The sequence below is a fragment of the Dipodomys ordii genome, unplaced genomic scaffold, assembly GCF_000151885.1.
Source record: "Dipodomys ordii isolate 6190 unplaced genomic scaffold, Dord_2.0 Scaffold62, whole genome shotgun sequence".
Taxonomy (NCBI): Eukaryota; Metazoa; Chordata; class Mammalia; order Rodentia; family Heteromyidae; genus Dipodomys; species Dipodomys ordii.
The window spans coordinates 8,832,460-8,897,818 of NW_012267278.1; the positions used below are offsets into that span (position 1 = coordinate 8,832,460).

Here is a 65,359-nt window from a genome sequence, read left to right on the forward strand (position 1 = left end):
TCATTAAGATACTGCTTCTCTGATCTTCTGTAGTATATCCTATGCCATTATTTACTTTTAATGTTTTAGTCTTTTTAGCCTTAACCTTATTCTGAGCAGTTGTAATTAACATTTTATGTATTTGTTATTTTTGTAATAAACATCAAATTTATAACCATAGAAGAAATTATTTATCCATGAACCACTCCACTTAAAAAATCATCTCAGGGCTAATAGTGGTATATGTGTAATATTGTTTGGGACACATTACTGTAACTATATGGAATAATGCCTAATGTTATGCACTTACCTTGTCATATTTTATATGACACAGCCATATAAAAGGTATCACTGTAATTTTGGTAGTGTGAATTTTTCAAGTAATAAATTGATTCCCTAGTGTTTTGACGTTTTAAGATTATTCAAACATTTCATAAATAAACCATTTGCAGCCTATTCATGGTAGAGTTAAATATAATCTGCAAGTGGTTGGCCAAAGGCAAAATGTAATTATAGATAATTTATACATGAAAATTGGTAAATAGAAGTTGATAATCCAGTTGGGACCATGGGAACCTCTGAAGTCTCGTTACCAAATTATATTTGTAAATAAATGTTAGACAGTTATATTCTTATAAAAGGAAATATAATACAATTTCTACTTCTGTCTTTCAATAAATGTAGTTTCAGGATGTAGAGATCATTTTTGTCTTCAGTAATTTAAAAGATTAGGTGGATTTAATTGGGCACAGAGCTGGCATTTTGGTTTTCATTTAAAAAAATTATTGTTGTTATAAAGGTGATGTACAGAGGGGTTCCAATTACATAAATCAGAAAATGAGTACATTTCTTTTTGGACAATGTCACCCTTTCCCTCACTCTTTGGCACTTTGGTTTTCTAAGTAATTAAATAGTGGCAAAACATTTATTTATTTATTTATTTATTCATTGTGCCTGTCTTGGGACTTGAACTCAGAGCCTAGGTGCTGCCCCTGAGCTGCTTTTGTTCAAGGCTAGCTCTCTATTACTTGAGCCATAGCCCCACTTCTAGCCTTTATTTAGGTTTTGAAAGCAGCTTATTGGAGTCGAGTGTCTCAGGGACTTTTCTGCCCAGACTGGCTTTGAACAGTGATCTCAGATCTCAGCCTCCTGTTCCTAGGATTACAAGTATGAGCCACTGGTGCCCCTAGAATATAACAAAGTCATCAAGACTTAGCATGAGACATATTACTATTATTACTATTCAATTTTAAAAAAGAATAGCTACTTCAGTGTCATAGTATTAAATCAAAACATTACTATGTGGTCCAAGTTTCCTATCATTAATGCCAGTGTTTGATGACAGGAAGCATTAGATGAGTGTGCAGAAAGTGAGGACAGGACAAGAATAGTGACTATAAGATAATATGGGGAAAATATTGAAGATTGATGGTTTTTAACATCCCAGTGTATATCCATTATCAAGGTTAACAGTGCTACCTTTTGATATATGGATGAGTAGAATTGTGATTGGTGTTAAGATGCAACTAGTCTACAAAATGCAGAGTTTTAAAATGTCATTGCACAAATTCTATTTTTAGAATTGTTGAAATTGCTGTTGAGATTTAAGTAGTAGTGTTTTCTTGATTTTTAACAGTGAAAATGAAGAAATACATCTTTGTTATCTGCTTTGGTTAGTAAGGGGAAGTTTTAATCTGTAAACAATGAAGGTTTCAGTGTCAGAGCAATTAATGTGTGTGTGTGTACGTGTGTGTGTGTGTGCGTGTGCATGTGTGCATGCGCAAAAGCCAGTCCTGGGGCTTGAACTCAGGGCCTGCGTGCTGTCTCTGAGCTTGTAAGCTCAAGGTTAGTGCTGTACCACAGCCCAACTTCTGGCTTCTTTGTTAATTGGAGATGAGAGTCTCATGGGCTTTCCTGCTAGGGCTAGCTTCAAACCTCAGTCCTCAGATCTTAGCCTCCCAAGTAGCTGGGATTCCAGGCAGTGATTAATTTTTTGAAAAAAATTAAATTTCCTCAGTCAGCTCAGCCTACTTGGAAGTACCAGTTGTCAGCTCTCCCTCAAGCAATTTATTGTTCTAGAAATCTCATATCCTTTAAAGAAGTACACACTTCTCAAGGAATAAGAACCTGTTTTTTTTTTTAAATACATGTCTAGATAGATACCTATATTCACCAGGCATTATGTACTAAGGTGACATCGTTTTATCATCTTTAAAAATGGAAAGACCTGGGGCTGGGAATGTGGCTTAGTGTAACAGTGCTTGCCTAGCATGCATGAAGCTCTGGGTTCAATTTCTCAGTACCACATAAAAAGAAAAAGCTGAAAATGGAGCTGTGGCTCAGGTGGTATAGTACTAACTTTGAGCAAAAAGAAGCCCAGGGCCAGTGCTTAGGCCCTGAGTTCAAGCCCCAGGGCTGGCAAAAAGAAAAAAAAGATGGAAATACCTGTATGATCTATATAGTTTAGATATTATTTTACCAGAAGTATGCAAATAAGATATTTTTTATTTTCAATTCCATAGTGTTATATGAGCTGATTTTGAAATCTAGTTTTTATGGCCTAAAGTGTATAAATATTTTTTTCTTGGTCTCTGAAAAATTGTAAAACAACTGATTTTAATACCCAGGGATTTTCTAAATAGTACATAAAGCATACTGAATTGCACATGGGTTTGCATTTATTTTTTTGTTTTGATTTTGAAATTTTCCAAAGTACATTTGCAGGGATTTCTTAAACTGTGAGGCTACAGTAATAACAGTAGTTCAGGAAACTGTACAAGTAAATGAGAATGTTTACAGACCATCAGTGCAACTACATGATGTTTAACTGAATGAATTTAATAAGTCAAACCCAGAAGTTTCACTAGTTCTGTTTAGAAACTGGTTTACAGGGTATGTATAGCCCTTCTCCTTAGTCCCTTAGCTTTTCCATGTATAAAATGATGTTTTGATTACGTGCCAATTATACAAATATTTGACATAAACACATATATACATACATTTAAATTTTTGTCATACAATGCTTTAAAAATTATATGAAGACCATTTTTTAGGTAGCCTAAAAGAGTGGTCATTGATATCAATTCAGAGGAGTTGATTCAGAGCTAGTTTACTATATATAGTAGCTCTTAACTTTGCATGTGTGATGACTTTAGTCAGTGTTTTATAATATAGTTGAATAAAATAGCTGTAAAATATATTACCCTCATATTTTTTGCAGTACAGACGGACATCCTGCGTACTTCTCTTGGCTTGATATTTATATTTTTCTGCATGACACCTGATTATATAGGCATAAATGAAATATGTGCAATAAAATTGAGCCGTTAGATAATGGAATCTTGTCCATTATTAAGAAAGACTTTCTATATTTAAAATGTTCTTATTCATGTAGAAATAAGTTCAAATCTCTTTAAAAGATACAAATATATTTTCAATTTTGAGTGTCATTCTACTGTTGTCTTTTTTGCAGTGTTTTTAGATAATAGCTATGTAACTTATTGAGTTATTTTGGTGTTATAAGTATCATAATAAATATTAAATTCTTATTTTCCTTGTAAGATTGAGAGTTTTTTCATACATGTTATAGACAATGTTTTAATATTGTATTTGCATTTTTTAGTCCCCTTTGCAACAGTATCATGCAGTATCAACAGAATTTATTTCCTGCAGTTCTAGAGGATGGAAAGTTCAAGATTAAGGCACCAACAGAGTCAGTGTCTGGTGAGGGCCAGCACAGTCCTCATTGTTTCTTCACATGGTTAAAGGGACAAGGGAGCTTTATGAAGGCATAACCCCTGTTATGAGGGCTCTTCTCTCATTACCTACTTTCCCTAGGACTCTGCTTCCACATGCCCTTGCAGGAGGTGTTAACATTCACTCTGTAACATCTTAGTTGTATTCCAAATATTCTCCATATTTTAGAAATGCATATCTGAAAATAAAATATATGCACATATGAAGTACCATAGGAAAACTTCTTCGTACAATAAATCACATGCATTAAAGAAGCTGTAAGAAAGTTAAACAGGCTGTGATGGAGGTGGGCACCAGCAGGACAGAGGACAAAGAAAGGAATATGGTTGATGTAATTTATTTGCATGTGTGTGTGCTGGTTCTGGGGCTTGAACTCAGGGTCTGGACACCACCCTTGAGCTTCTTTTGCTCAATGCTTGCGCTTAGCTTTACCATTTAAGGCACAGCTCTACTTTGGGCTTTTTTTGGTGATGATTAGGAAATAAGAGTCTCAAGGACTTTACTGGACTGGCTTCAAACGTTGATCTTCTTCCTGATTAAGATTACAGGCATAAGCCACCAGGATCAAGATATTGTGGTTGTTTTCAGATGAGTGGGGAAGGGAAGAGTGTTAGAGGGAGTTAGATTGGTCTTGATACATTGTATTCATGTATTCATTCACAAGGGATGAAACTCCCTTTGAAAACTAATAAAGTTATTCTAATAAAAATGATTAAAAGTCTGGGAAAGTGGCTAGATGGTAGAGTGCTTGCCTCGCATGCATGAGGCCGTGGGTTTGATTCCTCAGTATCACATAAGCAGAAAAAGCTGGAAGTGGAGCTGTGGCTCAAGTGGTAGAGCCCTAGCCTTGAGCTGAAGAGCTGAGGGACAGCGCCCAGGTCCAGAGTTCAGGCCCCATCACTGCCCTGCCCCCCTCAAAAAAAAATAACCCTAGCAACTCAGAAGGCTTAAGATCTGAAGATTTACCGTTCAAAGCCAGTCCAGGCCGAAAAGGCCATGAGACTCATCTCCAATAAACTACCCAAAAAACTGGAAGTTGAGCTGTGGCTCAAGTGATAAGAGTGCTACCCTTAAGCAAAGAAACTCAGGAACAGTGCGTAGGCACTAAGTTTAAGCCCCACACTCAAATTTAACCCAGATCCTCAGGTTTCATACTTTCGGACATTTTCAAAATTCTTGAGTTATTTAGACAAAGTCATTTATTAGGAAATATTTTACCTGCATTAACTCTTTCGGGTCATGAAACTCTTTGAGGGTATGCTGAAAGTTATTTAAATATATTTTTATTATGCAATCATTGAATAAGTTTATAACTGTTAATGGGGTTGGCAGTAGGGCTACAGAAGTGAAAGCTAGAAATGAGGAAATAGTCTAAAATGAGTAAGGGGAAAGGATGGCAAATGCTAACAATATGGAGAAAGCAAACAATATTGCTTGCAGAGCTGTATAGGAATTAAGGTCAAGCAGGTGAAAGGGATAATTGTTCTGAGAATGGATCATACCCAAGAAGAAATATCAAATTGGTACACTGAAGAAACTGCATCCAAACAGAAAGTTAATATTATAAGACGGGTTAACAGCCCCAAATAGTAATCCTAGTAGCTTAATAGATTATTTTTACAGGATGACTTCGTGTAGGAATACATGAAATTTCATTAGAGTAGAGCTCTACCACTTGAGTCATAGCTGGTGTTTCTCTCTCTCTTTCCCTCTCACCCTCTTTCCTTTCCCCCCTCCCCCTTTCTCTCTCTCTGAACTAAGAATTTCCTGCCCTGGCTGGCCTTGAACCACTTCTCAGATCTTAGCCTGGTCAGTATCTAGAGTTCTGAACCAGTGCCACTTGGCTGTAAAATGATTTTTTTTTTTAGATCACATAGAACATTGCATAGATTTCATTGTGCTAAGTGGGAAGGGGCCAAAAATGTTTTCCTTTTTTTTTTTATCAGCTGTAGGACTTGATCTCAGGGCTTGAGCACTGTCCCTGAGCTTCTTTGTGCTCAAGGCTAGCACTCTTATCACTTGAGCCGCAGGGCCCACTTGCATTTTTTGAGTGGTTAATTGGAGAGGAGTCTCACTGATTTTTCTGCTTGAGCTGGCTTGGAACTGCAACCCTCAAATCTCAGCTTCCTGAGTAGCTAGGATTACAAACATGAGCTACTGACCTCAGCCACTGACCCCTACTGACTCCAGTAGGATCCACATGGTATAATTAGTAAACATCTCTCTCAAGGTAAAATTGCATTTTAAAAGTTACTTAAATTTGACGACGAGCATATTTTAAGCTAGAGAGCATTTTAATCATAATCCAGGAATGCAAGCTTGTGTTTAATGAAGACCTGAATTTTATGCAAAGAGCATCCATCATGTCAAGCCTATAGTTATCCTTTTCCAGCTTTTATTTTAATTCGCTGTTTAGGGCCCATACTCCAGAGCTGGAGCCACAGCTCCACTTCTGGCTGGCTGTGTGTGTGTGTGTGTGTGTGTGTGTGTGTAAATAAGTATCATATGCACATGCTTAACTGGAGATAAGAATATCACAGACAGACTTTCCTGCCCAAGCTGGCTAGGAACCACTATTCTCAGATACCGGCTTCCTCAATAGCCTTGGATTACAGGCTTGAGCCACCACGCCCGGCCAATTACTTAGTGCACTCTTTCTTAATCACTTAAGTTCACTTCTTGGAAGACACTTACAGGTTTGACTAAAATAAAATACTAATATTGTATTGGTTATATTTTTCTATTAAATACAATACGCAACGGAAACACTTGTATTTTGAGAACTTTTGCTTGTAACTCGAAGCTGCAAGTCCGGACATCGGTTCTTCTGATACCGGAGCCCTGAATGCTGTCTTTCCCGGGAATTGCACCGCGCACGTCATCTAGAGGACGAGGACAGAAACTCTTCTCTCCTCGCCCCTAACTCCACAGGAACCACGGATTGCCATCAGGATTTACGGTGGCGGGCCGGTCCCCCGGAGGGGGGCGCGAGGTTTTGAGGTTCCCGAGGACGACGACCTGCAGGGTCGCGTCAGGTCTCGGGGTGCTGGGCTCACCCTGGGCTCCCCGCCCCCAGCCAGCTCTGCGGGGGGCGGGCGCGGGGCGGGACCCCAGGTCGGAGCACTGCGGGGTTCGAGCCCCTCCGTCCGCACCCAGCCGAGTTCGCAGGGTTTGACCTGCGGGCGCGGAGGCGCCGGCGCCGGCGGCCTCCGGGCGAAGCTCCCCGGCCCACGGAGCCTCTTCGGGGGCGTTCGGCCCGATGCGCGGATGAGAGCTTGTGAGCCGCCGGTTCACGGGGGCCGGGCGTGGAGACCCGCAAGCGAAACCGCGACCGAGCCGGGCAAACGCTCCGTTAGGTCGGGGTTGGAGACGCCGGGGAGAAGATGGCCATCAGAGGCCGGTCCCGGACAACACCCCGCAGGCGACCCCGTCTGACACACAACTAACGCAAACGGAGGCGCGGCTCCCGTGATGTAAGCCCTGAGTTCAACCACCACAGCACAAGTTTAACGATCATAATAACCTGTACTTGACAAGAATATCCACTGGCAAAAGCGGCGGTGGGGGGATTGCCCGGAACAAACATGGCGCGGAGGCGCGTCCAGCCGCAGTCACGTGCTCACAAGCCCGGTGGAGAGCTGGTATGGCTTCAGAGACCGGGCGGATGTTATTACCATTCACTTCCGGGTGAGACCCATCCGGCGCCATCTTGTCTTGTTCGTGAAGAAGTGGAAGCATCGAAAGGGTTGGGAAGGTACCCCAGGAACGGTGGCGACGGTGGTGTTCCGGAACGAGAGTGGGTAAGTGAGGAAGACAACACTGAGGCGTGGGGGCCCGCCGCACTATTACGGCCCTCTCGGTTCCGGAGGGATGGCACCGGGGCTTAACCGGGATGCGTACGCTGCCTGGCGCGACCGCTGGACTTCTTCTCACGCAGCGGCGTCTGCCTGCCTTGGTTGAGCAGATCGCGGCCCTCGGTGAAAGGAAATGTCCGTACAAGAGAGAATTCACGGCCCCTCCCCACGAAAGGAGTCCTCGGAGGAGATGGGCTAATTGTTGGGCTCCGGGCCGGCCGTTAAGTACTGCGCGTGCGCAGTGGGAGGTCTAGTGGGGAGGGGGCGCCGCAGGCCGGAGGGGGCGGGGGCCGGGCCCGGGGCCCGGAGCTCTCACCCCCTGGGTCTCCGACTGCGCAGGCGCGGCCAAGGGTGCCTGCGTTCTGTTTGAATGAATGAGGTTCCCTATTTGTTTTTCTTGTATTCTTAACACCGTGATGGATATTACGTGTCAGCCGTCACGGAGGAAATAAAGTCGCCTGTGAAATGTTCACTTGCTTTGCCCTGTGGTGGATAAGTTGTGTTACCTAAACCCACTGAGCACTAACCAGACCGATTTTGATGGTGATTGGGGGCGTACACTTTTAAATTTATCTTCTCGGATCCCCCAATTCCTCGGAAATCCTTTTTTTTTTTTCTTTCTCCTTGGCTCCACATTCAACTAAACGAGCTTGGAATTTCTCACTTCACTGCCACAAGACAAAAACAACCACGAACGCTCAGGATTTTTTTTTTTTTAATTTTTAAACTTTTTTTACTTTTTAATGTGAAATTCTTTTGTGAAGCGTTCTACAGGGAGACTAATAGTAAATAAATTCTTTTAAGATGTCCTCGAGAGGTTGATGCCTTTTAGATTACCAATAACCTTTATATATATATATATGTGTATATATATATATATGTATATATATATATATATGTAAATGCTTTTTTTTTGGGGGGGGTCCAGTCGTGGGGCCTGAACTCGGGGCCTGGGCGCTGTCCCTCAGCTCTTCAGCTCAAGCTAGCGCTCTTCCACTTGAGCCCCAGCGCCACTTCCTGCTTTTTTCTTTTTGCTTACGTGGTGCTGAGGAATCGAACCCAGGGCCTCATGCATGCGAGGCAAGCGCTCTACCACTGAGCCACCTTTATATTTTATAACCGGTTTTTTTCTAGCTTAGAGAAAAATTGAGCATATATAGGAACAAATCACACCACTTAGGTTTTTTTTCCCTCCCCAATGACTATATTAGTATGGGACGTTGATTACATTAACGGATCAGTATTGATAAATTATTGCTTATAATTCTTATTTAATTTTTCAAAAAGTTCTTTTTCTCTGTGAGGATGCTGTCTAGGATAACACATGACATTTAGTCGTCATATGCTTTAGGCTCCTTTTGCCAAGAAAGTGTCTTAGGCTTTCTCGTTTTTGTGTCCTGAATAGGCCCTCCTTCTCTTCTCTCCAAGTTCTAACCTCTGCCTTAGAAATCTGAGTATATTTTGAGGAAGGGTCTTTACAGAGGTAGAATGAAATTATTTTGGTGGACTAATTCAGCACGAATGGTGCCCTTACAAGAAAAGAGAATGAAACCCACCTGTTTGGGAAAAGAGAATGAAACCCACCTGTTTGTGAATCTCGAGCCTCCAGACCCATGAGGAAATAAATTTCTGTTGTTTGGCCAGTTAGTCTGTGGTATGTTACTATGGCAGCCCTTGCTAACTTAAAGTGACTTGGCCTTTTTGGAGAATGTCTGTCAGGATCCTCTTCTGTTGGAATTTGTCAGATAGTTTCCTCCTGATTGAAATAGTGTTATGGATTTGAGGGAGAACAATCAGAGGTAAGGTTCTCTTCTCATCTCACATTGTCAAGAATGTATGCATTCAATATGACTTCACTTGCTGATAATGACTAATGGCTGCCTCAGAGTGTTTGTCAAGTTTCTCTGCAATGAAATTCTCCTTTTCATTCTATGTTCTTTGGAAAGCAATTGCTTTTTATCTCAGAAAGAATGGGGAATTAAGCTCTCCCTTTGGTATTTTTATAATTTATTTAGAAATCTTCATGAGAGATGTATCCCTCAAATTTGTTAATTTACTTTATTATTTATATCAGTATGAACTTAGGGATATTTGTTTCATAATTTGTGTTATAATCCAGTATGACTATTTTTTTTTTTTTTTTGCCAGTCATGATGACTGAACTCTGGGCCTGGGCGCTGTCCCTCAGCTCTTCAGCTCAAGACTAGTGCTCTACCACTTGAGCCACAGCACCACTTCCAGCTTTTTCTGCTTATGTGGTGCTGAGGAATCGAACCCAGGGCCTCATGTATGCAAGGCAAGCACTCTACTACTGAGCCACCTTCCCAGCCCCTCCAGTATGACATTTTGTTACTCAGATTGTTCCATTTTGAGCCATTGACATAATTTCTTTCTACTGTTCCCCTTTTACATGTTCCTTTTTTTTTTTTTTTTTTGGCCAGTGCTGGGGCTTGAACTCAGGGCCTGGGCACTGTCCCTGAGCTTCGTTTGCTCAAAGCGGGCATTCTATCACTTGCGCCACAGCACCACTTCTGGCTTTTTCTGTTTATGTGGTACTGAAGAATTGAACCCAGGGCTTCATTCATGCTAGGCAAGCACTCTACCACTAAGCCACATTCCCAGCCCTTCCATTGTATTTTAAATCATGTTACATTCTTATTTTCTTATTTGCTAGCACTAAAAGATGGTTCATGCTTATATTTTAGTATTTCTTCCTTCAGTACTAGAATCTGTTTCTTTGGAGAGCCCATATTCTATTTTAGAATGGTACTAGAACCTTCTAGGTGCCTAGGTGCGCTTGTTCTTACCAGGGTGTTGTAGGCCATCTCTCTATTAATGTTTTTTATTATCAGTATTTTCAGGGGTATTTATAACCAACTAGTCAGTTGGAGCTATAAGCTCAAAATATTTCAAATGAACATAAATGCACATGAAATCAAGCAGGTAGCCAAAAAAATCCACAGTATTCCAAATGATTACAAAATTAATCATTACCAATGTCAGTTCTATCTTACATTTTAAATTCTTTGTGACTTAGAAGTTAGTCATAAGGTATTGTGGCAGGGATAAAAATAATTATTTTTTAACTTAGTAGAGTTGTGTTTGATAGCAACTGTTTTACCATATACTCAAAGAATACGTGTTTTTGTGTGGCTCTTTTTGGGGAGGGTGGGGAGTGTTTGACAATACCAGTGCTTGATCTCAGGGCCTTGAATACTCTCTTGGCTTTTTTGCTCATGGCTAGTGACCTGCCACTTGAGCCCAGCCTCCAGTCCAGCTTGTTTGTTGGTTAGTTGGGAATACAGTTTCTCAGACTTTAGTGACCAAGGTGGCTTGGAACCACAATCCTTCAGGTCTCACTTGGTGTCCTGAGTAGTTAGATAAAATTGTAAGCCACTGGCATCCAACTATGTTTCTATATCTTTGATTTTGTATTTGATACTTACTATTATTAATTTTTGGTGGTGCTAGGGCTTGAATGCATGAATAGACCAGTGTTTTATCACTTGACCCATGACCTCATAATCTTGTCTCGTTTGTTTTTGAAACAAGGTTTCACTATACAGTGTAGACTGACCTTGAACTTACTAGGTAGCTCAGGCTGATCTCAAACACTGCCCTCCAGCCTTGTCTCCCAAGTGCTAGGATTACAGATGTGTTCCACCATGTTCACCATAGTAGCAGTATTAAAATGCCATTTGCATGATTAAATATTAATATATTGACTGGATAGCATATTTTAACAGATGATTAAAATATTTAACCACATGGATTATGCAGTACGAATAATTCAAATAACTTACTTTGCTCTTAAGATTCTTCTTTGAGTCAAAACAACCATAAGAACTCAAGACTACTGTGTCTTTAACTTAGGGGAAAAAATTTAACAATGCAGACATGTAATGAGCACTTACCTTTAGCAGTAACAGTATTTTCCAAATCATTATTAAACCAGTGCTTCATTATCATTTTTAATGGTATCAGGTTATATTATTCATTAAACCATAGTTGGGCTGAAGGGGTAACTTGATGGTAGAGTGCTTGCCTAGCATGTTTGATATTCTGGACTGGATCTTCAGTACCTCAAGAAAAAAATTAAAAAGACACAATAAATTTAAAAATACAATTTTCCACCCTGTCAGTGGGTTCCACATCTTTGGAGTCAGTCACCTGAAGATCAGAAATAAAGGGTTGGGGGGTAAGTCCATCTACACTGAATAGTCTCTTTTTTTTTTGTCAGTTATGGGGTTTGAACTCAGGGCCTTGACACTGTCCCTAAGCTCTTTTCATTCAAGGCTGGCACTCTACCACTTTGAGTCATAGTGCCAATTCCAGTTTTTAAATGGTTAATTGGAGATAAGAGTCTGACAGGGCTGGCGCCCATTGCTCACACATGTTAATTCTAGCTACTCAGGAGTCTGAGATCTGAGGGGCACAGTTCAAAGCCAGCCTGGACAGGAAAGTCCATAAGACTCTTGTAGCTTTATTTTTTTTCCAGGGCTGAGGACCGAACCCAGGGTCATGCGTGCGCCGGGTGGGCGCCCTTCTGCTGTGCTAAACCCCCAGCCCCCATGAGACTCTTACCCCTAGTGAACCACCAGAAAACTGGAAGTGGCACTGTGGCTCAAGTGGTAGAGCACTCACTCACCTTGTGCTGAAGAGCTCAGGGACAGCACCCTGGCCTAGAGTTGCCCCATGACTGACAAAAAAAAAAGTCTCACAGGAACTTTTCTGCCTGGCCTAGCTTCAAACTGCAATCCTCAGATCTCATCCTCCTGAATAGCTAGGAAAACAGGTGTGACCCGCTAGCACCTGGCTTGAATATATGTCTTTAAACAATACCAACACCAACTGCTTATATATAATTTACATTGTATTCAGTATTTTGAGTAACCTAGAGATAATTTAAAGTATATGGGAAGATGTGTGTATGTTATTTGTAAATACTGTTCCACTTTATGTAGAAGGAACTTGAGCATCTGTAGATTTAGGTATCCCTAGGGGATCCTGGGCCAATTTCCTAAAGATGAGGAAGAGGTGAAACTCGAGTTTCAGACGTAGGTCCAAACCATAGGAACCTTGTCAGTGATGCTGGGCAGGTGGTCCTGTCTCCTGTCCATTCCTTCCTGGCTTCCACAATATCTATAAAATGACATTAGAAGACAATGGCTCAGTACAGAGGACCTGGATATGAAATAGAAGAGGCTGAAATGCCAACTTTTTATTTCCTTTTAGTTAACTTATGGTCCCAAGTAAGGAGTCTGTGTTAATTATCAAAAACAATTGTCAAGGACTTGTTTCAAAACTATCTTTTGATTGCTGTGTAGTGTGTCTGTATTCAAAATCTGTTTTCCAGATGCTGCATGTAAGTTTGTTAGTATTGAATATTTTGCAGTGAAAATAGAGATGGAAAGAATAGGGCTTCTAAATCCTTGACATCACATAATTTTTTGTTGTTGTTGTTTTGTTTTTGGTTGGTCATTGGGCTTGAACTTTGGGCCTGGGTACTGTTCTTCAGCTCTTCAGTTCAAGGGGAGCACTTTACCACTTGAGCCACAGTGCCACTTCTGGTTTTCTGGTGGTTAATTGGAAATAAGAGTCTCATGGACTTTCCTGCCCAGGCTGGCTTTGAACCGTGATCCTCAGATGTCAGCCTCCTGAGTAGTAGGAGTGAGCCTTGCCAGATAATTTTTTTTAAAGAATATTTAAAAAAACAATAAAGTGTAGTGCCAGTATTAAATATTTCAATAATTATAATTCATAAAGTCTTTGCCTAAAATATTTTTTGCAAACCTTAGCATAATTGAAGTTAATTTTCATGACCAGAGGTACTTATTTTCAACTAGAATATTAAGATTTACACTAAATCTTATAAAACAGTGAAACAAAGGTTAGCTGATTCATGCCATGTCTCACAATTGCATTACTTTTTTTTTTTCCCCATTGTGGGGCTTGAACTCTGGGCCTGGGTGCTGTCCCTCAGCTCTTCAGCTCAAGGCTAGTGCTCTACCACTTGAGCCACAGCATCACTTCCGCCTTTTTTTTCTGCTTATGTGGTGCTGACGAATTGAACCCAGGGCCTCATGCATGCAAAGCAAGCACTCTGCCACTGAGCCACCTTCCCAGCCCACAATTGCATTACTTTCATGTAATTTTTACTCCCTATACCAGTAGAGTGTAGTTACTGGTTTCCCTTGATTTCTCTTATCTTTTAAAATTTACATATTTCTAAAAATATACTTTAAACAAATCCAAAGGATATTTTTCAAAATCACAGTTCCCTGGTCCTGGTTTTTCCTTCTTAGAATTGACCACTTTTAAGGTTTTAGGTAAGGGGTATTTTGTAATTCAGGAATTTACTTAACTTTTTCACTTAACTGAATTTACCTAACTTTTTTTTTTTGTCGGTTGTGGGGCCTGGGCACTGCCCCTCAGCTCTTCAGCTCAAGGCTAGTGCTCTACCACTTGAGCCATAGTTCCACTTCCAGTTTTTTCTGCTTATGTGGTGCTGAGGACTCGAACCCAGGGCCTCATGTATGCAAGGCAAGCACTCTACCACTGAGCCACCTTCCCCTTACCTAACTTTTAAATGAAATGTCACTGAAAGTTTATGCTTAATAGAAAATTTGCTCAGATTTTATTAGTTATAGTGTGATTATCCTCATCCTTGATTTTATTCTCAAATGGAAATGCTGGCACAGAGGAGTGTATTTATAATTTTGATAGAAACTATAATGATAAACTACCTTTTGATTTTTCTGAGTAATGATTTAAATTGAATACATTTGGGCATGGTAGACATAGAAAGCATTTGAATTTAGAGTGTACATGAAAAATAACTCAGCCAGGCACGGTGGCTCATGCCTGTAATCCTAGCTACTGAGGAGGTTGAGATCTGAGGTTCAAAGTCAGTCCAGGCAGGAAAGTCCATGAAAACCGGAAGTGGCGCTGTGGCTCAAGTGGTAGAGTGCTAGCTTTGAGCTGAAGAGCTGAGGGACAGTGCCCAGGCCCAGAGTTTAAGCCCCACAAAACAGCAACAATTCATCTTTCCTGTCTTTAGTGTTGCAGTGTTAATTTACTGAACAAATTAAAGCCTAACAGAATTAAAGCTTGCTTTGAAATAAACATTGAAAATGCTTTGAGATACAAATCACCAGGAATTTAAATATGAGTTAGTGTTGTGGCAGTCACAACTGCTACTAGCTTTTTGCCTTCTATGTGCTTGTTGATGTCTTCAGTTAAATGGGTTCCTTCGGAAGTGTTTCTTTATGAAAGAGTTACTAAAGAGCCATGGGGTACTACTGACATGAATTTGAGATACTCATCTCCTGAATACCCACACAACTTGGAGTTCTTCTACAGTATTGAGCTTTTCTCCCAGATAGTTAGAATCAGCTGAAGAGTTCCTAGTGATTACTGTTCGATGATTGAGGACTGTTGGGCAGCTTCTGGTTCACAGAAGCTGAGAGCCACAGGACTCTGCTCAGTCTATTGACACCCATTTCATCCTCAGATTCTGCCATTCTAGGACTTAGCAGACTACCTAAATTGAGTTTGAAAATACTAATGAGGCTGGGTGCAGGTTATGCCTATAATCCTAGTTACTCAGAAGGCTGAGATGGGAGGATCGCAGTTCAAAAGCAGCCTGGACAGGAAAGTCCATGAGACACACACTTCTGGTTAACCATGAGAAAACCAGGAAGTGATGCTATGGCTCATAGTGTAGAGCTCTGTCCAAGCAAAAGAGCTCAGGATCAGGAAACATTGAAAAAATGCTTTAGGTTAGTGCTTTGTCTAAGTAAATTGCCCAGGTTTTTTTTGTTGTTGTTGTTTTGTTTTGTTTTTGTTTTTTGGTCATGGGGCTTGAACTTTGGGCCTGGGTGCTGTCCCTGATTTCTTCATCTCAAGGCTGGTGGTGGGTGGGGAGGGAGTTATTGGAGATAAGAGTCTCACGGACTTTCCTGCCTGGACTGGCTTTTATCTCAGCCTCCTGAGTAGCTAAGATTACAGGCGTGAGCCATCAGCTCCCAGCCCAGATTTTTTTTTAACTCAATCCTATCTGAACTGATTAGTAGCTAAGATTATAGGAATTTGACAAGAAGCCTGGCTCTTTTTTGGGTGTGGGGGGTGCATACTGGGGTTTGGACTCAAGACCTCATGCTTGCTAAGTACGTGCTGTACCACTTAGACTATACCTCCATTCCCTATTGCTTTAATTACTTTTTTTTTTTTTTTGCCTGACCTTGATCCTCATATGTATGCTTTCTGCATACCTGAGGTTTGAGGATGTACTATCACACCCAGCTCTTTATTGATTTAAGTGGGGTCTTGAGAGCTTTTTTGCCCTGACTGGCCTCAAACTGTGATTATTTTGATTTCAGTCTCACAAGTAGCTAGATTTACAGGTATTAGCCATCATATTCAATTTTAATAATAATCTATGATTTAAATTTTTTTACTGTTATAAAGGTGATGTACACAGAGGGGTTACAGTTACATAAGTCAAGCAAAGAATACGTTTCTTTTTGTACTATGTCACCCCTTCCCTCGCTGTCTCCCAGTTTAGTCTGTGTTTTTTGAGAGAATTCAGGACAGGAAGACAAGCTTACAACTAAAGAATTATTGCAAAGATAGAGTGATCTGGATAGGTCTTAGATTACTTCTGGAGAATAGAACTTCTGGTTGAATTAGAACTGTGTTGGCTTTATCAAACTTTTTTTCTGATAGTTGCAGAAGTGATGGGAAGAAAGCTCTGGTATTAATCAACTGGAGCTTTCTGCATTTCTCACAATAATCAGTAACTCTATAAGGCAGACATTAGGCTTCCATTTTACATGTGAAATTAAGGACTGAGAGTAATTTGCCTGTGTTCACACATTGTGAATGGTTGTTGGGAGGCATAATGAGCTCATAAGACTTAAAAAGTTGTCTTGACAGCCATTAGAGATGAGTAAGAAAAACCTATTTTTAGTGATTTCTGGAAGAGGAAATTTATGTCTTGGAAATTATGGTAGTCCATACATTCATGAGAGCGGTTTTGCTATTTGCATCCCTTCTGGCACCAGCATAAAGATCGATGTCTACATTGTAAATTTATTACAACTTAGGCTAGGAAAAATGTGCATTCAGCTCTGATAAGCTGTTGAAGCTTTGCCAAAAGAGAGCAAAGCTTGGTTCTTGTAAGTCAACAGCTTTCTCATCATTGTCCTTTTAAAAATAAACAAAAAGGAGTTGGTACTGTTTGTATTTATTTTGTGCCTGCTTTGTGTAAGATCATTTCTTTCTTCTTTTTTTTTTTTGCTGGTCCAGGAGCTTGAACTCAGGGCTTAGGCTCTGTCCCTGACCCTCTCTGTGCTCAGGGTTAGCACTCTACCACTTGAGATACAGCACCACTTCTGGCTTTTTCTGAGTACTTTATTGGAGGTGAGAGTTTCACGGACTTTCCTGCCTGGGCTGGCTTTGAACCACGATCCTCAGAGCTCAGCCTCCTGAGTTGCTAGGATTACAGGTGTGAGTCACAGGTGCCTGGCCAAGATACTTTTTTGTATTTTATGGAAGATAAAAAATGATTTTTGTCTATCTGCTTTAGAAGACTATTGCTAAAGCAGTCCTTACTGTCCAGTGCCACAATTTTGAACCTTTCTGCACCATGCACGTGGTACACCCCAGTCCCGCTGCAGTCCTAAAACTCTGCTTTGGTGGCCCAGAAGGCAGCTGGAAGGAGCTGGGTTGTCACCTCCTTGGGGCTCGTGAGGCAGGGTCAGTGCTGAGCCAAGGGCCCCAGCAGCCACTACAGTCGTAGAATCTCACACTTTTGTCTGGGCTGCCCTTGAACTGTGATTCTCTGGTCTTACCTCTCAAATCTGAAGAGATTGGCTGCACATAAGATATAACTTTTAAGGGCTGGGAATGTGGCTTAGTGGTAGAGTGCTTGTCTAGCATGCACGAAGCCCTGGGTTTGATTCCTCGGTACCACAGAAAATGCTGGAAGTGGCACTGTGGCTCAAGTGGTAGAGCGCTAACCTTGAGCAAAAGAAGCTCAAGGACAGTGCCCAGGCCTTGAGCTCAAGCCCCAGGATGACCAAAAAAAAATGTAACTTTTCAACACCACCTTTGTATTAGGCTGTGTTGCAACCATGTTTGGGAGGCTGATTCTTCCCCAAATGCTTTTTGCTACTATCCTTGGAATTGCTGGAGGAATATATATTTACCAACTGATATTGGAACAATACTCCAGAGATCAAGAGGAATTAAATAAAAGATGAAATTGGAACAAGGATCAGAAGAGAAGAGGAATTAATGCTGTTTGAAGATAAACTGTTGCTTAAATAAATCCTTACTGATGAAAAGAAAAAAAACTTTTGCTAGCAGGATGAAAGATATACTATTTCAGGACAAACTGATGTCCTTGCTGACTATTTTAGGGACAAACCAATACCTTTGCTGCTGTTAGTTTCTAAACAGAATTCCATAGAATTCCACAGAATTCCATGGGTAATTTTATTTCCTTACTTTAATACCAGATGAAATCTTTTCCGCTTCTCTTTTTTTTCCCTAGTGCTGAGCCTCATATTTTCTAGGCAAGCATTCTACTTTTAAACTACCTCAAATATTTGTTCTTTGTTTTTTTCTAAATTATTTGATAGTGTCGTATATTGTAAACACAAGAGAAATGATAAAAGATAAAGATAGTTTGAAAGTTAAAAAGATGTCAGAAATCTTTGACTTTTTCTTTCTGATCTCTATTAATAATGGCAAAGCAATTCTCTGCTAAAAGATTTATAGAAAATAACTTTGGGCTTCTAATCTAATTTGGAAATGATCACACTTACAGATTGTATCCCCAGAATTTATTTTTACAGTAGACTATGAATAAATACAGTAATAATGTATTTTGTTTACAGTAATGTCTATAGGTCTGTAGTATATGAGTGAACACTTTTTTTTCCCACCCTCCTCCCTCAGGGCATAACTATTCTTGCTGTTATGCTGTCAAGCTGTAAACTAACCAGCCGAAGTTTTAACCAGAAGTTGAGCCTCTGAGGTCAGTTAAAGTAGCAGTTGACATTTTTTTCTTGGTGTGTATTTATTCATGTATTTATTAACTTTCAATGAAAGTAGACTTTTCACAAGTTCTAATGATGCCTTGAGCTTCAGGATATAATTGAGAAACAAGAAAAAAATGGGAGAGAAGAAACAAACATTGAAGAAAGATCAGAAGAAGTCTATTTAGCTTGTAACTGACGATAACCAGTCTAGATGTTATCCTCAATTGTGGTACTATGGAGTACTCATTTTGACATAATCTGGTAATGCCATTGTAATGAACACTATATTAATTATGTTCTAATACCCTTTAATAGGCCATATTCATGTAACTATAACCCAAGTAGACTCATAAGTAAACCAAGGTAATAAAGAAATGTATCTTACAGTGTTCTTTAGTGGAGAAATCAGGATTGCCACTGATAAAACTGAGTTAACATTCTGAGAATGCTACAGAGGCTGGAGGCTTTAAAAGTTTGAATTGTAATAGCCATCTATCAAATAAGAGTGGATATCTTCACTTCCTTCTTATCTGACTTCATTAGTTGTTCATTTGCGGTACTGAGGCTTGTTTTTGTTTTTGTTTTGATAGAGGAAAGGAAGAGTCTAAAAGGAAGGGTTCATTTAGTAAACATTTATTAAATGCCGGCTGTATGCTAAGCCTAGGGATAAAGAAATAAAGAAGAAACATACTGTGATTACCGTGTATGTCATTAATTCTTAAACAGAGCTTTATATCAGAGTTGGTTTTGAAAGACAAAGGTAATTTATTTTACCTTGGGGTAAATTGCAAAGGTAGATTTGTAGGAATTTAAAAATTGTGTTTGAAAAGTTTGCATATTTGTTTACAGAAAAGTTGACTACTATAATGATTCCTCCTTTAGACAGACTAGACATTACCAGACTACTATCCTCCCTTCTGTTTGTTGCTATTTCGTTCTTAGACTGGAGCATAAGTGCCTGCCTAACAAGCATGAGACCTTAAGCTCAAACCCCAGTACTGCCAAAAAAAAAAAAAGAAAAGAAAAAAGCAGGTCTTAAAGACTTGTACTTTCTAACATTGTCTTGTTATTTCTTCTGATACCAAATAATCATGTTCTTTTATCCTCCCCCCCCCTTATAATTTCACTAGAAGCTCAATAATAACACTGTAATAATACTGGTAGCTCAGTTGGGTTGATTAAACACTTCTGATGAGGAAATTAAGTGATTTGGTATACTTCTTACTGTATCTTAATGGCCACTTCATCTGTGAAGGTGATATTTTGGCAACCTTTGGAGTTTTGATTTCTTACCACCTTTTCTTTTCCCAATTATTAAATAGGGCAATAGGACAGTTTTCTAATTCTATTTTACATTCTGCACTTATTAACTATAATTTTTTGCAAAAAATTTTATTAGTGCTATATGGGACTTTTAGAAAAGGAGAATATATATATGTACATATATATATATATATATATATCTTCTTTGAGCTAGACTACCACCAAACTGTGGCATCAATGTTAACATAATATTTTGTACTCCTGATTGCTAACTTTAAAATTCTAATTGTCTGTGACAATCTATTGGCCAACAGTTTAGAATTCTTATATAAAAACATATAATAATTTCTGATATGTGTGGTTTGAAAATTAAAGGACTTACTGTATTTTTTAAACTGTGTTTAATTTTTGAAGATAGAAAATCAGTACATTTATAAGAAAGGATGTGGGATCAAGGAGGACAGCCTTGGCAGCAATGGCCTTTGAACCAACAGCAGTGGATGCAGTCATTTCAGCACCAGCAAGATCCAAGTAAGAAAGAAAATGAATGTGGAAGAAGCTGGGAAGTGAATGGAGATGGGTAGGAGATAGGTGTGGGGTTAGGATTGGTTTATCACTTGGTTGATAAACCAATTGATTGTCTTAATCTCCGTATTCAGAATGTGATCTTATAAATAACCCTACCATATAATAAAAAGTGAGATTTTTTTTTGCTTTCTTGAAGGATAACAAGCTCTATGAAAATTTTACTCTTAAACTGATTTAGTCTCATTTTTCTAAAGAAAAAGCATTAAAGTTGTATAACTAGCATATACTTCTTTATTCTGGACCTTTCAATTACATGATACGCAACTATGATATACTATATTTTTAACTTTTCAAGTACTTTGAGCATGTATTAGAGTATAGAGTCCTCATTTATTACTTTAGTATTTATTTAACTATAGCTGATTTTGTTTCATCCATATTTTCTTACACTGATCTGCCTTGTCTGAGAAATCCTTCAATATGCCCTCCATATCCTCCTCTTCTTACTTTTCCTTTCTGAATAGAGTCCTCCTATGTAGCATAGGCTAAACTAAACTCATAGTATTCCTGTCTTACCTCCCAAGTGCTGAGATTTCTCAGTATTTGACTTTTTCTTTCTTTTAGATAGCACAATCATATATACATATATTAGTCACTGTCTAGTCACTTTCTTAATAAAAGAGCAAGGCTTGCCAAATGACGTTGTAGATTTAGAAAATTCTCTTTATTTTTTGGTGGTACTGAGGTTTGAACTCAGGGCGTTGTGCTTGCTAGGCAACACTTCACTGCCTGAGCCATGTTCCTAGCTCTCTTCTGCTTTTAGTGTCTCATATTTTTATCCTTGGCTGGCCTTGGACCTCAGTCATCCTACCTGTACCCCATAGCTACAATAATATTTGTATACCACCCTACTCAACTTGTTTATTGCAGTGGAGTCTTCCTAACTTTTTTTTGCTAGGAATGGCCTCAAACTACTACCTCCGAGTCTCAGTCTCCCAAGTAGCTGGTATTATAGGCATCTGCCACTACACCCAGTCTAGATTTAGAAAGTTTTAGATACAGATGGACAAGTTTAACACCATCCAGGTTATTCCAGTTTTATCTTTCAACAAAACATTATGAGAATGTCTATTCTTTACTAAACTGAAGTGTGGGAAAAAATGTTCTATTTTATTAGTAATATTAGACCTTAAGCTGTTATCTTTGAAGATAATAAAGGGAAGACTTCCAAAATAATAGGAACAATAAATTTTTAGTAAAGGATGGCAAAAGTTATTATAGAGATGTGTTTTGGCCACCAATAAGCCTTAAAGAAAGGTAGCCATGAGGAGGAACTGGGATAGATAGCTACAGTAATCAAAGTATGCCTAGAATGGAGAATAGGACATGCTACAGTAGTTGCTTATTTGTTTTTAAAGGAGGGGAGCTGATTTTTAAAAATTGAGTAAGCTAAAGATACAGGAAGTTGATTTCTTGGAATAATATTGGAAAGGGGCTAAGACTTCTGTGGATTCTTCAAAAGTTTTAAGTAATTTTTGGTCTGGTCTGAGTACAGACTGTTTTCTAAGCATTTTTTCAGGCATAAAATACTCTATATTTAAAATGTACTACAGAATAATTTGAGATGTTTATTTTAATGGATGCACTGCTATTTTAGCTTCTCTCTGAATGCTGAAATCTTGTTAATTTACATTAGGCCAAATTGACTGGGCTGCATTGGCTCAAGCTTGGATTGCCCAAAGAGAAGCTTCAGGACAGCAAAGCATTGTAGAACAACCACCAGGAATGATGCCAAATGGACAAGATATGTCTCCAATGGAATCTGGTCCAAACAATCATGGAAATTTTCAAGGAGATTCAAACTTTAACAGAATGTGGCAACCAGGTTTGTTTATGTTATCTAGATTTTAAGACTTTTTAAAGAACATGAAGATCAGTAGTAAATTATTTAGTTGGATTAATTTCATGTCATTCTCAATTTTATTTGACCTTAATATATATGTGGTTAAAAATATTCTGTACTCAGTCTGCTAGCATTGTGGCACTCAGTTTGATTTTTTTCTTGGTTCTTCATTCCTAGGATGACAGGGGCTGGGAACACTCTGGAAACCTCACTTGGCACCTAGGGGAGAGAGCATTCTCTCTGTTGCAACCTCTGGCCTTTACACAAGCAGCAGTGGCAGAATAAAATATGTCTAGCTTCTAATTAAAGAAAAATTGTGTCACCATGTGACAAGTCTGTCAAGCATACTCTGCCCCTATCAGGCACCCACCGTTTTCTTCCCTTTTTTTCAGATAGTCATGATCTTCCATAAGCTTTTATGTTTTTTTCTTTATGTTTTAGATTTCTTGATGCTAATTCACTTTTCTATGGTTGTGTTATTTTTTAATAATCACTGAAAACTAGACGAATTTTATATTTGGTCATGCTGATGGTGAAGCCATATCCTTCTTTTGCTATTAATATTTCTTCTGTTACTGTAAGAGTGGAAAACAGGCATTTCCAACATTACTTTGAAAGGAATAACAATCTTCTATACTGTGAGGTGTCCGTTTCTATCTTCTTGAGGCCAAATTTTTCCAAATATGAAGCTGTTTTGGTGTCCCAGTTTTAAGTTTATAAATGATTCACCCTGACGTTACTCTCCCACCCTCCAAAGTTTTACTCTATTGGCTTTCTTTGTGACCCTGGGGAAGTTATTTACCTCTGTATGCCTCCCTTCCCCCTCCTGAAATTGGCAAAAATAGTACCTTTTTTCTTCCTACCTCACAGGGATGTTGTGAGGATCAATGTGTTCATGGAAGAAAGAAATTATATATTAAGTAATTTTTATGGTGTCATTATTGAACAAAATAGATTCAACAAAAAGTTGCTTTGGATTGTGTTCTATTCATTAAAGTTAATTTTGAGCATTTGGATTTTATTGACTTAGGGTGTAAATTAGAATGGAATTAACTTATTTGAACTTAGGCAATTTATTAGTTCTTTGCTCATTTTTAAGATTAATATAGAAAGAATTTGACCAAAAAGTCATAAGTTGTTTTTATTGTTTCTTTACTGAAAAATCTAGCTTTTTTGAGATGTTAAAATTTTGTATTGATTTTATTATAACCCCCTGTTGAATGTTTTTATGCCTGAATCCTAAATAGAATGGGGAATGCATCAGCAGCCCCCACATCCCCCTCCAGATCAGCCATGGATGCCACCAACACCAGGCCCAATGGACATTGTTCCTCCTTCTGAAGACAGCAACAGTCAGGACAGTGGGGAATTTGCCCCTGACAACAGGCATATATTTAACCAGAACAATCACAACTTTGGTGGACCACCCGATAATTTTGCAGTGGGGCCAGTGAACCAGTTTGACTATCAGGTGAAAGATATTTTGTTGCCTTAATATCATAGATGTGCACGTATCCATTCTTTGGAAGTGTCTCATGAAGAATATCTTAAGATATGTGTGCAGAGTTGTACAGATAAGCATTTACAGTGTTTGAGAGACTATCAATTTTTGATTATTTAAATCATTAGACTTTATTTTCTGAATATTTCTTTGATTAGGAAATGAATAAAGGATCATTTGGGGGAAATCTGGATAAAATGAAAAATGAGTTGGTGTAATAGCTGTTAAAGTTTAGAAAATACATGGTAGCTGAATACATTGTCAATAATAGATTATGGTTAAGACATGGTTTAAGATGCTTAACATAGATGATTTTTTTTTAACAGTTCCATCTGTGTAGTATTACACCTGTTTTTTCAGTGTTTCCCTTCCTCCTCCTCCCCATTCTGGCATAACTTATTAATGGAATTGTACATGATTTCTTCTGTAACATTTAATTCATGACATGGAACTCTATGGGGAATAGTACCATGTGTGCATATCCTCTGTGAGAATTGACGATCCTTAAATGATAATGCTAGATGTCATTGTGAAATAACTTACTACTATTGTTACTTTATAAACTAAATTGCTGGGGCTGGGAAGATGGCTCAGTGGTAGAGTGCTTGCCTTGCATGCCTGAGGCCCTGGGTTCGATTCCTCAGCACCACATAAAGCAAAATGAAAAAGGCCGGAAGTGGCTCTGTGGCTCAAGTGATAGAGCACTAGCCTTGATCTGAAGAGCTGAGGGACAGCGCCCAGGCCCAGAGTTCAGGCCCCATGACTGGAGCCAAAATAAATAAATAAATAAATAAACTAAATTGCTCTAATATAAAATTTTGGAAAGTCCCACTTAATTCTAAGATTTGATAATACATTCACCTTGAAGTAGTCATTTTCTAGTTAACACACAGTCACATAAGTTGTACTGTGCTCATATTTGTTAATACACATGAAGCTTTTATTTATGAAGAGATGTAGTGGCAGGGAACTTCTTTTAGTCTAGTTTTGATTGGTGGATTCTATATTAAGAAAATAAAACTATTGGCTACTGGCCTTGAAAACCTCTAAATATAGCAAAGCTAAAAATAAATTACTGTTATAATTAAGTAACTGTCTTTGATTATAAGTAAATATATCCTGTGAGATTATAAAAGCAAGTTGAATTCACTAGAAAAAGGAATTTGAAATTGACAAAAGCCTTTACTTGTATTTTCTAGTTAAAAATTGGCTGGGCCTGGTGGCCCTTGCCTATAATCCCAGCACTTGGGAGGCAGAGGCAGAAGGATCAAGAGTTTGAGAACAGGCTACATAGCAACATCCTACTTCAAAAAATAAAAAGGAAGAGGAAATACCAAGTCTTTGTGGTGGTGGTAGTGTCTACAAATTAGTCTAGAAAATGTTCATATATACATATATACACATCTATGCACATATACACACATACAGTTCTTGAAGATGGTGAATCATTTGGTTTTCTTAAGAAACAAAATTAGGTTGTTTGGGTTTCAGAAATACTAGTAGATATTAGAACCATGGGATTCTTGGATTTGCTTCACACATGGATACTGTCCCAGTTCATAACACGCATGTGTCCCAGGGAGTATATTATGTTAACCTGAAGAAAAATAAAATACAATACTCTTTCAGCATGGGGCTGCTTTTGGTCCACCGCAAGGTGGATTTCATCCTCCTTATTGGCAACCAGGACCTCCAGGACCTCCAGCACCTCCCCAGAACCGCAGAGAAAGACCTTCATCATTCAGGGATCGTCAGCGTTCACCTATTGCACTTCCGGTGAAGCAGGAGCCTCCACAAATTGGTAGCTATTTAAATGAGTTCGGTGAAACACAGTTGTCATGAAACCTTTGTAAAAACAATGTTTTGTTTCATAAATTGTTAGAACTGAAATAGTGGTACTTTAAAACAATTTTTAAATCATAAATCTTAAAACCACAAAAAGATTGATGCAAAAAAGTTTCAAGTAATTTCTTCAAATCTTTTGTCATAAACTAGTTTGTGATGAAGTGTAATTTTTTTGATTTCCATAGCATCTTCTTATTCTGGGTTAAAATTTAGGTATAGCAAGTGTCCCTTTTCAAAACCTAATTGTTAAACTGGGGGCTGGTGGCTCATACCTGTAATCTTAGCTACTTAGAAGGCTAAGATCTAAGGATTGTGGTTCATGACTAGATTAGGCAGGAAAATCTGTTATCACCCAGTTAACAACCAGAAAAAGTCAGAAGTAATGCTGTAACTCATGTGGTAGAGTGCTGGCCTTGAGCAGAAAAGCCCAGGGACAGCACCGAGGCCCTGAATTCAAGCCCTACAACTGGCACACAAACCTGCATGTGCACACACACAGATAAAGAAAACAAAACCTAATGGTTTCCTGTTTTAGTTCTCTTTCTACTCTTAGTTCATAAGATACACAGTTTTCAAATTTTAGATTTTCAAAAATTTTTCAATTTTCCTTTGATTATTTCACATTCTTAAGTATTTTGGCAGAAAATTTAGAATTTAAATATCAGATGTAGGTTATTGCTAGTGAGAAGTTACACACTTACGCCACATTTTAACTGGAATGTTTCAGAATCATTCAGCGTTTTGTAGAGCAGAACATTAAGCCTTTCTTTAGAAATATTCTTTTTTTTTTTTTTTTTTTGCCGGCCTGAACTCAGTCTGGGCTCTGTCCCTCAGCTCTTCAGCTCAAGGCTAGCACTCTACCACCTGAGTCACAGTGCCACTTCCAGCTTTTTCTGCGAATATGGTGCTGAGGAATCAAACCCAGAGCTTCATGCATGCAAGGCAAGCACTCCACCACTGAGCTACCTTCCCAGCCCTCCTTAGAAATATTCTAACTGCTTCTCAATGTATGGAAAGATCTTAGTGTAAAAAATCTGTCCTGCCTTTTGTTTGACTCTGCTGTATGTTCATATTTTGGGGCAGCAGCTTAGTATAAGAATTTTTCTTTAGCCCACATCATAATTTACTGGCTTTTAAACCTCAGGCATATCCCTTTATCACATCAGTTTTCTCCCCTGAGAAAGAGATCAAATAATGGTAACAAACTTGGTTCTGAATTATTCCATAGCACCACTTACTGGCTTTATCCCTTCAGTCTTCTCATTAACAAAAAAGAATCATAGTAGAAATCTTTGAGGCGTTTTGTATAGATTAAATGAAATAACAGCTTAATATTCTTTTATTGTGCCCTGGAAAATTGCAAGCATTAAAAAAACATTTCCTGCTGCTGTTAAACATGTTTGTTTTTTCAAAAAGCCCAATGTTGATGGTATTAAAAAAAATTCATTTTGAGGTTGAACTTAAGACTTTCAGTCTGCTAGGGATACACGCTACAGGTTGAGCCAGGTTTCTACCCTGTTTTTCCATTGGTTATTTTCCAGTTATGGTCTCAATGCCTAAGCTGGCCTGGGTTGTACTTGTGACAGATGCATGCCATTGTGTCCAGCATTGGTTGAAATGGAGTCTTTAACCATCATCCCTGGATCTTTTATCTCCCAAGTAGCTAGGAGCACAGGCTTGAGCACCATGTCCCATTAATGTTAACAGATTTGTTTCCTTGTTTTTACTTAAAAGTTTGTAGACAACCAAAGTTAAGGAACTCATTTGTTTTATTATGCCTTTAATTGACTTGTAAAATGATTTTTTCCTGTGTAAATAGATGCAGTAAAACGGAGAACTCTTCCAGCTTGGATTCGTGAAGGTCTCGAAAAAATGGAACGTGAAAAGCAGAAGAAATTGGAAAAAGAAAGAATGGAACAACAACGTTCACAGTTGTCCAAAAAAGAAAAGAAGGCCACAGAAGATGCGGAAGGAGGAGATGGTCCTCGTTTGCCTCAGAGAAGTAAATTTGTAAGTAGACTCATCTGAAAATTTTATCCTGAAAAGTTCATTGAAATGAATATTTTAGCCCATAGGAAAATACTGTGTTACAATGTATGATGGGTTTTGTGTTTTTATATATGTGCTATTGAGGATGGATTAAGGAGAAAAAGGGGCTTTATTTCAGAGAGATATTATTACATATGATCTTATTGTTTCTAAATAAATCCATGATCTTTCATTATTGTGTACCTGACTCTAGTGGATTCAGTGAAACAAAAGTATTCAGTGGCATAGGAATAAATGTGCCTTGCGAATATTTAGATGTACTTACACTTGGAGATAAAATAATTTTTATTGTTTTTGACATGAGCACTGAAAGTAACAATGTTTTAAATCCCTGAGCTCTTCTGTGCAGGACTAGCGCCCCTGCCACTTGAGCCAAAGCTCCACTTCAGACTGTTTTTTATGTATGTTCTGGTCATGGGGCTTGAGCTCAAGGCTTGAGCACTGTCCCAGAGCTTCTTTTGCTCAGTCTGGTGCTCTTGTGGCTCTATGGCCACTTGAGCCATAGATTCATCTCTGTTTTTTTCTGTGATTAATTGGAAATGAATCTCATGGACTTTTTTGCCTAGGCTGGCGTTGGACTATGATCCTCAGATCTCAGTCTCCTGTGTAGCTAGGATTTCAGGTGTGAGCCACAGGCGCCCGGCTTCACTTTAGGCTTTTTGGTAGTTCATTGGAGATAAGAGTTCATTGGATTTTAACTGCCTGCCTGGGCTGGCTTGCAACCCTGATCTTCAGATTCAGTCTCCTAAATAGCTACGGTTACAAGCATGAGCCACCAGAGCCTAGCTCATAATTCCTTCTTTACTCTTTTCATTTCTTTCCACATTATACTTTTTTAAGTTACCAAATGAAGTTACAAAATTACAAAAATGTAATTTAAAGGCTGGAGCCCTGTCTCGAGAAAAGAAAATAAAAGAAAATAGAAAATCTGGTTTGTCTTAAATAATTTAAAAACTTATTTAAAAATATAGCGACTGGAGATGTAGCTCAGTGATAAAGTACCTTTCTTTGTATCCATAAAGCATTACTTTGATCCTCAGTACCCAAAAAGAAATGTCACACAATTCAGAAATGAATTTTACCTTTACAATTCTCTTATCAACTGTGCATTATAAGCATAAATTCAGGCTACCATATTGTTTTTACAGGATAGTGATGAGGAAGATGAAGATGCTGAAAACATTGAGGCTGCAAGCAGTGGAAAAGTTACCAGAAGTCCATCTCCAGTTCCCCAAGAAGAACATAGCGAACCAGAGATGACTGAAGAAGAGAAAGAGTATCAGATGGTAGAATGTCAAATTTCTTACCATGTGCAGGGTTTATTTTGTTTGTAATGTTTTAAAAGTATTAATTTTATAAAATGTTTAAATTGAGAACTCAGAAAAATTGTAAAGTACATACACGTTTTGTCAGGCAAATTGTGTCTAAAATTTGAGATAGTAAACCTATCTCCTTTCCCACTGCTCAATATTCAGATAGTAATTAAAATACAAAATTGTGGCCTATCCAGTAGTTATTAAACTTATTTTGTAATTCCAATGATAAAATTAAATAATATTTTACTATATGAAAACCAGAGGAACTTTTATTGATCTGTTTTCTGAAGTGTTTCTTTTAAATAGAAATACTAAGAAATATTAAAGGAATTGAGGGGGAAATAGGTTTAGACTGAACAAAGTTAAACATACTTTTTTAGTGTAAGAACATACTTCTGTGTAAAAATTCCTTAAGCTTTTATAATTGTTATGTTGTCAGATTTTGAATCTGTTGCATTTCTCATATTGAAAGACTCATGAGTTTTGGAATGCATTTAGAAGATGCTAATTTGGTCAACTCTAATTTTAGTAAGATGAGTAAATCAGAGGCAGAGAGAGGCTGGAGAACTAAGAATCTGCATTTCAAATAGTTGTTGGTAGCCAAGCCAGAGCTAACATCTAGCTCTTCAAATTGTGCTCTCCATTTTATATTGTGTTACAGTTATGAGGATGTTACAGTTTATGAGTAGTAGAACTCAGCAGAATGGAATAATATCCTTCTTATTTTTTTAAAAGTTATATTAATTTTTTGGTGGGTCTAGGCTTTTGTGCTGTTTAAGACTCTTCATTCTTTCACGGATCTATGCCTAGATCTCAATCTTATTTTTTACTTTCCACTGTGTCTAGGATGACATGCATGAGCTGTCATATCCAGCTTCTTCCATTGAGATGGAGTTGCATGGACATTTCTGCCGAGGCTGGCCTGGATCTTTCATCTTCTTAATCTCAGCTTCCAACATAGCAAGGATGACACATTCATTAGCCTGCCCAGCTATCACTTAGGAAGAAAATCTCTTAAACATTTCTGTTCCAGTTGGCTTTGAACCTTGATCTTTCTAGTCTCAGCCTCTTGAATAGCTAAAACTGTAGTCATGAGCTGCCTTCACGCAGCTTCCCCTTTAATTTTTTTTTTTTTTTTTTTTGGTGCCAGGCCTGGGGCTTGAACTCGGCCTGGGCACTGTCCTTGCCCTCCTTTTGTTCGAGACTAACACTCTACCACTTGAGACACAGTGCCACTTTTGTTTTGTTCAGTAATTAATTGGAAGTAAGAATCTCATAGACTTCACTGCCCCAGCTGACTTTGGACCACGATCCTTAGTTGTCAGTCTTCTGAGTAGCTAGGATTATAGGTGTGAGCCACCTGTCTTTGGCTCCTCTTTAGACTTGTAATCTAACCTTTGGAAGTGACTTAAGAAAGTAGTAATGTAAACCTTACCAGTGTTACTAAATAAAAGTAGTATCCTTTTAATAAAAGTATATTTTTAATGAAGAGTATTCTTTTATTTGATATATTATGATACTAAATAATATGTATTAGTATATAATAATAATAGTATGTTTTTTGGTATTCTCTAGTATGGCTTTATTTGGTAATATGCTCTACTTAAAGCACTCATAGAATTTTTTAATAATAGAGAGCCTCTTAAGTTTCTAACTTTTTTGTGTCTAAAGTAAGGATTCAGTGACTATGCATGGATGTATAGTTTTTCTTTGATACTTATGATTTTGAAATATTTTCAGGCTTTGATGTTTTAGAATAATGTTTAAAATATTCTTTTTTTAGGAATGGCTAGTCTGATCTGTTTCTTTGCATTTTAATTTAGAAAACAAGCAGTAATTATAACTAAGTTGGAAATGCTATATAAAATATTTGTCTTTAGATGTTGCTGACAAAAATGCTTCTAACTGAAATTCTGCTGGATGTCACAGATGAAGAAATTTATTATGTAGCCAAAGATGCACATCGGAAAGCAACGAAAGGTATATTGTGGGTGTTCTTGGTTTGTGGGGGAATTTTGGCTTCTTGAACATTTGGACTTTTTGTTTTCCTCTGGATTGCTATCAGATATTTATATATTCTCTTCTTGCATGATTTAACTCTTGGGGAAAGATTAGATATGTAGACACCATATTGAGACTATACAATTCTATTTTTATATATTTTTTATCTGACCTACCTGAAAATAGCAATCACGCTGTTGTCCTGAAAAATGTATTGCGGAAAATTCCTGGTGTTCAGTTTATCTTACCTGATTTAAGTTTATTTCATCATGATACCAGGGTATTGGTAGATGGCTTGTAAATACAGTTTATTGTGACAGTGAGTTTTAAATTATGAACCTTGAGAATTTTCAATTTAATCAATTGCAGTTTTTACAAAAGCAAGTAATTTCTACCCTTCCCCATGATTTTAGTAACACTTAAAAAAAATAAAAACCATAACTCATACCAGAATTAGAAATAACAGTCAACATTTTTCTTCATTATAAACCAATTTCAGCTCACATCAGAATTATAATTTCAAAGCCAGACATGCTACTGGTTTAAAATGAATGTTATGTTTTTAATGTTTCTTCTCTCCCCAAAAAGCAGCAATAGTAGTAGATTTAACAATACCATAGACTCTCATGACTATGAAATCGTGGCTATTTGTGTTAACATGTTGCTCCTGTTGTTGATGTGATACAAAGCTCCTGCAAAACAGCTGGCACAGTCCAGTGCACTGGCTTCCCTCACTGGACTCGGTAAGTGTTTTCCTTATTTGTGAGAGGGCCTAAAGGGAAAATACGCACTTAACCTTGTCTTTCTACATGTTCTGTGTTGACACTGGATTATTCCTACTCAGTTAAGAAACCTAAGCTTCTGTGTCACTAAGAGATTGACTCTTTTTTTTTTTTACTAAAATATTCACAGTGGAACGATTAAAAATGTAATTAATTCAGTTTATTGGGGCTAGTTGAATGGAAAATTTCCTTATTAATTGCTCCAATATGTGATATGTGTGTATGGATATGAATATATATATATATGTATGTGTGTGGGTATATATATATATATATATATGTATATGTATAGTTTATATATATATATATATATATATGTATAGGTCATTTAGCCACAATAGTATCTAAAGTCACTTTGAGAATTATTGCATACATATTTTAGGGATTTATCTATCCACTAATGCTTATAATGACTTACATAAATTGTGTTGCAGCAAGTCAAGTATTAACATAGAGGGAAAGGGTTTTTTTTTGTCATGGTATAATAGTAGTGCTAGATTGAAATTTTGCTAATTGCATATTATCCAAGACTCTAAAGTTTGAATTTGCCTTTTCCATGTTTTATGTTCATTTCTGTTAGGAAGAAGGGAGAAGGGTAGGATAAAGTGCCATGTGGTTTTGTTATAATAATTACTTGGATCACTTCAGGGTGGGGAATTCATTCCATTTCTGTGCCAATAAGAATTACAATCTTCTAATTTTTAAAGGAAAAAAAATGCTTAACATCCTATCAGATTCTAAAAGTATGAACAATAAAAGAGTTCATGTTAAAAATACTTTCAGGATCACCATAAATTTTATTAAGATAGTTGAATTGGTTAAGTTTTAGTGAGGCTTCATTATTGCCCTGTTAAATGGTTGTACGCCTGCCATTATTCTAATTCTTTAAGGGTGTAAAATGTTTCCTTGCTTGAAACATTTAGAAAGAACACTATGTAACCGTTGTCTGAGGGTTCGTTGAACTCCTTAAACATTTGAATTTATGCTTCTCCCCACCTGGAATAAACATATCTTCCAGGAAAAGGCAATGAAAAAAAAAGAGCTTTCTTCTCTAATCTTAAAAAGTTTTTAGTGGAACGCATGTCTTTTTCATATGATAGACTGAGCTTTATGCACACAGGTGGACTGGGTGGTTATGGATCAGGAGACAGTGAAGATGAGAGGAGCGACAGAGGCTCTGAGTCATCTGATACTGATGATGAAGAATTACGGCACCGAATCCGGCAAAAACAGGAAGCTTTTTGGAGAAAAGAAAAAGAACAGCAGCTATTACATGATAAACAGATGGAAGGTAAATTTTTTTAGATTTATGTAGTTTATGTCCAGTTTTATATGAACTTTTTTTTTTTGTCATGGGGCTTGAACTCTTGGCCTGGGTGCTGTCCCTCAGCTTTTCAGCTCAGGGTTATTCTCTATCACTTGAGCCACAGCGTCACTTCTGGTTTTCTGGTGGCTAATTGGAGATGAGTCTCAAGGACTTTCGTACCTGGGCTGGCTTTGAACTGTGATCCTCAGACCTCAGCCTCCTGAGTAGCTAGGATTACAGGCTTGAGCTACCAAAGCCCAGCTATAAACTACTTTTTAAGCAAAACTAAAAAAACAAAATTTGGTGCTAGATGAATAATACATGACGTACCTTCAATCAATTGTTTTTGTTTTTATTTTAGAATTTATTTTAGTAGCTGTAGACATTATTTCTTATTAAAATTGTTGAAATGAAAGCCAAGAAATGAGGAAATATTTAAATAGATTATTGGGCAGGGTAGCACACATGGCCTTGTAATCAGTTATTTGGCCAGCAGAGACTTTCATGTCATCCCAAGTAAAAATATTTAGCTAGCCCCCATATTAACAAATAAGCCAGGCATGGTGGTACATGGTATTTGGAAAAGGCAACAAGTAGGAAAATCACTATTCAAGGCAAAATGTATGAGACTGTGTGTGGAAAGATTAAAGCAAAAAGGGACAGAGCATTTCTCAAGAGATAGAGTGCTTGTTTAACAAGCAAAAGGCCTTAAGTTCACGTCCCAGTAGTGCCAAAAATAAACTGATGGCTGACTACTTGTAGCTATTAAATGTATGTATACAGATATGTCACAGATATAAAAGATTTTGAAATTTTAACATGAAAGTAAAAGCTGAATGTTTCTCTAAGTTTAATTGATTACATATTAGAGTAATTACATTTTACCCTGGTACTGGTGGCTCATACCTCTAATATTAACTCCTTAAGAGTCTGAGATCTGAGGATCACAGTTTGACATCAACCTGGGCAGAAAAGTCCATGAGACTTCTCCCCTCTAATGTTGGCAGTCTACCTCTGCTGTGAGACTATTATTTCCAGTTAACTAGCAAAAAGCTATAAGTGAACGTGTGGCACAAGTAGGAGAGTGCCAGCCTTGAGCAGAGTAGGCCAAGTGAGACCTCTAGGCCTTCAGTTCAAGCACTAGTACTTGCACCAAAAAATGATAACATTTTAGATATATTGGGGTTGTAAAATACCGAAATTAATTCACTTGTTTCTATCTTACCTGTTTGTGTGGCTCCTACAAAGTTTTGAATTATGCTAGGTGATTGTGGTTCACACCTATAATCCTTGCTACTCAAGAGGCTGAGATTTGCAGATCACACTTGAGAGCCACCTGGGCAAGTGGGCAAGAAAGTCCATAAGACTCTCATCTCCAGTTAATCTCCAAAAAAGCTGAAAAGGCTGTGGCTCAAGTGGTAGAGTGCTAGCTTTAACCAAAAATGCTCAGGGACATTGCCCAGGGCCTGAGTTCATACCCCAGGACTGGCACCAACAACCAAAAAGCTTATGTTTTTTATTTTTGTTTTAGTTTGCTAACTTCATTTTTACTAGTATGAGAATTTTTCATTTTATTTTCATCTTAAATTTTTTTTGTCTTGTTCTCTTGCAGAAGAAAAACAACAAACAGAAAGGGTTACAAAAGAGATGAACGAATTTATCCATAAAGAGCAAAATAATTTATCAATACTAGAAGCAAGAGAAGCAGATGGTGATGTGGTTAATGAAAAGAAAAGAACTCCAAATGAAACTACATCAGTTTTAGAACCCAAAAAAGAGCATAAAGAAAAGGAGAAACAAGGAAGGAGTAGATCAGGGAGTTCTAGCAGTGGTAGTTCCAGCAGCAATAGCAGAACGAGTAGTACTAGTAGTACTGTCTCTAGTTCTTCATACAGCTCTAGCTCAGGTAGTAGTCGCACTTCTTCTCGGTCTTCTTCTCCTAAAAGGAAAAAAAGACATAGTAGGAGTAGATCTCCAACAATAAAAGCTAGACGTAGCAGGAGTAGAAGCTACTCCCGCAGAATTAAAATAGAGAGCAACAGGGCTAGGGTAAAAATTAGGGATAGGAGGAGATCTAATAGAAGTAGTATTGAAAGAGAAAGACGAAGAAATCGGAGTCCTTCCCGAGAGAGACGTAGAAGTAGAAGTCGCTCAAGGGATAGACGAACCAATCGTTCCAGTCGCAGTAGGAGTCGAGATAGGCGTAAAATTGAGGATCAACGTGGAAATCTTAGTGGGAGCAGTCATAAGCATAAAGGTGAGGCTAAAGAACAAGAGAGGAGAAAGGAGAGGAGTAGAAGCATAGACAAAGATAGGAAAAAGAAAGACAAAGAAAGGGAGCGTGAACAGGATAAAAGAAAAGAGAAACAAAAAAGGGAAGAAAAAGATTTTAAGTTCAGTAGCCAGGATGATAGATTAAAAAGGAAACGGGAAAGTGAAAGAACATTTTCCAGAAGTGGCTCTATATCCGTTAAAATCATAAGACATGATTCTAGACAGGACAGTAAGAAGAGTACTACCAAAGATAGTAAGAAGCATTCAGGCTCTGATTCTAGTGGAAGGAGCAGTTCTGAATCTCCAGGAAGTAGCAAAGAAAAGAAGGCTAAGAAGCCTAAACATAGTCGATCGCGATCCATGGAGAAATCTCAAAGGTCTGGTAAGAAGGCAAGCCGCAAACACAAGTCTAAGTCTCGATCAAGGTAGTATACTTTTTAAAGTATTTTGTCTGATTTTTTAAAAAAAAATTGACTGAATTTATTCAAAGTTGAAAGTGTCCTTTCTCTCTCTCTTTAATAAACTCAGTTTGGTACTTGATAAATGATCATAGTTTTAAATAATGTTAGAAATCCTATAAAATAGTATTTATTGAAAATTGCAGATTTTCAGTCTAAAATACATTTTTATTTTTAAATTTTGTCTTTTCCCTTTTTTTTTCAGATCAACAACCCCTCCCCGTCGTAAGCGCTGAGGAATGATGTTGGCAAGAATGCCATGATGTTGTTTAAAAAAATTCCATGAGTTTTAAGGGCTTGTCTCATTATAGAGGCACAATGTGGCTGTGTAGGTGAAACCAGAATTTTTTTTTTTTAATCTGTAAATAGGTGTACTTTTTCCAAATGCTGCTCCAAGTTACTTAATAGGATTTCTTTGTATTACATTTTTTCAAGAAATAGTGCATAATAAGACTATAAACATGCCATTCTCTTTCAGCTGTAATGTTCTTAAAATTATTCTTGAATGTACTGTGATGTCAATAAAGCTCTTTAGTTCATTTTTGTTAAATTCTTGCACCTTAATTTTATGATTTTAATCTAAGGAACGTACTTTTATAAAAAGGCAGCTGGAAATTTGTATAACAGGTTTTAAAGGTACTTCCTCCCACCTTCCCCAAAGAAAATGGTTTTAACTTAATAAGTTTGTCAAAGTTTGTATATTGTACCCATGGACTTGTCAAATTTCAACTTTCAGGGTGTGGAAGAGGGCCAGAAAAGACCTTTATTTTTCATTTGAAAGCACTTGATTGGCTTTCCAAAGTTTTCTTCTTATTTTGGGGATTTTTCTCTGTGTGTATACGATATGGTTCACTCCTGTAAAATGAAATTGCTAAAATCAATCAAGCCAATGCACCAGTAGAGTTACTTGTGATGAAAAATTGTGTTTGACACTAATAGTCAAGTCTGAAACTATACAGTCACCCACTTCTGTTTTACAGGCATATTTTAACACCATGGGGTTACTATAGAAATGGAACTTATAATTCAATATATTTATTTCTATTTTTAAAGTATATGATCTAAACTCAGCAGGGGAATACTGTATTATACAGGCTTATATCAGTTACAAAAGAATAAAATGGTCTGATTTGTCAGTTTAAAAATAATGATGAGTGGGTGGTCTAGTTTAAGGCAGTCATAACTTATGAGTGAAATGAGGCTCTCAAGGCATTTTAACTTAAGTGCTCAACTGCTTTCAGGGTCCATTTTTTATTATGACTACACATTTATGCAGTGATAGTTGAGTCTTTGAAAACAGATGCTTTAATGTTTTAATTTAAAAAGTAAAAGCAAGTGCAGGACACAAAAAGTTTTAAAGTATGCCTTCTTACCAGCAATAGCTCATTTTAAAAATAATGCCAGATTTTTGCCAAGATCAGTGTTCCCTCAAAATGAAGATAAAATAGATTTGTATGGTGTGCTCTTGTACCTCTAGTAGGTTCTTAAATAATTTGAGCAGTTATGCATTTATCTAAAGGAAATAAATCAACTGTGAATAAATGCATGTTTACCAAAATGACTGTTTACAGTGCATTTAGTTCTGATATTTATAAAGTTGACATTTCACAGAACAACTTTACGATAGTTTGGATTTCTATATAGTTTAGTCATCAGTGTAACATCTGGAAATAAAGGAAAATGTGCAGTATTTTTTATGTAGGTGAACTAACACAGTGTATCTAATTGAAAAACTTATCTGGTTAATTTGTAATAAGTTGTATAACATTTTTTGAATCTTAAAATGTTTTTAGATCAATCTTCAAGTGAAATATTATTTTCAAAATAAAATTCTACAGAAAAATTATCCTGGCTATGATATACACATTTTTGGATAAGAGCTAGAGCCAAAAAAACAAGTGATGTTTTTAACTGTCACAATTTCCCAGGTTCTTATCAGTTTAAACCTGTAGATTTAAAACCCAGTGCATCATGACACTTGTATTAGTAGATATGTCAGTGTAATAATTAGATATTAGAAACTTTCAGATTTTTATCAATAATGTAGAGAATTCCCTTTACACGTGATTTAGTGTTTAACTTGAGTGGCAAGAATTTATAAACTAGGGCTTTTAAAATGTTGAATGTTAAAATGTTCACAAAAGTTAGGTTGAGGATAATTTGTTATAAAATCTTTTCTAAAAAGATACCAGAAAATTAATAGATTCAGCTTTTCGAGACAGACCTTGATATGGATTGGTTATTACAAACTAAGAGAGTCTCTTAAAATATTTCTAGTGTATTAGTCATACTTGTTTTTGTGGAGTGAGGGTAAACCACACCATTAACAGAACAAGATGTAATTTGGAAGAAGTACTTATAATTTGTTTCAGGTCCCCAAATATAAATAAAGATTGGTGTGGAATCTCATTAATGTACATGTTTTTTGCCATTGTGATATGCTTTTGTTGCCTTCTAATGGGGTAGTACACAACAGACATTTTCTAACTGTATTTTTTTTCTTTCTCAAAGGTATACATGACGAATACTAGTAGGTTTAAAAATGTTTTCATTTGAAAATTTATGGGAGTTATATTTTAAGTTCTTGTGCATACTTTCACATTTAGGTCTTCTCACACAACTTACTGCAAAATTTAATGGAAGTAATATGTATTAGAGTTAAATTAACCTGTCTCTGGTGCCGGGCTCTGGTGGCTCACGCCTGTAATCCTAGCTACTCAGGAGGCTGAGATCTGAGGATTGCAGTTCAAAGCCAGCCCGGGCAGGAGAGACCATGAGACTCCTATCTCCAGTAAACCACCAGAAAACCGGAAGTGGCGCTGTAGCTCAAGTGGTAGAGCGCTCGCCATGAGCTGAGGGACAGCGCCCAGGCCCAGAATTCAAGCCCCATGACCGACAAAAAAAAAATAACCTGTCTCTGGTAACTTAATGGGTTTAGGGAAATCACCCAACTTCATCAGCTGTTCAAGGAAGGAATTAAATAATCTCCAAGGTCTTAGACACTTTAGTTTTAAGTACTATTTGTTTATAATCCCCAAAACTTAAAAGAGAAAATAAGTTTTTTTATTGGTTCTTAGATTAGTACACATAACGAGTTACATTTGTACCATAAAGTTAACCAGGCATCATCCACAAAATTTTCCTGTTAGTGCATTTGTTATGTCTATCACAGTCTTATAATATTTCAAATTATATAGTTATCCTAAGTTGACAAATTGGATAGAATTTTTTGGTAAGGAAACAGTTAAAACTGAGTGGTATTTCAAAGCAGAAAACTTGGTTACCTTTGCTTTAATGAAAAAATGCACATAAAGCAATAAACTACAGAATATTAAATAGGCATTAAATATTCCTGATAAAATCAATATTTAGACAACAAGTTTATGGGTGAGACCACAGAGATAGTGTAGGCAATAACCTCATGTACTGTATTACAGTCCATACAGCTTTAAACACACTCAGGTTCAGTGGTCATTGGAAAAGCTTTTGTTGATGCTTGTAGAGAAAAGTACTTTGAACTAGTTTTGTATATCTGGTTCTGGGGGTTTAAAAGAAAATGTTTTCCTATTCAGGCAAACCACTGCCAAATGTGAGAAGGCTCAAACTCCCAAAGCAATGCGATACAAAGAAGACACTTAGAAAGTTGTTAGAACTTTAATCACATTTGCACTCTGGGTTTTTCCTTGGTTTTATCTCTCCAAACACATACAAGACAGGCCAAGTTTCCTTCTGTGCTATTTCTGCCTTATATTTATGGAGTGGAACTCAGAAGACTGCTTGGAAGGTCTCCAACCCCTTAAGTCCGCACACAAGCAATAGGTAAAAAGATTCTTCCTGTCAAAGGATCCAATTAAAGGACCCCTGGCTTATTTGACCCTGACTTGAACATATGAGACGTTTTATGTCTTAAATCTTGGCTACCACGTTCAAGGCCCTAGAAGTTGGCCCAGAGTGAGTGCTAGTCTTTGGGGGTTATTTTGGTGCTAGGTTTTAGTGGTAGGGTCCCTTTGCTTCTGTAGATGTCCGGCCACCGCCATGCCCAGCCATTGGTTGGATGTGGACTTGTGAACTTTTAATTGCCTGACTGGTGTACCTTGTTCCCAGATTTCTGGCTCCCCAGTAGCCAGGACTACAGGCCTGAGCACTGAGTGATAGTCTTTTGCCGGATTCGGGCTGGCGGGGGGATTCGGTGGTACCGTGTCCTGGAGGAGAGGGCGCAGCACCCAGCGGTGGCACCCCCGCCGCCCGACACCCAGCGGCGGCACCCCCGCCGCCCGACACCCAGGCGGGAACCATGCCGCAACCCCACCGCGGCGGGAGTGGGCGCGGAACCTTTCCGTCGGCGATCCGGAGGGACGGACCGGAAGGGGAGGGGCACTGTAATCGCGATGTGGGGACGCCGGGCCTGGGGCTCCTGGGAGACGCGGTTTTTAGGAAAGTTTACGTCTGGACTCCGGGGCCCACGAGCCGAGCGTCCCAGGGTCGCCTCGTGGGCGGGTGAGTGTGCGCGGAATTCCTTCCCACGGCGCAGGGCGTTCTGCGCAGGCGCGGCGGCAGGCCGGGGGGGGGGGCCTGCGCTGGCCGCTGGTTTGCGCGAGGGCGGCGTCTCGGCCCCGGCCTGCGTGGAACCCCGGATCTGAGTGCTGTCCTCCCGCTGGACTCGGTTCTCCCGGCTGAGGAAGAGCCGAGGCCCGCCGTCCGGCCCCGCGACCGCCCGCCCCGGAAGACACCTGCTGCGCTCCCAAGCGCTCCACTGCGGACGTCAGTGCTCGGTCTGCTCGCAGTTGGCGTTGTCATTTGTCCAGAACTTAAGGCAGCAGCTAAGCTTTTTTGGGCTAATTCATTATTTGCAAATAAGATCAAGGAAATAATTGATTATATTCGGTGCTTGTGGATAAGTCTGGTTATTGAAATCTATTGTCACTATTATTATTATTATCATTATTATTATGGCTTGAAGTCGGACCGGGCGCTGTCCCTGAGCTCGTTCACTCAAGGCTAGTTAGTACTCTACCATTTGAGCCACAGCACCAATTCCAGCTTTTTGTGAGTAGTTTATTGGAGCTAGTAGTTTCACAGACTTTTCTGCCCCGGCTGGCTTCAAACCACCATCCTCAGATCTCAGCCTCCTGAGTAGCTAGGATTACAGACGTGAGCTACTAGCACCCAGAGAATTAAGTTCATCCCTCACAGGGAACTCATTAACTGTTGTTTGGTAAGAACTCTTAGAGACACTGAGAATCTAAAATGAATTACACTTCGAAAGAGTCTTTTAGAAAATGTTCAAATAGAACTAAAATCAAGATATAATGAAGAAAATAATGGAAAATCAATCCACCAAGAGACTTGATTAGTCATTTAAAAAGAAAAGGACAAATCAGATGAAACAACAACAAAACATAATACCAACTTTTTTTTTTTTTTGGTCCAGTCGTGGGGCCTGAACTCTGGGCCTGGGCGCTGTCCCTCAGCTCTTCAGCTCAAGGCTAGCGCTTTACCACTTGAGTCACAGCGCCACTTCCGGCTTTTTTTCTTTTTGCTTATGTGGTGCTGAGGAATTGAACCCAGGGCCTCATGCAGGCAAGGCAAGCGCTCTACCACTGAGCCACCTTCCCAGCAATACCAACTATTTAAATCCATTTATCTCCACATGGGAAAATGATTAAGGGCTGTGTGTGTGTGTGTGTGTGTGTGTGTGTGTGTGAGTCCTTGTGTCTCCTTGCACATGCCCACACCAATAATGGAGCTTAAATCTAGGACTTCACTGTCTTGCTTACCCTCCCCCCCACACACCTTAACTTGGTACTCTACCACTTGAACCACACCTCCAGTTTCAGCTTTTTATTCATCAATTGGAGATAACATTTTTTCATATTTGTCTGCTCAAGTTGAATTCCAGGTTTCTAGAGTCAGCTTCTTGAGTAGCTAGGATTACAAGCATTTGCTACCAGCTCCAGGCTAGTGTGTAACACAGAATTAAGTTTTTATTATATATTATGAATATGGACATATAGATAGAGCTATCTATCTATCTATATATCTAACTTTAACAGTGATTACCTGTAGTGGAGTAGGTGATTGTCTATCATCATCCTTTAAGTACTTTTTTTTCTGAACTGTTTTTCAGTAAGCATGTGTGTCTTATATAATCAGAAATGTAGGGGGGAAAACCAAGCCATGGGCTTCAGTTTGAAGGGTAACCATAGAGGAACATCTGCCTAATATTCAGGAGAGTTTGGGGAAATAAAAATTTTCCCTGAAAAGTAGAGTATGGATGGAATATGGGCAGTGAAGGAAAGGGATGAGCAGAGAACATTAATGGTCATGACAAGTTCATAAAAAGCCACACATAACCTGAGATTTTCTTTTCCTGAGGATGTGAGAAGCAACGCTGTCAGACTTAGAAATAACATTTGGCAGTTCTGTAGCATATGGAGCTCTAAGACAGTCCTGAGAGGAATCCAGATATTAGATAATGAATGCTTGTTAAATACTGAATAAATGACTTAAATGAAGTTCTTCCTCTCTCTACATTCCTTTAAATACTAGGATTCAAATGAGAGAAGGAATTGGTAACATGCTGCTTAAAATTTAAACTCAATTGGTCACTTTATGTTGTGGGAAGGAGGATTTTAAAGCTCCTGAGAATTCTAGCAATACTCAAGACTAATTTTCCAGAAATACAGGGAGTCAAAAGAAGTCCAGTGGTTGGCACTGACTAGAAGCAAGTACTGTTAAAGTCTCTGAGGTGGTTTATCTCTGGGATGTGTTTTGTTTGTTTTTTGGTGCCAGTTCTGGGGCTTGAACTCAGGGCCTGGGTGCTGTCCCTGAGTTGTTTTTTTTTTTTCTCTCAAATCTAGCACTCGATCCACCTCTCCATCTAAGGCTTTTTGGTGGTTAATTGGAGATGAGAGCCTCATAGACATTCCTACCTAGGCTGGCTTCAAATCAAGATCCTTAGATCTCAGCCTCCTGAGTAGCTAGGATTGCAGACAAGAGCCACTGGCCCAGCAAAATCTCTAAGGAGGTTTAGTTCTATAATACTTTGTATTTCCTTATTTGTATATTGAAGTTTATGTAATTTTATATAACATCTTATTTACCTGCCTAAACTCATAAACTCATAAAGGACCTTATAAGGTAGACATGATAGAGTTGATGGAAGAGGGAATAATATGAGCAAAAGCATAGAAGTTCCAGGTGCTAATGGCTCATGCCCGTAATCCTACTTTGGAGGTTCAAGGTTTGAAGCCAGCTACAGCAGGAATGTCAGTGAAAGTCTTGTTTCCAATTAATCACTAACAAAAAGCCTGAAATGAAGATACTGTTTAAGTGGTAGAGTCCCCACCTTCAGTGAAAAGGCTAAGTAAGGGACAGTGCCTAGGCCTTGAATTCAAGCCCCACTATCAGCGCACACACAAAAAGCCCTAAAAGCATAAATTTCTTTTAGTGTGCATGATAACATTGGAATGGATTTGGGCCAGACTGAGAATTACTCATTTAAAAAAGAGAGAACAAACACAATAAAGGATGGCGAGCATATTTAAAATCTAATTAAGATAGCTAATATTAAATTAACATGAAAGGTGGCTCACACCTGTAATCCTAACTATTCTGGATGCTAGAATCTGGATCATGGTTCAAAGTCAGCCTAGGAAGAAAAGTTTGAGAGACTGCATCTCCAATTAACTGGCAAAAAGTGGAGCTGGAGTAATGGCTCTAGTGATAGAGCACCATCCATGCAATCAAGCTGATCAAATGCAAAGCCCCAAGTTCAAATCCAAGTACTGTATAATAAAACTAAAACTGCTACAGATTACATTTAAATAACACTTTGTAATTTTGTGTAATGTGTGTGCAAAAACTACTGGCCTGAAAAGCTTTTACTTAATATTATTACTCTCATTTTCTAATTATAATTACAGAACTCTGGTTGGAATTAAATGGCAGAAAGCAAGAGCTTTGTTATTGTTTTTTTCAAGAGCCTTATTTTTAAAGTCAAATAAATGGAGTAACAAGTTAGACAAGAAATGTAATCACTCCCTTACTTAGATAACTGTAACCTCTCTGTACATCACCTTGAAAATATTTTTTTAAAAGTAAAATAAAAAATTAAGAAACTCCTTTATCAATTATCATAATGAAGATTACCATATAAAGTAGAATTCTTCAGTTATATGAATTACAGAGTTCTTACTATGTGATGCTTTCCTCTAGATATTTAATTTTGGTTTTCTTTTCAGTTTACTCAGAAAATAAACTCAGTTGGTCTCTGCGAATTAAACCACAAGTTTTCAGTGAATACAAAACCATGTGGTTTAAACCTTGTAGGATGACTTTTTCCTATTTGAATAAAATAAAAAGTTACAGGTAAGTTTATTTACATAATCATATACAATATTTATTGTATATGATTTATTTATTTAATATTTATTGTATATGTTTATTGATTATGTTTCATAAACTTGGTCAGCATGTAATAGTTTATATGGTTTGACTAAATATTCTTAATTTTTAGCAGCTTTTAGATTTAAAGTTTTTCAAGTCTACTGGAAAGTCAATAAAAGAATACAGTATTATGCCTGTGCATACCTTCATTCAAATTCAGAGATTGTTTTTTAATGTATTATAAAATACTATATTGCTTGGAGAAGTTATTTTAATTTCTGTATAATATCCTTATGACAGACCACAAATAATGTCATTCTCAGGGCTAAGTGTATATGTCAGCAGTAAAGCACTTGCTTAGCACACAAGAGGTCTTCACTGATTTTTTTTTAAAGAAAAAGAACAAAAACCCTTATGCCTAAAATTATAAATGATTTCAAAGCAACATAAATATATAAGGTGGCTATATATGTATTTTAGCTAAAGTTGAGCTTGAGTAATATCTTTTGGAGTATTTATATTTTATAATCCAATTTCTGACCTTTTGAAAAATATTTCATAGCATTACAGCCATCACTGTGTTTTAGGTACTTGATCCTGCTTCTTGGAAGTAGCACTTTTAAGACTGGGTGCCTCAGCTGAGCATCTACCTAGTGTTATCAATTATCAGTTAGTCCTAGATTACTGCAGTTTTGAATGATATATGGAAAAGGAAATTAATGGTTTGTTGGTTTTTTTTGATCGGTTGTGGGGCTTGAACTCTGGGCCTGGGTGCTGTCCCTGAACTCTTTAGCTCAAGGCTAGTGCTCTACTACTTGAGCCACAGTGATACTTCTGGTTTTCTGGTGGTTTATTGGAGATAAGAGTCTCACAGACTTTCACATCTGGGCTGGCTTTGAACCGCAATTCTCAGGTCTCAGCCTCCTGAGTAGCTAGGATTACAGGTGTGAGCCACTGGCACCAGCTGAAACTAAGGTTCTTAAGATAATATTGAAGAAAAGTGATATTTAAATTTTAAAAGGCTAAAGAGTAATGAGTGTAGTATGTATTCTCCATTTGGAAAGATTTAGCTTTACTCATAAAACATCCTATAAGTTTGAATATATAGACTAGGTGAATGTTTATTTTAGGATGTAGTATATATACATACATATATTCATATATACATATACACATACATGCAAACATTGATGCATACATACATATATACATAATACAAAATAAAATATACATATATGAATATATTAATATACTTTTAGGCCCTCTATAAAGGCAGGTGAGCATGTGTGAAATTCTATTGAATGTAGGTAACATGGAATTGACAGGATTTTTAGCTCTATTTGTAGCTTAGAAAAACTAAAAGTTTGAATGTTATTACCTTTTCTGAGTAATCTTACTATCTTTTACCTACTCTCAAGTGAGAGTATTTCTTCCTACTATACTAGGACAGAACTCAATGCATTGTATAAATTTGGTTTTATATTATTTTTATTTTAGGCAAAACATACCGAGTTTTCTTTCAGATTATTTGGCAGATGTCTTCTGAGTGTCTTCTATGTTTCATGATCTGTGCTAGTCACTAGGAATAAAATAGTAAGGGAGAGTCCATTCCTTGTCTGCCATTAGTGGATAACACAATCAAATATATATAGTCCCATGAAGTACACATTAGTATAGGAGAATTAAAATAGGGGCATCTAGCTAGGTGCTGACTCACACCTGTAATCCTAGCTACTCAGGAGTCTGAGATCTGAGGATTATGATTCAAAGCCAATTGGGGCAGAAAAGTGTGTGATACTCTTATCTTCAGTTAAGTGGTAAAAAGCCAGAAGTGGAGGTATGGCTCAACTGGTAAAGCATCAGCCATCAGCCTTAAGAAAAAAAAAAAAATCATAGAAATGGCCCAGGACCTAAATTCTGGCACTAAAAATTAAAAAAAAAATAGGGAAATATGAGCTACTTTTGAAGAACAAGGAAGACATAGTAGACAACATTTTAAGATCGTGAAGGATGTTGCCATGCGCCAGTGGCTCATGCCTGTAATCCTAGCTCCTCAGGAGGCTGAGATCTGAGGATCGAGACTCAAAGCCAGTCCAGGCAGAGACTCAAAGCCAGTCCAGGCAGGAAAGTCCGTGAAACCCTTATCTCCAATAAACCACCAGAAAACCGGAAGTGGCGCTGTGGCGCAAGTGGTAGAGTACTGGCCTTGAGCTGAAGAGCTGAGGGACAGTGCTCAGGCCCAGAGTTCAAGCCCTACAACCCACAAAAAAAAAAAAAAAAATCTTAAAGGATGAGAAGAAATTAGTATAGAAAATGAAAGGGAGAATGTGGGGAAAATGCTCCAGGCACAAGGAACAATGTATACAAAGTGCCCAAGGAAGAGTAAGCATGGTCAATTTGAAGAACTGAAAAAGACCTATGTTTCCAGAGGGGAGAATAACGAGAATTAAATGGAGTTGAGTTTGGAGAGGGAGGAAACTGGGGACTAAATAATTCTCAATAGCTCTTGCTAAGGATTATAGTCTTTTGCTTCCACTTGGAAGCCTTTTGTTGTTGATGTTGGTGGTCATGGGGCTTGAACTTTGGTCCTGAGTGCTGTCCCTCAGCTCTTCAGCTCAAGGCTAGCGTTCTACCACTTGAGCCACAGCACCACTTCTAATTTTCTGGTGGTTAATTGGAGATAAGAGTCTTACAGACTCTTCTGCCCAGGCTGGCTTTGAACTGTGATCCTCTGATCTCAGCCTCCAGAGTAGCTAGGATTATGGGCGTGAGCCACTGACTCCTAGCTTATGTGAGGAAATAATATGATCAGATGAGTATTTTATAGCATGCAGTGCAGAGTAGATAATGCCCTTAGAAGCAGTGATAATAGCCTTTATCTGGTAGAGTTGCCTGAAGGATTAAGAGAATATATTTAGATTTCCTAGCTACTGCCTGATATTTATTAAATTCACAATAAATGGTAACTATAATTATTTTATTATTTTAAATGTGACCCACAAGCCTATGTTTATATAATTCCATTTTCAGTTATAACTTACTTCCAAAGTCAATTAATTTTCTTTTTCTGTGAATATATATATATATATAATCATAATCATATATATGATATATATCTCATAATAATAGTGCTCATATTAATCATATATCTCATAATCATACTGCATATCCATATAAGCAGTATGATACATAGTTGCAGAATGATTATGAGAGTGCTTGGTTATAAAGCATCAAAAGTGAAAAAATATGTATTTAGGATCTAATAAAATATAAAAAGAATGTCTTTCTACACAGTATCTTAGAAGATAAGTTTTCTATAACAGCGGTATTTGCTTGGATCTTTGTTTTCACCTGCTAGGTCCCCTTGGAAAAGGTCATACAGTACTTCACAAACCACTGTCGACAGCAGTGAGGTGAAAACCTTCAGGGTCCTGGCTGACAAGTGGTGGGATGAGCAAGGAGTGTATGCGCCTCTTCACTCTATGAATGACCTGAGGGTGCCATTCATTAGGTAACACTTCCAACTCTTAATTTTTCCTTTTTACTTAAAAAAATATATACTTACCATGTATTTTATTATCATTTGCCCTCCATCATTCTTTTTAAAAGCTGCAGCTCTTTATAATAATCCATCCACTTTGCATCCACTTTTCTCTTAGTTTACACTTAGGTTCAAAATGCTGTAACTTGCCTCATGATGGTGGCTCATGCCTGAAATTTTAACTACTCAGGAGGCTAAACTCTGAGGACCATGGTTTGAAGTGAGCCCAGGTAAAACAGTCTATAAGATTCTTAACCAGCAAAGAGCTGAAAATAGAGGTGTGGCTCAAGTAGTGCAGCACCAGCCTTTTACTTTATTTTGTTTTGTATTGTTTTATTTGAGCAGCACAAACAAAATGAAACAAATGGATAGGTTTGTTTTGAAAATTAGGGAGCATCTCTTCAATGTCCAGCATGTGAAACTATGTACTTTTACTAACATCAAAGACCTAGGCTTTTTTTACGCTTAACTTGAAACAGTTTTGGACATATTAGGTGAATTTGAATTAAATTATTTTTCTTTGGAGGTGTGTATGTGTGTGCTTGAACTTATAGGGCCTCGGTGCTGTAACTGAGCTTTTGTACTCAAGGCTAGCAATCTACCACTTTGAGCCACAGCTCCACTTCTGGTGTTCTGGTGGTTAGTTGGCGATAAGAGTCTCAGAGACTTTCCTGCCTAGACTGGCTTCAAACCAAGATCCTTCTATCTCAGCCCCCTGAGTAACCAGGATTACAGTTGTGAGCCAGCTGTACCTGGCTAAGAATTAAATTCTTTTTTTTTTTTTTTTTTGGTCTTGGGCCTGGCTCACGCATTTTATTTTATTTTTTATTTTATTTTATTTTTTTTTGGTCAGTCGTGGGGCCTGAACTCTGGAACTGGATGCTGTCCCTCAGCTCTTCAGCTCAAGGATAGCACTCTACCATTTGAGCCACAGCGCCACTTCCGGCTTTTTCTGCTTATGTGGTGCTAGGAATCAAACCCAGGGCCTCATGCATGCAAGGCAAGCACTCTACCACTGAGCCACCTTCCTAGCCCAAGAATTAAATTCTTATGTAAGGAATTAGGACATGGTGGCAGGTACACTCTTGTAATCCCAGCATTCGGAAGGCTGAGGATAGGAGGATCACAAGTGTGAGGCTAGATGGGCTACATAACAAGAAGAAAAATGAAAGAAGATAAATTAATTAAATAAAATAGGGATTAATATTTTCTTAGAAATCGTATGTTTAAGACTTTCTTACTGATTAATAATTTTTTTACATGTTTTGAATTTTATTTTAAAGAGACAATCTTTTGACAACAATTGCCAATCACCAGCCAGGAAAACCTTTGTCTGGGCTGAAGATTCTGGATATTGGCTGTGGTGGTGGATTATTAACTGAAGTAAGTGATTTAGAGTTGTTCTGATATTATTACCCTGATGGGGAAAATTGAGAACTCAACTTAGAGCTGATTTGTCTTTTTGACAAATAGTAATGTTTATCTTTTTAATGAATAATGTTGATATTTAGCCTTTTGGAAAGCTTAAAAGTATGTATGCTTCAAAATTTTTTTTGCATGTGAAAATTTCAGGAAATATCCTGAAGATTTTTTATCGACAAATTTGATTATCTTAAAGGTTTTAGGTTTACAAAAATTGAGATAAAAGTACACTGATCTCATATGCTCTACAATTCCTGTTGTGTTTCAGTATGCTTTCAGAAAATTATACAGAAGGGTTTTTGTGCGGTCCTTTTACACTTGTGTAATAATAGATCCTCACACTTTTATGTACTAGTGGGGCTTTTTTCATCTTAGATGATTTAGAGTAATTGGAAGAGTAGTAGTGAAGAATAATTGCTTTAGCTTAGCGTAAGTGTATACCTTTGTATTCTGATGTCAGCACAGAAACTTTTTGCTGATGCTATATCATAATGTCTTGAAACATATTTTCAGTGACTAGGGGATTCAGAAATGCTAAGGTTTAATGGGATGTGATTACTGTCAAGGTCCATGATTCAGGCAGGTTGACAGTGACACTAACAGAGCTCTTTGATACACAGTTGTTTCCATATGCACATAAAATATGTTGTTTATCTGTTAGTAGACCCTTCCAAATTTCAGGAAACTTGAAGTATGTGAAAATACATTTCTTAGGATCAAGAGTATATGGTATATAAATTGTAGAAAAGTAAGATTTTACTATGCGTTCTTCAGCCTGCTTAGTGTATTGTAGCAGGTCTTATAGCTCTAAAACTAACACAGTGAGTCTACTTTTAGCTTATTGACTTTTTTGTTGTTGTTGGTTGTGGGGCTTGAACTCTGGGCCTGGGTGCTGGCACTGAGCTCTTTTGTTCAAGGATAGAGCTCTATCACTTTGAGACACAGCGCCACTTCCGGTTTCCTGGTGGTTAATTGAAGATAAGAGCCTCATGGACTTTCCTGCCCTGGCTGGCTTTGAGCCATAATACTCAGACTTCAGCTTCTTGAGCTAGGATTAAAGGTGTAAGCTACCAGTGCCTGGCTTGTTTGACTAACTTTAATATAAATTCTATGTAGACTTTGATTAAAATTAAGCCCATGTACATTTTTTTCTTTTATTGTAGTATATTAATTGTACATAGGGAGATTTCACTCTGACATTTCCATACATGCATACATATACCTCAATCATATACACCACCTCTATTACTTTTTTACTATCAGTGATGGGTCTTGGACTCAGTGCCGAGGCACTGTTCCTGAGGTTTTTACTCAAGGCTAGCACTCTACGACTTTAAGCCACTGTTCCTCTTCAGTTTTCTGGTGGTGAATTGGAGATAAGAGTCTCATGGACTTTCCTGCCAGGGCTGGTTTTGAACCGCAATCCTCAGAGCTCAGCCTCCTGAGTAGCTAGGATTAAAGCCCTGAACCACCAGTGCCTAACAACAACAACAACAAAACCACCACAAAAAACCCCAAAACCAAAAGAAGGCTGGGCTGGTGGCTCACACCTAGCTACTCAGAAGGCTGAGATCTGAGAATTGAGGTTCAATTCAGGGGTAGGAAAGCCCATGCAACTCATCTCCAATTAACCACTAGAAAATCAATCAAACAACAACAAAACAAAAAGAAGAACCTATAAAGAACTATTTGTAGGAGATGGGAAATTAGCCCTCTAGTACCATGATAAATATCAAAGGAAAAGTAGAAAGAAAGGAGGGAGGGGGAAGCAAAGAGAGAAGAGGAAAGAAGGGAGGGAAGAAAGAAGGAAGGGAAGGAAGCAGGCAGGCAGGCAGAGAATGTGGTTCAGGAGACAGCACCTGACTGGTAAACATGAGACCTACACTTCAAGCCCATGTACCACCAAAGGTACATAAATAAAGCTACATAAATAAATAAACAAACTGGCCAATTATCAGAATAAATAAAAATTTTTTATTAAAAATAGGAATATTGGGGCTGGGAAGATGGCTCAGTGGTAGAGCGCTTGCCTTGCATGCATGAGGCCCTGGGTTCGATTCCTCAGCACCACATATGCAAAAAGAAAAAAAGCCGGAAGTGGCACTGTGGCTCAAGTGGTAGAGCGCTAGCCTTGAGCTGAAGAGCTGAGGGATAGCACCCAGGCCCAGAGTTCAGGACCCATGACCGGACCCAAAAAAAAAAAATAGGAATATTTCAGAAATGCTAGATGATTTTTCTATGTTGTGTTATACTTATGACCTCCTGGGAGCACGACAATCCATCAAGGCACGGACAGTGAAAGGTGGACAAAAGAAGTTTATTTACCCTATTTACACCGGAAAAGGGTATCGAGACTACTTTGTCCTGGGCTAGATGCCCAGAACCAGGAGCAGCCTCCACCCGCAAACCTCCAAGCCTCCAGTACGCAGTGCTGACCCCCTGCAAACCAAACCTCAGACCTCCAAAGCCCAAAGGGAAGGCTTTTCCCTTTCTTGAAACCCTTCCTCCTGCTCTGTGGGCCTCTCCATGTGCACAGGCCTGCCCTGCTCCGGCAAGCTTTCCCCTCCTGCCTCTTCTCCTCCCCTGCAGTAACTGTTTTCCTCAGGACTCTGTCTTTCCCTTGCTCTCCTCTCCTCTGGACTCCTCTCTCCTCCCTCCACTGTTTTCCTCTAACCTCTCCTCAGGACTCCCCCCCCCCCCCCAGCAGCAGCCTATATATCCCTGGATAGGCTGCGCCCTGCCCCCACTAATGGTTCAAACCGACACTCATGCTCCTCCCCAAGCTGCCCCCTGTCCAATCCCAACAGGTAGCTAACCATGTGGGGCTCAACACCCCACCCCTCCAATAGCATGCCCCTCCCAGCGTGTCCCGCCTCTTTCGGTGGTATGCCCCGCCCCTTCCCTTGGCTTGGGCCCCACTGGCTGTGCTCTGTGGGGTGGTGACGTCAGCCTCTCAAAGCCCTGCTCTCTCTGGTGGCCTGGTCTGTGGAGTGGTGAGGCTCAACTCTTGATGCCCGGCCCCCTCCAGCAGGCCGGGCCATGGGGCCACGCTGACTATTGGGCCTTGCTGATTATCAGGGCCCCACGGGGTATTACACTTTAAATATGTCAGTATTATACCACATGCGTGTAAATGTAAGGTGGTTTGATCATTGTTCTCACATTTAAGCTTTTTGCTACAGAAAATTTCAAATATATACAAAAATGGAGAAAATGGTCTATGAACCCAAATACCTATAGATGATCTTCAGTAATCATCAGGAGTCATTGTTTCATTTTTGGTAAATTGCTTGTTACTAACATGTCCTATTTTCTTACTGAGAGTAACTTTCTTTATGCCATTAGCCTCTAGGGCGGCTAGGAGCTTCTGTTACTGGAATTGATCCTGTGGATGAAAACATTAAAATAGCACAACACCATAAATCATTTGATCCAGTTCTGGATAAGAGGATAGAGTACAGAGTGTCTTCCCTGGAGGAGATTGTGGAAGATTCTGCAGAAACTTTTGATGCTGTCATAGCTTCTGAAGTTGTAGAACATGTGATTAATCTGGAAGCATTTGTACAGTGCTGTTGTCAAGTGTTGAAAGTAAGACTAACAGAACTTTTCTGTTTTTCTCTGTATGTGTATGTATCTACAGCAACAGAATGTTATTTTAGCAGTCCAGCAAGCAAGGTATAGGAGAGAGGAACTAATAAGCAAGGATTAGGAGGTAGCATCTCGGTTGGAGAGTATTTCTGTGCCTCTGATTGCCCTCAATAGCAAGACCTTCCAGTGTCCAATGAGTATCTTGATGTCTAGGGATCTTAAAAAAGGTGCTAAATTGGACAACAATACATCCATAGTGGTAATTTTCCCATTTGTACAATCTGCATTAAATACTTAATGGACATTATATGACAATTACTAGGAAATTGATTTAGATTAATATTTGAAATCCATGAGAACAAGCACTTGGTAAGGTTATGTGTGATATATATCTATGTATTATATATAGAAAGTTTATAGCTTTTTTTTTTTTTTTGGTCTGTCATGGGGCTTGAACTCTGGGCCTAGGCACTATCCCTCATCTTTTCAGCTCAAGGCAAGCACTCTACCAATTGAACCACAGCACCACTTCCGGTTTTTTGGTGGTTTATTGGAGATAAGAGTCTTACAGACTTTTGTGCCTGAGCTGGCTTTGAACCATGATCCTCAGATCGCAGCCTCCTGAGTAGCTAGGATTACAGGTGTGAGCCACGGGTTCCTGGTGTTTTCAGCTTTTTAAACCAAATTCTAGCTTTGCAGAAGAATTACAAAGAAAATGTGTATTCCCTTTACCTTTTCCCCCAGTACTAACACTAATAAGGCTCAGCACTAAGATGAAGGACACACTCACTCTCAGGTGCCCACCCTATACTTTCAAACCCTGAAAGGGTGACCTCTTTCTGTTCTAGGCCCCAGGAGCTTCACCAAGCCCATTCCCTGCACATTTCTTCTGGTACAGTTCTCAACAACAGCACCTGGACACTGACATTGTGCTTGCATACTACTCTTTAGAGCTTATTTCATTAGTTTTCTCACTAATGTCATTTTTGTGTCATGGGATCCAGTATAGCCTCCTGCATTGTACTCACTTGCCATATCTTCTTTGCCTAGCACTTTACCAACTGAGCCATATCTCCAACCCCTAAATTTATTTTATATTATTATTGTAAAAATGGGTTTTGATTCAGCATGTCACTTTATGAGTGTACTACATCTTGATCAATGTTATCTCTTCCACCATTCTTTGCCCCTTCCCCTATCTCCCTCAACTCCACCCATCTCAAGTTATTTCAACTTTTACTTAAACAACATATCTCAATAATAGGCATCCTCAAGCCGGGCTGGTGGCTCACGCCTATAATCCTAGCTACTCAGGAGGCTGAGATCTGAGGATCACGGTTCAAAGCCAGCCCGGGCAGGAGAGACCGTGAGACTCCTATCTCCAATAAACCACCAGAAAACCGGAAGTGGCGCTGTAGCTCAAGTGGTAGAGCACTTGCCTTGAGCTGAAGAGCTGAGGGACAGCGCCCAGGCCCAGAGTTCAAGCCCCACGACTGACAAAAATAAATAAATAAATAAAAATAATAGGCATCCTCTTTTAGAGTTTTGGTTTGGGGTGGTATTTGAGATGTTTCTTTCCCACACCACATATAAATAGAGAATAATATGATTATTTTGGAGGGAATCTTTCATTTTTCTCCCCATTCAGACTTAATTTGTAATAAAAGGAAGGGACATCAATGTCCTTGGATCTCTGAGACTAAACATAGGCAGCACCATAAATATAGTCACTGAAAAATGGAAGACTGCATATACTCGTAAATGGTCTGTGTTCATGTTGGTGCTTATTTTGGTCTTTTCATAATTTTTATATAAAACAAAACCATTTTAACCTTAACCGTTAAAGTTCTGGTCAGAGATCACTTACTGGCATATTGTTCCCTTATGTAAGATACATAGTTCTGTGATACATCAAACAGGTTTAAACAAGCTTAGCATCCTGTAGAAAATGTAGAGAGAGCATCCTGATTATTAGAATCAGGGTAGGTTTTAGGGCTTGAACTCAGGGCCTTGGTGCTGTCTCTGGGCCTCTTTGTGCTCAAGGCTAGTACTCTATCACTTGAACCACAGTGTGTGTCACTTCTGGTTGGTTAATTGGAGATCAGAGTCTCACAGGGACTTTTCTGCCCAGGCTGGTTTCAAACCACAATCCTCAGATCTTAGCCTACTTAGTAGCTAGGATTTATAGGTATGAGCCACTGGCACCCAGCTAAATTTTACTTCTATACAATTTTATCTGTATATGATTTTTTTTAGCCTGGTGGTTCTTTATTTATTACTACAATCAACAAAACACAGATGTCCTATGCCCTGGGAATTGTATTTACAGAGCAAATTGCAGGTATTGTACCAAAAGGTACTCATACATGGGAGAAGTTTGTTTCACCTGAGACACTAGAGAGCATTCTGGAATCTAGTAAGTATGGAGAATTTTTTCTCTAATTTTCAAGGCCTACTCAAGCTTTTAATGCATTATGTAATATAATTCACAATCACATTACTAGCACTTAAACAGGTCAGTATGTTTTACATATTAGTCTCTCAACTGTTATAAACATCTTAAGAAATGGATAAAATACTACTTTTACATGTGGCACCTAACCCAGTACAAAACAAAAAATAGCTGATCAGTGAACAGGTTTCTTTCTATTTAGTATTAAGTTGTTTAAAGATGAGGTACAGATATCTGTTGCTTACACATCTTCAGTTTGCCATTCTGAGTCTTACTTGTATTAGTTTATCTTATAGATTGTTTTCCCTGATTCTGCCATACTCAGATATTTCAAACTTGTTTGCTACTTTTTACACATTTACTGTCAGTTACATATATTATAGGATACTTTTTTTCTCTTTCCTGATATATTGGTAAGGTTATCTTCTTGTATCCTATACAGTGTTATACTCTGTTTTATATATAATGGACACTCAATTTACATGTTGAGATCTTGTCCAGTGCTATTGTCTCTCATTTATTTGGCATTTTATGGTTTTGTTTTTGTCGGTTGTGGGGCTTGAACTCTGGGCCTGAGCGCTGCCCCTCAGCTCTTCAGCTCAAGGCTAGCACTCTACCACTTGAGCTACAACGCCACTTCCGGTTTTCTGGTGGTTTATTGGAAATAAGAGTTTCACAGACTTTCCTGCCTGGGCTGGCTTTGAACCGTGATCCTCAGATCTCAGCCTCCTGAGTAGCTAGTATTACAGGCGTGAGCCACCAGTGCCTGGCTTGATGGTTTTGTTGAGTACTTAGTGTCATTGCATTTGTCATGCTTCTTGTTTTGATTATAGATCAAAAAAATTGATTTTACTTGGAAGATAATCAGTCCATAGCAAATACTTTGTCCAGTATTACCAGGTACAGAGTGCCAAAGCTAGGTCTTGAACCCAAGTAGTCTGCTTTAGAGTATGTGTTCTAGTCTAAAGTATGGTCTGTACATGGTTACAAAGTATTTTTGCACACTAAAGTACTAATAAATTTTCATTGATATGAAATGTTGCAGAGACTTTTGGCCTTTGGAAGTTAAAAGTTATTAAATCCATGTTTTCTGTTGAATTTTTCAGATGGTCTCTCAGTTCAGACTGTGGCAGGAATGATCTATAACCCCTTCTCAGGTTACTGGCATTGGAGCGACAGCACCAGCATTAACTATGCAGCTCATGCTGTAAAATCCTTGGCACAGGAGCATCCGGGGCCTGCTGAGTTTGTTTTCAAGGGTGAAACAGAAGAGCTCCATGCTAACACATCCAACAGTCCAGGTGTTCATGAACAGCTAAAGAAATGAATTGTTTTTGAGGATTGTAATAGCATGGCTGAAAAGTCTCTTTATAAGTTTAAAAAGACATACAAAAATATTCAATTCATCTTTGGAGAGAAAATCATGAAATAAAGGCCAACCAAAAAGGCTAAATCTTTGAAAAGACTCATGATCATGTGCTACTTTCAAGAGATTCTATGGACAAAAAGTTTTATCAAGATATTGTGTGATCTAGGAGTTTACATTCTTTAGCTTTTAGTTTACAAGTAAAATCTGCATATTTCATTTCATCTTATACATTACATATTTCCCCACATGCATTTACATGAATATGTTTTGTTATTTATTTTAACTTAATATGGAATCTTTTTTGTTAATTCAGTAGTACTCTTGCCTGATAAAAACCAATTACAATTTTCTATTACTTACACTTGGGAAGATAACATGTATTATTTTTCTTTACATCTTATTTTGTTGGAAAACAAATGGGTTATTAACTATGTCCTGGGTTTAGATTCAGACATTAAAATCAACTTGTGACTCCCTCCCAGGAAGAACTAATATTCATGGCTTAAAGCCATCTCCATTGCATTCTTTCCCCTCCCCTCTGCTACCTTGTATTTATTACTATCCAGGATGTTTGTAACATTTTAGTACCCTTAACTTTCTGTTAGAAAGCTGTTTTAAGCATGTAGGGTGAGGCAAGAGGATCACAGGTTCAAGGCCATGCTGGGATACATAGATGTTTGAGGCTACCGTGGGACCCATAGCAAAAAGTAAAGGGAGGCAGGGTGCCAGTGGCTCATGCCTCTAATCCTAGCTACTCAGCAGGCTGAGATCCGAGGATCACAGTTCAGAGCCAGCCTGCGCAGGAAAGTCTGTGAGACTCTTAGCTCTAATTAATCACCAGAAAACCAGAAGTGGTGCTGTGGCTCAAGTGGTAGAGTGCTAACCTTGAGCTGAAGAGCTGAGGGACAGCACCCAGGCCTAGAGTTCAAGCCCACGACTGTCCCCCGCCCCCCGCAAAAAAAAAAAGGAAAGGGAAGGAGTTAGTTGAGATGTAAGATCTGCATCATATCTATATTTTTTAGTGTAATATCTAGCACATACAACCATTATAAATTAAGTGTTGAATAAATAGCTTCCTTATTAGATCCAACTCAAAAATCATGCACACCCATAAAACAAGAGAATGGTATAGGAATCCACAACTGATTCTCACATTTTAGATACCTTTATTCCTTTTTACCCTATCCTCACTTTTTTTTTTGTGGTGCCAGTACTAGCACTTGAACTCAGTGCCTGGCCACTGGCCCCGAGCTTTTTTGCCCAAGACTGGTACCCTCACTTGAGTGAGTCCTAACACCACCACTGCCTTTTTGGTTTCCTGCACAGGCTGACTTTAAACTTTAATCTTCAGATATCAGCCTCCTGAGTAGCAAGGATTACAGGTATGAGCCACCAGTGCTCTTCCTTGAACTATTATTCAGTCACTCATATGGAAAATTTAAAATACTTATATTGTCTACAGTGAAATATTGACTGATTCAGGCAAGGATCATCAATGAAAGTTAAAATTGATATAAAAGTTTAGGTGAAGCCAGGCTTTATAACCCTTCTATTACTAAAACAACTGTAGTACTAATTATAACAATAAAATACTTTAAAGATCTTGAATATCCATACACAGTTTTCACTGTCATATTAATGATAAATCAAAGAAAAACATGCAGTTAAAATATTACACATTAAAAAATTGTTATGACTGTAATCCTAGCTACTCAGGAGGTTGAGATCTGAACATCATGGTTCAAAAGCAATCCCAGGCAGGAAAGTCTGAGATTCTTATCTCCAATTAAGCAGCAAAGCCAGAAGTGGAGCTGTGGCTCAAGTGGTAGAGCACTAGCCTTGAGCACAAAGGCTCAGGGACAATGGCCAAGCCCTGAATTCAAGCTCCAGAACTGGCAAAAAAAAAAAAAGTTAATCAAAAAGGTAAATATTTTGGACACTTTTTTTTTTTTTTTGCCAGTCCCTAGGGCTTGAACTCGGGGCCTGGGCACTGTCCCTTAGCTGCTTTTGCTCAAAGCTAACACTCTACCACTTGAGCCACAGTGCCACTTCTGGCTTTTTCTGTTATGTAGTACTGAGGAATCAAACCCAGGGTTTCATGAATGCTAGGCAAGCATTCCATTAAGCCACATTCTGAGCCCAATTTTGGACACTTTTCAATACCCTCTTTTAAAATTGTTACTATAAGGGTAATATACAGAGGGATTACTGTTTTATAAGCCAGGTAATGAGCACATTTCTTTTTGAACAGTGTCATCCCTTCCCAGTTTTTCCCTCCTGTCCCCACCTACAAGTTGTATAGTTCACTGCTGTACCGTTAGCCCTCTATTTCTGTGCCTTCCATTACCCCTTCAAAGACAAATGAATAAAAAAGACAAAAAGAAAAGGAAAAAATCCTCTTGTTTCCATTTCCTGGAGTTCATTTCAATAAGCATTATTTTATATGATCAGAGGAAAAGAGGCATTGTGCCTTTGGGTTCCTCCCCTAAGAGTATGTGTAAAGTCCTGAAAAATTACCACATTGCAGTAATTTATTTACCTTTTACCAGTCCTGGGGCTTGAACTCAGGGCCTGGTTTTTGTCCCTGGGCCTCTTTGTGCTCAAGGCTCTACCACTTGAGCCACAGCACCACTTCTGCTTTTTCTGATTATGTGGTACTGAGGAACTTTTTAAAACCCAGGGCTTCATGCATGCTAGGCAAGTACCCTACCACTAAGCCACATGTTCCAGTATTTTAGATCTAGCTTCTGCATATGAGAAAAAAAATGCACCATTTGTTTCTCTGAGCTTGGTTTGCCTCAATACGATTTCTTCTAGGTCCATCCATTTCCCTGCAACTGATATGATATCCTTTCTAATGGTTGCATAAAATCCATTGTATATAGATACCACAGTCTTTGGATCCACTCATTCTACTGTAGGACATCTGGGCTGTTTCTGTAACTTGGCTATTGTGAAGAGTGCAGCAATGTCTTTATCATATCCTGGCTCATGATGTTCCGGGTAAATGCCCAAGAGTGGTATGACGGGGTCATAGGGAAGATTCCTGTTTCATTTTTTGAGGAACCTTCAAGTTGCTGTCCACTGTGGTTGTACTAGTTTACATTCTCATCAATAGTGAAATAAGGTTCCTTTTCCCCACATCCCCACCAGCCACTTGTTGTTTGAATCCATGATGTTGGCCAATCTAACTGGCGTGAGATGGAATCTCAGAGTAGTTGTGATTTGCATTTCCTTTTCAAGGATTTTGAGGATTTCCTCATGTTTTTCTTTGCCATTTTATGTCCTTAGCTCCTTTGCCCATTTAGTGATTGGTTTGTTAGCTTTGGGAAAGGTTAATTTCTTGAGCTCCTTGTATATTTTGGATTTAGGCCTTTGTTGGATGTATTGCTGGCAAAGATCTTCTCTCAGTCTATTGGCTGTCTTTCTAGTTTATGTCTTTTGCTGTGCAGAAACTTTTATTTATTTACCTTTTCATATGCAGAAAATTTTAATTTGGATGTAATCCCATTTGTCAAGTTCCATCCTATCTGCTATGTCCCTGAGACTTTTCAAAAAGTTTCTGCCTATGCCTATGTTCTTGTGTTTCTTCTATTCCTTCTTGTAGTAATTTCAAAGTTTCAGGTCTGATGTTGAAGTCTTCAGTCACTTTGAGTTGATATTAGTTAATGATGACAAACGTGGATCTACTTTTAGTTTTTTGAATATGGATTTTGTGTTTTCCCACCACCAATTATTGAAGAGACTATCTGTTTTCACTGCGTATATTTGGCTCCCTTATCAAACATCAGATAACTAAATATATGCTTTTATTTCTGGGTCTTCTAATCTGATCCATTGATCTTCGGGTCTATTTTTTTGTGCTAATACCAAGCTGTTTTTGTAGTTGAGCTTGAGATCTGGGATTGTGATACCAGCATTGCTTTTTTTTTTAAAACTAAAATTGCTTTGGCTATTTGAGGTGTTTTGTTGTTCTATATGAATTTTTGGATTATTTTCTCTATCTTGGTAAAGATCTTCATTTGGATATTAATAGGGATTGCATTAAATTTGTGGATTATTTTTGGCAGTATGGATATTTTCACAATATTTCACCTATTCATGAACATGGAAGGTCTTTTCATTTCCTGATGTCAACTTTGATTTCTTCTAATTTTTATAACTTCACTATAAAGGTCTTTTGCTCTTGGTTAGGTTAATTCCCAGATTTCTTTGAAGCTTGTGCAGAATTCTTTTCCTGACTTCTCTCTCTGATTGTACATTGTTGGTATCCAGAAAGACTGCTGATTTTTGTCAGTTAATTTTGCATCCTGCTAACTTTGCCAAAATTATTAGTCAGCTCTAGGGGTTTGGGGACAGAATCTTTTGGGTCCTTTAGCTATAAGATCATGTTATCTACAAATAGGGATAGTTTGACTTCTTTCCCTATGTGAATCCCTATTCTGTCTTTGTTTTGCCTTACTATCCTGGCCAGGAATCCAACACTGTATTGAAGAGGAGTAGAGAGAACAGACATCCTTGCCTTATTCCGGATTTTAGAGAAAATGGTTTTAGTGTTTCCACATTTATTATGATACTGGCTGTTTGTTTGACAGATATAACCTTTATTAAGTGAGATAAATACTCTTGTTTTAAAATTATTTATTGTTATTATAAAGGTGATTCACAGAGGAGTTACAGTCAAGTAAAGAGTACATTTCTTTTTTGACAGTGTCACCCCTTCCCTTACTCCCAGTTTTTCCCTCCCATCCCTACCAAGGTGTATAGTTCATTTTCAATATAATGTCTAGTGGGTACTATTGCTGTCTTTGTCCAACCTTTGTTCCTCCATTTCTGTGCCTCCATACTCTTTCAAAGACAGATAAATGAATAAATAAAACAAAAAGTAAACAAAAATAGCAACAAAGAAAAAAACACCTTGTTTCTGTATCCTGGAGTTCATTTGATAAATATTATTTTACATGATTGGAGGAACATAGGCGTTGAGACTTCGTGTTCCTCTCCTAAGTATATCCTCCTTTTCTTTCACTATGTGACTGTTGAGTCCTATGTAGTTTATCATGTCCCAGTGTGTTATATCTATCTTTCACATATGAGAAAAAATATGTGCTGTGTAATCTCTCTGAGCTTGGCCTACCTCGCTTAACATGATTTCTTCTAGGTCCATCTATTGCCCTGAAAATAATTTAATATTCTTTCTAATGGCTGCATAAAATTCCATTGTGTATAGGGACCACATTTTTTGGATTCACTCATCTATTTTAGGGGTTCTGGGCTGTTTCCCTGAGTTGGCTATTGTGAATAGTGTATCAGTGAACATGGATGTGCAAATGTCTTTATGCTATCGAGGCTTGTGATGTTCTGGGTAGATGTCCATAAATACTGCTTTTCAATGTGTGTTAGCATTTGTGTTACTACTGACTTGGAATGAACACACCATTGAGCAGCATTAAGGAGTGATTTTGAAACCACTTGAAACCATGTACAAGTTCAAATCATACTTACTAGAAATAATTTTTATACTTAGACTGGTGTGGTGTCCACAGTCACAGCACATCATTATAGGCTACAGAAATAGTTGAATATCAAAAAATAACATGTAAATAAAAATGGAAAGACTAAATGAAAGTGTTGGAGTAACCAACACATAATTGCTTTTATTAACTTACAATGTAACTCCTTTTGAAGGGACCCTCTTAATTGGCTATTACTAATGGGCTACAAATGATACAAATCCTTTCTGTCAAAACCATCCTGTCACTGACTGTTTTCATGAAAATCAAGCAAAAGAATCTGTGATGAGTACAACAAACCTCTTGTATTTCCATGAGAAAAGGATTCAACTCATATAAAGAACCACTGTCTAAGAGACAAAAACACCATTTGCACCCAAAGAAAAAGATATGTTTTTAAGACAGTGTGGTAGCAAAGTTGAGAATGGAGGCATGGAATTTCAAGATTAAATATGGATTTGAACTAGATTTGAGTCCTTGTTTCTCCTTTGCAGGGCAGAACCACACAGGTGTAGGACTCACATCTCCTAAGACTATGGTTCTTTCCTGACTAAAAAGCAGGCCCAGCCTTTGAGATCTTTGAGATCCATAGACAGCTCTAAGGTTCTGGAAACCCTTGATATAGGTAACAAAAGTGTACTGAGAATATCCTTTAACTGTCAAGGATTCCTGACTGTAGAAACATTAAAAATTACTCCTGTAAAGTTCTGCCTTGGAACCAATGACAGTGGCTCATACCTGTAATCCTAGCTACCCAAGAGGCTGAGATGTAAGGATCATGAGTTGAAATAAGCCCAAGCAGGAAAGTTCATTAGACTCTTATCTCTAATTTGGCACAAAAAAGCTGGAAAGGGAATCTGTGGCTGAAGTGGTAGAGCATTAGCCTTAAGTAAACAAACTCAAGCACAGTGTCCTGGCTCTAAGTTCAAGCCTCAGGACCATCCACACACACACACATACACACAATTCTGCATTGGGAAACTGTAGTCCTTATATGACCAGGATATGACAGGGAAATAAAAATATAATTAACCTTATTGTTTTTCTATATGTTGTGTAAAAGTCAATATGAAGCCATTACAATTTGGAAAAGGAAAAAACTGAGGCAGGATTTAAATGAGCTCTTTTTGGGGTATTATTTTGAAAAAGATTGGGAAGTCATCCTGGAGTTGTGTCTAGATTTAGTTTGGTCAGAATGGAATGATAGAGGTGAGTCTGAATTCATAAGCAGATTTCTTATATGTTTATAGTATTTCAGCTCAGAAGAAAGCATTGCTATCATTAAATAGAAATAGAACATCGATAGGAAGATGAGAGAGTTATGGATGGAAGAATGGATGGTTGAATGGTGGATGCAAGATTGAGATCCTGAGCTGCAGTGTAAACCAAGAACCAAGAGGAATTGCTTCTGTGAAGCCAGACATGCAAGCAGCTTGGCTCTTGTCCCGATCTAACAACACCAAGACGACTCAGTAACAAGGCCTTTGGGTGTCTGCTTGAAGATACACAGAACTGGCAGTTTCAAACCCAGAGTACTCCCTGAGAGCCAATGATACAGGGTGAAACTAACTTTTGGAGACAGATGTCTCTGTGTTCTGTAGATGACACCTTTGTCTGACATCAATCAATTCAAGGCCAGGTCCCTGGCACTCCAGGAACCTGTTGGAGCAGATAGTCATTCTTTTCCTGTAGGCTGATAAGAATCATGGATAGTATAATTGTTCAACATGGAGACACTCCCTAACAACTCTTTCTTGGATTTTCTTCCCAAGAGCCTATCTTGGATTTGTTCTTCCTGACTCTACCTGCCACTGAGGGTCCATTACCTATAGTCTTTATCAGGCCTGATTCAGGATATACCAACCTCCCTTCCTCCTCAAGTCTTCATCAACTTCTCTCCACTTCTCACCTTAATTGAATCCTGCCTGTCCTATGAGAATGATTTCACTTGAAGTCATTTTGAGAGGAACTTTTAAATTCTATGAAATTCAAGGGAGGAAGATTAGATTAGATCTTTTGTGTTCCCTGTCAGTACTCTTGGATACAAGTTTCTGCTTCTTCAGTCCTGAAGTCCAACTTTCCCATCAAATCCTTGTTTACTGAAAATCTTCTCTTCTGGCCACTTCTCTTATTCACAGGGTCTTATCCCTCTCCTTCTTAACCCTTCGCAAGTTCCTGAAAAACTGCAGTGGATGGTGTTTGTGGATGGCTCCTGTCCTGCCAAATCAGCAGTAGCACCTTATTTCTCTAGGCTTGTGCCTTCATAGGCAGACCTGACAAAAACATTGCCTTTGATCAAGCTTCAGTCAGGCTTATGGAAGAGATCCTCTCAACTAAGTCAGTTTAGCTGGAATTCTCTATTCTCCATATTTGAAAGAACGAGTCAAATTTCCTTTTCCTCATTACTCAAGTTTTACCTAATCACCCTGCTCTGCCCTCAGCTAGATTCCTTGCAGTGGTTCCCCATAGTCTAGATCCCTTCTTGGAGTCATTTTATTTCCTCTGAACCTCCTCCTTAGTGTTGCTCCTTGGCTGTACATCTTTGTTCTTCTTTGTGATTGGAACTGAGCTGAACCTTTTTCAGTCTTTTTACTGTAGAGGCCCATTACAGTAGTCCCTTGAATAAGGCCTTCCTTTCTCCCTTTAGTGCATATGAGAGTTAGGTTTTCTTTAACACACTTCAGCACTTATGGTCACCTTACAGCATTCAAGTCTTATCTATTGATCAATTGATTGATTGATTGATTGATACCGGCCTATTGGCCACTCAGTAGATAGGCCCATACTCGATCATTTGGGCCATTGCCCCACTTTTGCTTTTTAGTAGTTAATGAGAGATAAGAAGGTTACTTAATCAGCCTGCCTGGGCTGGCTTCAATCTGCAATCCTCAGATCTCAGCCTCCTGAGTAGCTAGCTAGTATTTATAGGTGTGAGCACAGGAGCTCAGCAGAAGGTTCACTTATAACTACACACACTTGGTCTTTGGGATGTCCACCTTTCCAGGTGATAACTGGGGAACCCCTGAATGCTGGGCTTGGACAGCAGCCTTGCTAATCATGTAGTACACCTCCACATTGTATTAGAACCACTTGTCTTAAGGAGCTGATGTCCTTGGAGGAATCTCTTTCATCCCAATTGGCTATCCAGGGAACCCAGGATTCTTTTTTTTTTAATTGTGAAAATACCATACAGAGGGGTTACAATTACATGGGCAAGATAATG

General features: G+C 38.4%; 3 protein-coding genes across 4 annotated transcripts in view; all 3 read left to right on the forward strand.

Moving 5' to 3' along the window:
* Positions 1-154, forward strand: part of Usp45 (ubiquitin specific peptidase 45) — a 52,444-nt gene extending 52,290 nt beyond the window's left edge. The window contains exon 16 of the mRNA XM_013022381.1: positions 1-154. This exon is cut by the window's left edge and continues 487 nt beyond it. The gene's annotated coding sequence lies outside the window, so the exon portion shown is untranslated.
* A 7,270-nt stretch (positions 155-7,424) lies between these two features.
* Pnisr (PNN-interacting serine/arginine-rich protein) lies at positions 7,425-37,706 on the forward strand. Of its 2 annotated transcripts, XM_013022414.1 has the most exons (13): positions 7,425-7,535; positions 18,555-18,633; positions 20,315-20,431; positions 22,125-22,313; positions 23,579-23,802; positions 25,462-25,633; positions 27,497-27,687; positions 28,875-29,012; positions 30,923-31,022; positions 31,733-31,786; positions 32,946-33,116; positions 34,744-35,830; positions 36,069-37,706. In XM_013022414.1, the coding sequence occupies exons 3-13, from the start codon at positions 20,344-20,346 to the stop codon at positions 36,097-36,099; spliced, it is 2,445 nt and encodes an 814-aa protein (XP_012877868.1). In that variant the 5' UTR covers positions 7,425-7,535; positions 18,555-18,633; positions 20,315-20,343; the 3' UTR covers positions 36,100-37,706. The 2 variants fall into 2 exon arrangements, with proteins under 2 accessions (XP_012877868.1, XP_012877867.1); XM_013022413.1 differs by lacking the exon at positions 18,555-18,633 and having other exon boundaries at positions 7,426-7,535.
* A 2,472-nt stretch (positions 37,707-40,178) lies between these two features.
* Positions 40,179-56,711, forward strand: Coq3 (coenzyme Q3 methyltransferase). Its single transcript, XM_013022390.1, has 7 exons — positions 40,179-40,360; positions 44,107-44,233; positions 47,610-47,762; positions 49,076-49,175; positions 52,560-52,802; positions 55,059-55,218; positions 56,361-56,711. Exons 1-7 carry the CDS (start codon positions 40,252-40,254, stop codon positions 56,579-56,581), a joined length of 1,113 nt encoding a protein of 370 aa, XP_012877844.1. The 5' UTR covers positions 40,179-40,251; the 3' UTR covers positions 56,582-56,711.
* Positions 56,712-65,359: the final 8,648 nt, after the last annotated feature.

What these genes read in the sequence shown, in the direction of transcription:
- Pnisr (XM_013022414.1), top strand. Translation starts at nt 20,344, where the DNA reads ATGTGGGATCAAGGAGGACAGCCTTGGCAGCAATGGCCTTTGAACCAA. An exon ending in GCAGGAGCCTCCACAAATTG is followed by an intron (nt 25,634 to 27,496) that starts GTAGCTATTTAA and finishes CTGTGTAAATAG; the next exon opens with ATGCAGTAAAACGGAGAACT. An exon ending in TGCCTCAGAGAAGTAAATTT is followed by an intron (nt 27,688 to 28,874) that starts GTAAGTAGACTC and finishes TTGTTTTTACAG; the next exon opens with GATAGTGATGAGGAAGATGA.
- Coq3 (XM_013022390.1), top strand. Translation starts at nt 40,252, where the DNA reads ATGTGGGGACGCCGGGCCTGGGGCTCCTGGGAGACGCGGTTTTTAGGA. An exon ending in CTGAGGGTGCCATTCATTAG is followed by an intron (nt 47,763 to 49,075) that starts GTAACACTTCCA and finishes TTTATTTTAAAG; the next exon opens with AGACAATCTTTTGACAACAA. An exon ending in AGAGAGCATTCTGGAATCTA is followed by an intron (nt 55,219 to 56,360) that starts GTAAGTATGGAG and finishes TGAATTTTTCAG; the next exon opens with ATGGTCTCTCAGTTCAGACT.